Source organism: Bubalus bubalis, chromosome 4 (assembly GCF_019923935.1).
Source record: "Bubalus bubalis isolate 160015118507 breed Murrah chromosome 4, NDDB_SH_1, whole genome shotgun sequence".
NCBI classification, from domain to species: Eukaryota; Metazoa; Chordata; class Mammalia; order Artiodactyla; family Bovidae; genus Bubalus; species Bubalus bubalis.
The window spans coordinates 104664724-104730744 of NC_059160.1; the positions used below are offsets into that span (position 1 = coordinate 104664724).

General features: G+C 37.9%; 1 long non-coding RNA gene across 1 annotated transcript; it reads right to left on the bottom strand.

The window, feature by feature from the left end:
* Positions 1-38341: 38341 nt before the first annotated feature.
* On the bottom strand, positions 38342-41599 carry LOC123333340. The gene is made up of 2 exons (XR_006550671.2): positions 41446-41599; positions 38342-39149 (listed from the first exon to the last, which is right to left on the bottom strand). It is a non-coding gene; the product is annotated as an uncharacterized LOC123333340 (long non-coding RNA).
* Positions 41600-66021: the final 24422 nt, after the last annotated feature.

Below are 66021 nucleotides of genomic sequence, written 5' to 3' on the forward strand. Positions count from 1 at the left end.
CCTTAGAAGAAATGGAGTAGCCATCATGGTCAACAAAAGAGTCCAAAATGCAGTACTTGGATGCAACCTCAAAAACGACAGAATGATCTCTGTTCGTTTCCAAGGAAAACCATTCAGTATCACAGTAATCCAAGTCTATGCCCCAACCAGTAACGCTGAAGAAGCTGAAGTTGAACGGTTCTATGAAGACCTACAAGACCTTTTAGAACTAACACCCAAAAAAGATGTCCTTTTCATTATAGGGGACTGGAATGCAAAAGTAGGAAATCAAGAAACACCTGGAGTAACAGGCAAATTTGGCCTTGGAATACGGAATGAAGCAGGGCAAAGACTAATAGAGTTTTGCCATGAAAATGCACTGGTCATAGCAAACACCCTCTTCCAACAACACAAGACAAGACTCTGCACATGGACATCACCAGATGGTCAACACAGAAATCAGATTGATTATATTCTTTGCAGCCAAAGATGGAGAAGCTCTATACAGTCAACAAAAACAAGACCAGGAGCTGACTGTGGCTCAGATCATGAACTCCTTATTGCCAAATTCAGACTTAAATTGAAGAAAGTAGGAAAACCACTAGACCATTCAGGTATGACCTAAATCAAATCCCTTATGATTATACAGTGGAAGTGAGAAATAGATTTAAGGGCCTAGATCTGATAGATAGAGTGCCTGAGGAACTATGGAATGAGGTTCCTGACATTGTACAGAAGACAGGGATCAAGACTATCCCCATAGAAAAGAAATGCAAAAAAGCAAACTGGCTTTCTGAGGAGGCCTTACAAATAGCTGTGAAAAGAAGAGAAGCAAAAAGCAAAGGAGAAAAGGAAAGATATAAGCATCTGAATGCAGAGTTCCAAAGAATAGCAAGAAGAGATAAGAAAGCCTTCTTCAGCGATCAATGCAAAGAAATGGAGGAAAACAACAGAATGGGAAAGACTAGAGATCTCTTCAAGAAAATTAGAGATACCAAGGGAATATTTCATGCAAAGATGGGCTCAATAAAGGACAGAATTTTATATATAGTAGTGTGTATATGTCAATCCCAATCTCCCAATTTACCCTCCCACCCCCATCCCCTGGTAACCACAAGTTTGTTTTCTACTACACTGGTGACTCTGTTTTGTAAATAAATTCAATTGCACTTTTTTTTTTTTTAAGATTTCACATATAAACGATAGCATATATTTCTCCTTCCCTGTCTGACTTAACTTCACTCAGTATGATAATCTCTAGGTCCATCCATGTTGCCACACTATTTTTGTATCCACATTCTTGTTCTATTCCCACCACTTAAATACAGATATTTCCATGATTCTTCTCCTTTCAACTTGTAACCTTGGTAACCTCACAGTTTCTTTGTATCAGTGCAGTTGATTCCCAACTCAATTTTAACCTGAGTTTTCCTGTCCCAAGGTGCAATCCTAGTTTAAACCATTATATAGGACTGCTGCTGCTGCTACTGTTAAATTGCTTCAGTCGTGTCCAACTCTGTGTGACCCCATAGATGGCAGCTCCCTGGGATTCTCCAGGCAAGAACACCGGAGTGGGTTGCCATTTCCTTCTCCAATGCATGAAAGTGAAAAGTGAAAGTGAAGTCGCTCAGTCATGTCTGACTCTTAGCGACCCCATGAACTGCAGCCCACCAGGCTCCTCTGTCCATAGGATTTTCCAGGCAAGAGTACTGGAGTGGGGTGCTATTGTCTTCTCCATTACATAGGACTATCCCTCTTCATTTGTCACTTGACATTATACAAAATTAACCTTCTAATCTTCCTTAGAAAAACCTCATATTTGAAAAACTACTCTGATATTCTTTCAAAATGACTTGCCAGAAGATTCCTAATCATCTTTATACATCTATTTTCTTTCCCCAACATCCAATTGCCATGTCCTGTCAATTCTATATCCTTAGTATCTCTTCTCTATTCCTTCCTCTGCAGTTTCTAGCTACTACTTGCACTCAGATACAGGGATTTTATTATCTTTAACTTGATCTACTTCAATAGCTTCCAGAATGTCCTTTTACTAACAAAAATTTCCCATCTCAGCCATTGTTAAAATGATTTTCTTACAGCCCAATTCTGACCATGTTATTTTCCACTCAAAAGTCCAAGAGCCTCACTGTTACTTATAGAGTATTGCTTATAGAATATAGAAAGAACATGGGCTTAGGTCCAAGAGAAGCATCTAAATTTCTGGCTTACAAACTGGATGGTGCATGTGTGTGTCTGCTCAGTTGTGTCTAACTCTTTGTGACCCCATGAACTGTAGCCTGCCAGGTTCCTCTGTCCATTGGATTTCCCAGGCAAAAATAGCAGTGAGTAGCCATTCCTTCTCCAGGGGATCTTCTTGACCTAGGGAATTGAAACTGGCTCTCCTGTGGCTCCTGCACTGGGAGGTGGATTCTTTTATCACTGAGTCACCTGGGAAGCCCTACAAACTGGGTGTCATTGATCAAGCTAGTATACTTAGTGGGCTTCAGTTTCTTATTTATAAACCAAGCATAATAATAATGATAAAATGTTAATCGTGGTGTTACATTTATGATCAGTCTATAAACCAACATGGTGTCAGGCTTGCTATGCTGCTGCTGCTAAGTCGCTTTAGTCGTGTCCAACTCTGTGCGACCCCATAGATGGAAGCCCACCAGGCTCCCCCGCCCCTGGGATTCTCCAGGCAAGAACACTGGAGTGGGTTGCCATTTCTTTCTCTGATGCATGAAAATGAAAAGTGAAAAGGAAGTCGCTCAGTTGTGTCCGACTCTTAGTGACCCCATGGATTACAGCCTACCAGGCTCCTCCATCCATGGGGTTTTCCAGGCAAGAGTACTGGAGTGGGGTGCCATTGCCTTCTCCGCAGGCTTGCTATAGGCACTCAGTAAACTTTAGATTGGTTTACTGACAATATAACAATTCAGTTAGATTGCTTTCCCCTCTTTTTCCAAGATACATTAGCCTTGCATTAAAAATCCTTCAGAATTTACAGATATAATATAAAAATTCATGCACAAATTAATGTATTCATTTTCCTAATTATGGGAAAGAGCTTACTAGATATAAAAGCAAATGAAGAAGCAACAGCAACAAATTAATGGTTTGGAGTACACAATTATTTAAGAACTGTATATCAAAAATAAAAAGAATAATTTCAAAAAGATAGTAATAATATATGAGCTACATAGCAGGCAAAAGTTAACAGTCTTCTTGTACAAAAGCACTTACAAATGAAAAAGAAAATACAAATACCACAATAGTAAAATTACAAACATAAACATTTACTTTACATTGTAAATTTACATTTACATTACTTTACATTTATATTACTTTACATTTACATTACTTTACAAGGTAAAGTAATGTATGATCAATAGATACTAGAAATGTGTAGATTCAATAACAACTAAAATAAAAAAACTAAAGCAGCATGTTATCAAGGTGCTATTTAAATTATTCTGCACAGTTACAATCTTTCTTCCTGTAATTTCCATTCACATTCCAAATTCAGACTCTGGATCTGCATAGAAAAGACAAATCCTTATCCCAAGTGTGTTCTTTCTACTAATCGAAGAACTATTTTTGTCCCTATAGACTTTCTAGTAAAGGCCACTTTCTTCAAAGACTACTTGCATTACTTCATTTGAAGTCCATTTACTATTTGAGCATCCAGAAATGATGCAAACACTGGAAAATGTCTGATTATAGTACCCAGGTTTGAAAATAAACGCCTTTGGTATAAAGTGCACAGAATATGGCAGGCATATATTTATGTTGCTGCTGCTGCTGCTAAGTCGCTTCAGTCGTGTCTGACTCTGTGCAACCCCATAGACAGCAGCCCACCAGGCTCCGCAGTCCCTGGGATTCTCCAGGCAAGAACACTGGAGTGGGTTGCCATTGCCTTCTCCAATGCATGAAAGTGAAAAGTGAAAGTGAAGTCACTCAGTTGAGTCCATCTCTTATCGACCCCATGGACTGCAGCCTACCAGGCTCCTCCACCCATGGGATTTTCCAGGCAAGAGTACTGGTTCTCAAATAGGGATACTTTTGTCCCCCAGGGGACATTTGGCAATGCCAGGAGATATTTTTCCATGATTGAAGTAAGGGGGTTTGCTACTAGCATCTAGTGGGTAGACACAAAGGATGCTGGTAAAATATCTTGCAATGCCCAGGAAAGGCCCCTCTAGCAAAGGATAGTCCAAAATGGCAATAATACTATGGTTGAAAAATCCTGATATAGAGGATGATTTAAGTAACATATGTCCAAAAAAAGCACATTTGTATATCTTAAAGTCTTGGTAATTTTTTCTCAAGCAGAAGTATCCTAACCTCACGGATATTATCAGGCTTTGAAAAAGACTGTTCTCTGAATGGGCTTCCAAAGTGGCTCAGTGGTAAAGAATCTGCCAGCCAATGCAGGAGAAGCAGATTTGATGCCTGGGGCAGAAAGATCCCCTGGAAAGGAAATGACAACCCCCTCCAGTATTCTTGCCTGGAGAATCCCAAGGACAGAGGAGCCTGGTGGGCTACAGTCCACGGGGTCACAAAAGAGGTAGATAGGACTTAGAGACTAAACAACAACAATTATCTGAATACCTAAATCGTCACTAAGAATATTCCCACCAGAAAAGTGCTGGCCAGAGCTCTGATTTTGTTGTGCAAACATTATACCCTTCATGAATACATTTGCATTCAGTTAGAGAGTTATTTCATTTGCCTCACAATCTTGCCTATGGCATTATTTTATACTTAGGCTTCCAGAGTGATATTCAGACTTTAGAAGTGAATTGGTTTTACATCCTAGGGACAGCAAAGCAACAGTTTGCAGTTAAGTAGATTTGAATGGCAAAGTAATTGCCAAGCATTCTTAAAAAAATTATTCTGCCTGAAAATTACCTTCATTATTCAACTGTGAGGAAAGGATATAATGTAGGGTAAATGAAAATACATACATATTCACCTTTGTGTGTAATCTAAACAGAGAATCAGAATCACAGCAATAATATTACATATCATGAATACTACTTCCCTGACTCTGAGCAAGAACTCATAAATGGAGAAATATATGTATGTATTCTTAAAAAACAAAACAAAACCTGAGACCAAAAAAAAAACAAACCTTATTATAAATAAGTTGTCTTCTTGCTAAACTTTCAATGTAAGAAAGTGTCTTGAGTCTAAAGGAAAGGGCACTGTGATTCACAAAGGCAGTGCTTATGGCCAGCAGGAAGAGTGAATCAGAAAATCAAAATTGGAAGTGGGGTAGAGTTGCTCTGGCTTCCTTTTCCTAGTAATCATGAATGGTACCTTCCTTCCTTCAATGGCATTAACTCACCATATGACAAAGTGACAGTCAAACTAACCTGTACCAGAAATAATGAATTTCAGGAAATTTGTGATAAAATACTAACTACTTGGGGGCTTCCCTGATGGCTCAGCAGGTAAAGAATCCACCTGCAATGCAGAAGACACAGGAGATAAGGATTTGATCCCTAAGTCAGGGAGATCCCCTGGAGGAAGGCAAGGTAACTCACTCCAGTATTCTTGCCCGAAAAATTCCTTGGACAGAAGAGCTGGTGGGCTACAGTCCATTTCAGTTCAGTTGCTCAGTCGTGTCCTACTCTTTGTGACCCCATGGACTGCAGCACACCAGGCTTCTCTGTCCATCACCAACTCCCAGAGTTTGCTCAAACTCATGTCCATCGAGTAGGTGATGCCATCCAACCATCTCATCTTCTGTCATCCCCTTCTCCTCCTGCTTTCAATCATTCCCAGCATCAGGGTCTTTTCAAATAAGTCAGTTCTTCCCATCAGGTGGCCAAAGTATTGGAGTTTCAGCTTCAGCATCAGTCCTTCCAGTGAATATTCAAGACTGATCTCCTTTAGGATGGACTGGTTGGATCTCCTTGCAGTCTAAGGGACTCTCAAGAGTCTTCTCCAACACCACACTTCAAAAGCATCAATTCTTTGGTGCTCAGCTTTCTTTAGAGTCCAACCCTCACATCCATAAATGACCACTGGGCTACAGTCCAGAGGGTCACAAAGAGTTAGACACAACTGAGCACGATCACAAGACAAGATGAACTACTTGACTTCTCTCTGGAAGAGAGGAAAGTTTTAATGATGGATAACTTGGAGTCTCTTTATTCATTTTTCTGCTATTTGTAAAGCCTCCCCAAATAGCCACTTTGTCTTCTTGCTTTTCTTTTCCTTTGGGATGGTTTTGTTCACCATCTCCTATACAATATTATGGAAGAGAAGCAGAAAGCAAGGGAGAGAGGGAAACGTATATCCAATTAAATGCAGAACTTCAAAGAATAGCTAGAAGAGACAAGAAGGTCTTCTTCAATGAACAATATTTAATAATAGAAGAAAAGACTAGAGATCTCTTCAGGAAAATTGGAAACATCAAGGGAGCATTCTGCCCAAGCCAAGGATGGGCACAATAAAGGATTAAAATCATAGAGACCTAGTAAATGCTGAAGAGATCAAGAAGCAGTGAAAAGAATATACAGAAGAACTGTATAAAAAAAGATCTTAATGAACTGGATTATTTAATTACTTAATGAACTGAGTTGGTGTGGTTAGTCACCCAGAGCCAGATACTCTGGAGTGTGAAGTCAAGTGGGCCTTCTTTAGAAGCACTGCTGTTAATAAAGCTAGTGGATGTGATGAAATTCCAGCAGAACTGTTCAAATTCCTAAAGGAAGAAGCCATCGAGGTTTTGCATTCATTATGTCTGCACATCTGGAAGACTGAGCAGTGGCCACAGGACTGGAAAAGATTAATCCTCATCCCAATTCCCAAGAAGGGTAGTACCAAAGAATGCACTAACCATCAGACAGTTATACTGATCTCCCATTCTAGTAAGGTCATACTTAAAATCTTGCATGCTAGGCTTCAACATTATGTGAACCAAGAACTTCCAGATATCCAAGCTGAGTTCAGAAAAGGAAGAGGAACTAGAGATCAAATTGTCAACATTTGCTGGATTATAGAAAAAGCAAGGGAATTTCAGGAAAACATCCATCTCTGTTTCATCGACTACATTAAAGCCTTTGACTGTGTAGATCATGACAAACTGTGGAAAGCTCTCACAGAGATGGGAACACCAGACCGTCTTGAGAAACCTGTGTGTGGGTTAAGAAGCAACAGTTACAACCATGTATGGAACAACTGATTGGTTCAGGATTGAGAAAGGAGTGCAGTAGGGCTATCTGCTGTCACTCTGTTTAACCTATACACTGAGCACATCATGAGAAATGCCGGGGCTGGATGAGTTTCAGCTGGAACCAAGAGAAGCAGGAGAAACATCAACAACCTCAGATATGTTGATTGGGCTTAGACACTCAGTAGTGTCTAACTCTTTGAGACCCTATGGACTGTAGCCTGCCAGGCTTCCCTGTCCATGGAATTCTCCAGGCAAGAATACTGGAGTGGGTAGCCGTTCCCTTCTCCAGGGGATCTTCCCAACCCAGAGATTAAACCCAGGTCTCCCACACTGCAGGCAGATTTTTTACTGTCTGAGCCACCAGGGAAGCCCAATATGCGGATGATACCATTCTAATGGCAGAAAGCGAAGAGGAACTAAAGAGCCTCTTGATGAGGGTAAAAGAGGAGAGGGAAAGAGCCGGCTTAAGACTAAATATTAAAAAAGCTAAGATTATGGCATCTGGCCCCATTGCTGCATGGCAAATAGAAGGGGAAAAGGTGGAAGTAGTGACAGATTTCCTCTTCTTGGCTCCAAAATCACCACAGACAGTGATTGCAGCCATGAAATCAGAGGATGATTGCCTCTTGTCAGGAAAGCAATGACAAACCTAGATAGTGTGTTGAAAAGCAGAGACGTTACTCTGCTGACAAAGGTCTGCACAGTTAAGGCTATGGTCTTCCCAGTGGTCACGTACAGCTGTGAGAACTGAACTATAAAGAAGGCTGAGTGCCAAAGAATTGATGCCTTCCAACTCTGGTGCTGGAGAAGACTCCTGAAAGTCCCTTGGATAGCAAGGAGATCAAACCAGTCAATCTTAAGGGAGATCAACCCTGAATACTCGCTGGAAGGGCTGATGCTGAAGCTCCAGTATTTTGATCATCTGATGAGAAGAGATGACTCATTGCAAAAGTCCCTGATGCTTGGAAAGTTTGAGGGCAGAAGGAGAAGAGGGAGTCAGAGGCTTAAATGACTGAACAGCATCACCAATACAATGAACATGATCTTGGGCAAATTCTGGGAGATGGTGGACAGGGATGCCTGGTGTGCTGCAGTCCATGGGGTTGCAAAGAGTAAGAAATGACTGGGCAACTGAACAATGAACCACAACAAACTTGGAGTCCCAATAATGATGTTTTTAGTTTTTTGATGCATTTTGACTTACGTTCAAGTCCAAAAGAAAAGTAAAGTGACCTAGAAGGTACTTGTATGTGTTTATAAAACTATCTTCAGATAAAGAATGCTGGTGACTTGAGTTAGCATTTGAATTGAGTACTTGGACATTAGAAATTAATATTTTACCTGTTTTAGCTTGTACCATTACAGTTGACCCTTGAACAATATGGGTTTGAACTACATGGGTCTACTTACATGGGGATTTTTTTTCAGTAAGCATATGCCACTGCACTACACTGTCTGTAGTTGGTTGAATCTGTGGGTGTGGAACCTCAGTATAGAGGACTGACTATAAAGTTACACACTAGTTTTTGAGGAGGTGATGGGTTTGGCACCCATAACCCCCATGTTGTTCAAAGGTCAACTGGATTTTAGTATTATTTTACATAATAGTCTACGAGTAATTGAATAAATGGGTGGTTGTATGAGATGAATTGAATCCCTCCCAAAATTTGTATGCTGAAGTCCTAACTCCCAAGACCTCAGAATATGCTGATATTTGCACATAACATCTTTAAAGCAGTAATTAGGTTAAAATGAGGTCATTAGGGCGGGCTCTAATCCAATATGACTGGTGTCCTCATTAGAAGAGAAAATTTGGACACAGAAATGTAGATAGAGATAATAATATGAAAATACAGGGAAAAGAGCTATCTATAAGCCAAGGAGAGAGAATTCAGAATAAATAATCCTGCCAACACATTGATCTAAGACTTTTAGCCTCCAGAATTGTAAAAAAGTTAATTTCTGTTCTTAAACCATCTAGTCTCTAGTTCTTTGCTGTGGCAGCCCTAGCCTCCAAATGATGACTTTCAAAATAATTTTTTTTTTAAGTTACAAATGAACTTATTTACAAAACAGATAGTGACCTACAGACACAGAAAACAAATTTATGGTTACCAAAGGGGGAAAAGAGGTGAGGGATAAGTTAGGAGCTTGGAATTAACATATACACACTTCTATATGAAATAGATGGGCTTCCCAGGTGACGCTAGTGGTAAAGAACCTGCCTGACGATGCAGGAGACATTAGAGATGCCGGTTCAATCCCTCAGCCAAGAAGATCCCCTAGAGGAGGGCATGGCAATCCACTCTAGTATTCTTGCCTGCAGAATCCCATGAATAGTGGAACCTGGTAGGCTATAGTCCATAGTGTCACAAAGAATTGGACACAGTGGAAGCAACTTAGCACAGTTCACACATAAAAAACAAATAGCCAACAAGCACCTACTGTATAGCATGCTGCTGCTGCTGCTGCTAAGTCGCTTCAGTCGTGTCCAACTCTGTGCGACCCCATAGACGGCAGCCCACCAGGCTCTGCCATCCCTGGGATTCTCCAGGCAGGAACACTGGAGTGGGTTGCCATTTCCTTCTCCAATGCGTGAAAGTGAAAAGTGAAAGTGAAGTCGCTCAGTCCTGTCTGACTCTTAGCGACCCCATGGACTGCAGTCCACCAGGCTCCTCCATCCATGGGATTTTCCAGGCAATAGTACTGGAGTGGGTTGCCATTGCCTTCTCCAACTGTATAGCATAGGGAACTACAATCAATAATTTGTAATAACCTATAAGGGAAAAGAACCTGGAAAAGAACTGAATCACTGTGCTGTACACCTGGAACTAACACAATATTTTAAATCAATTATACTACAATAAAAAAGTGTCATAAATTTTCAATTAACACAGTGCATTTATTTTCAAAAACTTAAAAAATTTCTCAATTGTTATTTTTGAATCCAGAGGCCCAGGTGAGTTTTAAGTTAAGGTTTACACTTATATGTAGTAAATTTTATTTTCGCAGTGTACAGTTCCATGAGTTGTGATTGGTTTAATTCCAGAAACTGGGCAAGGAAATATAACTTTTTATTGGGATGGCTGCCTTTTGACCTTTTGAGCATCCATGATGATTTCTTTTAGTTTATAAATTAAACTCCACATTTGTTGGACTCCATTGTATAATTTGCTCCTGGTTTCATTCTATTAACTACCTGAATAGTCTCCGTAGGTCAGACTTCTTTGATCTACTACTTGCCAATGATAATAATTGCACCCACTTTGCTTCTGGTAGTTAAAAGCTGTAACTTGACTTTATTTTCTGCTTTCCTGGTGCCTCAGATGGTAAAGAATCTGCCTGCAATGAGGGAGACCTGGGTTCAATCCCTGGGTTGGGAAGATCCCCTGAGGAGGGCATGGCAACCCACTCCCGTATTCTTGCCTGAAGAATCTCCATGGACAGAGGAGCCTGGTGGGCTGTATTCCATGGGTACTTTATGTTCCTATCTTCGTAATTATTATCAGGGAGTCTATTAACTACCACTAGTCCTGAACACAAGAGGACAACCTACCTCAACGATAAAGGCAGTCCTCTTGCCAGTGCCTTTCTTATGGCTTTAGTTAAAGGAGTCTTACCATCAGTTCTCTCACAGAACATAGGTGGCTCCTCCTACTATGCCAAATTTTATGAGCTTTTCTATCTTCCACCATCTGCCATAGTAATTCTGGTAAATAGACTTTACTTGATGTGAGCTATTGACTTTCAATTTTTTTCTAATAATTATAAGAGGCATTGCAACAGCCAAGGACAATCCCTTCTATGTGTTATCTAATCCCAATTTGTCCTCAGTAAAGATTTCAGCAATTGTACCACTATAGCATTCCAGGAGCTGTCAGCTACAATAAGTGATGAATCTTTATTTCCAAATGGCATTCCATTTATAAAATCTCATTTTATAGCCTGTTTTAGGAGCATTCCTGATATAATATATTTTACATTTATTGGAATCAGATCTGAGATGGATATTTGAGGAATTCACCCAGAAACATAATACAAATGGATGAGGGAGGTAGGGTTAGGCAGAAGAAGTTGAACCACAATACCACTGCATCAGAGGCATTGTTTGATACCATAAGGAACTCTAAACCTGAGATGACCTTTAGAATTAAGGAAAGGCTGCCAAGTCTTTGTATCCCAGGGTCAATTAGCTATTGGATATAGATTAGCTCCAAGAAGGGGCATAAGCTTGGGCAAGGCAGCTCCTTTGAGTGTAGGTCCTGAAGAGGGTCTTGGCTTTTGAGCCATCTGTAGTGAACACTTTTTTGACTACTGGAGATATCAGTGCCTCTGAACTGAAAATGTTGTGAGCAGCTCATCACAACATCCATTTAGAATATAGTTTAAAATGATGTGAACCATCATCACAGAATCCCTAAAGTTTTCAATGAAATAGAATACAGTTGTATCTCTTAATTTATTTAATGAAAATGTGGCAATTCATTATTTGTTTACTAATTACTATGCCAGATACTACAAATATTTTAGCTTTGATATGAGAATTAGATTTCACATAGAGATTCATTTTCACAGAGTGAAAGTAATTAAGATAAAGCATCTTTATTTTCTAAAAAACAAAGTTAAAATTATTTCTAGAAACATAAATTAATATTCAAAAATTGATGGTATTTAAATCATTTTTTTTTCCTTTTTTCTTTTCTCATAGTTTCTTTTTTTTTTAATTTTATTTTATTTTTAAACTTTACATAACTGTATTAGTTTTGCCAAATATCAAAATGAATCAAAATGTCCAAAACCATTATTTATTAACTATGAGCATGAACATTGTTGTTATTGTTTAGTCATTCAATCATGTTCAACTCTTTGTGACCCCATGAACTGCAGCATGCCAGGCTTCCCTGTCCTTCACCATCTCCCAGAGCTTGTCATGTATAAACATTACAACCCTCTTATTAAGATTGCTGTAATCATTAATAATATAATACAAATCTAACAATTCAAATGGAGAAGGCAATGGCAACCCACTTCAGTACTCTTGCCTGGAAAACCCCATGGACAGAGGAGCCTGGTAGGCTGCAGTCCATGGGGTCGCTAAGAGTCGGACACGACTGAGCAACTTCACTCTCACTTTTCACTTTCATGCATTGGAGAAGGAAATGGCAACCCAGTCCAGTGTTCTTGCCTGGAGAATCCCAGGGACAGCAGAGCCTGGTGGGTTGCCATCTATGGGGTCGCACAGAGTCAGACATGACTGAAGTGACTTAGCAGCAGTAGCAGCAGCAACAATTCAAAAGGCCTGAGGTTTGGTACCAGTTAAATTTATGGTGATTCTAACATTTGTATCAATATAATCTTTGGTCCATGATTAATTAGCTGTGAAAAAGTTATTTAAGCATTCAGGCACTGTGGTAAAATCACCTTTTTAGATCAGAGAGATTTGATTTTGAGGAGAAGGGTTGTTAATGTCTACATTTTTACTTGAAAATGATTATTTTTATGACATTTTATAATCAATATCAAACTCATCTGGTTCAATTAACCTTTGAATATTATAGACTATGGACTAGATTATCTGTCATAAGCAAAATTCATGATCTTTCACCTATTATAATGGTGAACATACATTCCTTTCATTCAAAGATTTTTTATAATTCTCACGGTTTCATCACCTGTGATAGACATGCCTTTCAAATGGCAACATTTCTGTGTGCTTCTGTGTCTATTTATAGACTATGAGGAACCATTGAAAGCACGCTTTATCCACTCGTTAACCCTACCACTATCAAAATAAAGCAAAAGAAAATGACATAAGCTAAAATATTAAAAGCCAAAATTGTTCTGATCATTATGCACACATTGGTTTCCCTGGTGGCTCAGCTGGTAAAGAATCCATCTGCAATGCAGGAGACCTGGGTTGGGAAGATATTCTGAAGAAGGAAATGGCAACCCACTCCAGTATCCTTGCTGGAGAATTCCATGGACAGAGGAGCCTGGTGGACTACAGTCCATGGGATTGCAAATAGTTAGACATGACTGAACAACTGAGCACAATGAGCATTCACACATTAAAGATAATTTTTATTACTCAACTGTGGTTTAAATTATGGTCAGCAACTGAACATTTGATTAAAAACTTGCTTACTTTAGGTCTGTTAGTTCAACTGCTAACTAATCTGTAATGGCAAACCTACATTCAAATTGCAAGCATTTCTTATGCTTATTACAATTTGTCTTGGAACTAATGGTATTTATATTGAGTATTTATATATTTTGCATATTTACAATACAATAGGCAGTTTCAATACATGGTATATGGTGTGTGACATATGATATGACATGGCATAGTATATGTTTTTTTTTCAGTTGCTAAGTCAGTTCTGACTCTTTGTGACCCCATGAACTTCAGCATGACAGGTTTCCCTGTCCTTCACTGTCTTCCAGAGTTTGCTCAAACTCATGCCCGTTAGGTCGGTACATAGTATACACCATATTGTAAGTTAATTACATATAATGATAATTAATAATAGATTAGATATTTATATATGATTATATATGGGCTTCCCTGATATCTCAGTTGGTGAAGAATCTGCCTGTAAGCAGGAGACCCCGGTTTGATTCCTGGGTCAGGAAGATCCGCTGGAGAAGGGTTAGGCTACCCACTCCAGTCTTCTTGGGCTTCCCTTGTGGCTTAGCTGGTAAAGAATCCACCTGCAATGTGGGATCTTGGGTTCAATAATTAGTCATAGATTATATATGATTATATATATTAAATTCAGTAATCACAAAGCTATAGCTGGTTACCACTGTTTTACAAGATTGTATAGTTCTCAGAGAGGCTTTTTAAATTGCCTTAATCATAAGTGATAGAATAAGAATTTGAACCAACATGTATCCAACTTGAAAGCTTTTGTTATGGTGTATGATTCACAAGTAAGTTCTGCTTCCTTGCTATTTGAGCCTTGTCGTCTTCCCTCGGACATTAATCTTTCTAGTCATCTACAATGTGCTTAAAGTTTCTGATAGATATGGCATCAGTTCAATTCAGTTCAGTCACTCAGTCGTGTCCAGCTCTTTGTGACCCCATGGACAGCAGCACTCCAGGCCTCCCTGTCCATCATCAGCTCCTGGAGTTCACTCAAACTCATGTCCATCGAGTTAGTGATACCATCTAACCATCTCATCCTCTGTCGTCCCCTTCTCCTCTTGCCTTCAATCTTTCCCAGCATCAAGGTCTTTTCAAATGCATCAGCTCTTCGCATCAGGTGGCCAAAGTATTGGAGTTTCAGCTTCAACATCGGTCCTTCCAATTAACACCCAGGACTGATCTCCTTTAGGATGGACTGGTTGGATCTCCTTGCAGTCCAAGGGACTCTCAAGAGTCTACTCCAACACCACAGTTCAAAAGCATCAACTCTTTGGCATTCAGCTTTCTTTATAGTTCAACTCTCACATCCATACATGACTACTGAAAAGTATTTATCATTAGAACTTTTTGGAAAACAGATCATTGGAAGAAAAAGAGAAGTTTGACAACTTTGATCCTCCCATTAAATGCTCCAGGGCAATGGTGAAATATTAATATAAAACTTCATTTCATCCAAAGAGGATAGCTAGAGAAGGATGATAAACAGAAAAATTATATACATAGTGAGAGATTCTTATGTATATATACAAAATTAAGAAAGTATGTGATATGAACTCTCAAGAATTATTTTCTGAAGCTAAATACAGTAAATGCAAGTAATTGGATAGAAAGTAAGTCAAATAATCACTGACTCTATTAGAACAAAATTCCCAAGGCATCCTCCCTGATATGTAAGCTATTAGGTTGATGATTGGTTGACTGACAAGCATCCAGTTTAGTTTTTTGTACACACCGCTGTATCAGAGTCAAGAGAAATATAATGTATATTTCTGTTTTTATACACCCCATACAAAACCATTTCTACACTTGAGAAAGTAATGCATTATTTGCACAGGAAAAACAATCTGAGAATTTAAAGCAATATGCAGTTTGGTATCCATTTACCAGAGTAATGTTTTGTCTATAAACATTTATTAATATTGTGCTAACTTTCAAAGAAGAAACCTCCCCACTTGTTATAAATAGCAAATAAATGTATTTGGTGACATAGGAAAAAATGAGTGAATATAAATAACCTCATAGCATTTATATCAATATAAACATTCCTCACAAAGTTATTTTCCCTTGGTAAAACTTTATAACACTTTTAATTTAAGAACATAGTTGAACTATATATATATAAATATATAAATCATTATAAGAAGGTTTGCTGCTGCTAAGTCGCTTCAGTCGTGTCCGACTCTGTGCAACCCCATAGACGGCAGCCCACCAGGCTCCCCCGTCCCTGGGATTCTCCAGGCAAGAACACTGGAGTGGGTTGCCATTTCCTTCTCCAGTGTATGAAAGTGAAAAGTGAAAGTGAAGTCATTCAGTCATGTCCGACTCTGCAACCCCATGGACTGCAGCCTAGCAGGCTCCTCTGTCCATGGGTTTTTCTAGGCAATAATACTGGAGTGGGGTGCCGTCGCCTGCTCCGATAAGAAGGTTTGCTTCCCCATAATTCAATCAATGAAACCCATCAAAATGAGATTTGTTTATTCATGTTTTTAAAGGCCTTCCAATATGAACTTTACTCATTTAATTGACAATTATCGAGCATTACTATACATTTCAGCATGACTATGAGGGTGGGTTCAACCTGAAATCCATTGCTTATTAACATTGGCAACTGTGCTAAATTACTCATCATCTTGGAGGATCTTACATTTATTTTCATAAAACCTAGACAATATATTTACCTGATAGCATTGTTGTGAGGGTTAAATGAGAACACATAGAAAGACCTGAGGACAGTAAAAGCTATTTCTTGGCAAAGTGAGGGGAAAGAGAAAACTTTTCAGAAATGTTAACTACCATCTTCCAGCCATTGTACTAAATGCTAGGCTGCACATATGTGGGCCATAGAAAGGAGGAATGTGGTATCTTCCCCCAGGGAGCTTGTGGGATAGCAGGGTGTTCAGAAAAGGAACAGAGTGACAAGTAGTCTGACAGAGATGTTCTTAAAGTAGTTGAAAGGCTATCTGACTCTATATATGAGAAATATCTGAGTTAGACCCACAGCTTCAAGAATTGTGCAGGCTAGTGTCATTTTTAAAATAGCACAGCATCTGTGTCTTTTTTGCTGTCTCGCATACAGGGTTATTGTTACCATCTTTTTAAATTCCGTATATATGCATTAGCATACTGTACTAGTCTATGGGGGGGGATGATTTGGGAGAATGGCATTAAAACATGTATAATATCATATAAGAAACAAATCGCCAGTCCGGATTTGATGCGGGATACAGGAAGCTTGGGGCTGGTGCCTCTGGGGATGACCCAGAGGGATGGTATGGGGAGGGAAGTGGGAGGGGGGTTCAGGATGGGGAACACATGTACACCCATGGTGGATGCATGTTGATGTATGGCAAAACCAATACAATATTGTAAAGTAAAAAATAATAATTATTATTAATAATAAAATAATAATAATAAAAATAGCACATAATAATAATAAAATAAAAAATAATAATAAAGTAAAAAAATATAAAAAGTAAAAAAATAGCACATCTATTTTTTTTAAAAAGTAAAAAATAAGTTAAAAAAAGCACAGCATAATCATAATAATAAATATAATAATAAATAATAATAAAGTAATAATAATATAATAAAGCACAGCATACTGGGAAGAAGTCAATCTTAGCTCTCTCAATAGTTAAATGAGTATAAGTCATTTAAACTTTCCAGATTTTCTGAACTTTGCCTCTAAACTACGATTTTCCATTAATTGAGAAGTTTTGTTTTTAAAGTTCTGACACACACTGTTCTTCCTTACTCTCCAGGGTTTGTGTGTAGGTCATGGCATTGCATCTGAAAATTCTTGCGATTTAATTGCATTTCTCATATGTTGGTGGTATTAATAATTATTACAGTTGGAAAAGACTCTGATGCTGGGAGGGATTGGGGGCAGGAGGAGAAGGGGATGACAGAGGATGAGATGGCTGGATGGCATCACTGACTCGATGGACATGAGTCTGAGTGAACTCTGGGAGTTGGTGATGGACAGGGAGGCCTGGAGTGCTGAGATTCATGGGGTCACAAAGAGTCGGACACGACTGAGCGAATGAACTGAACTGAACTGAAGCTTCTTATATTTATATTGTCATATTTATTCTGATTTTCCAAAGCACTTCAGATATTAGTTCTCAAACTGTGGTTCTCAGAGTCTTTCAGGTTCCAGAGAAATTTTCAGAGGATCCACAAAGCCAAAGCTATTTTTAACATTATTAAGACACTGTTCTTTCTTAACATTATTAAGAAAGAAAAAAGTGAAAATAAAGTATTTTAAGTTTTAAAAACTGTTGATGTATCAAAAGTACAATGGCTAAGAATTAGTTTTTGGGTTGAACAATGATCAGTGGTGATGCTGGTTATTTTAGTTCTGATCTAGTACTAGGGGGAAAGGCCTGAAGTAGTCCAAGAAGAAATGCAAGAGGATAAACTAGTGATAAGTGTAGAAAAATGCCTTTATGGAAGTGTTACTTTAAAGACCAGGAGGAAAATGGGGTGGTATTTACAAAGAGAAATGGGAGTAATATAAGTTTTGTACTTTTTGAGAAGAGAGAGATATAACAACACACTAATAAGTTGATGTAAAAGATCAAGTAGGGATGGAAAAATTTCTATGCAAGGAATTATTTATCATTCACCATGGAATTTAAGCCTGGTAAAAAGGAGATGGGACTTCCCGGTGACACAGTGGTAAAGAATCTGCCTTCCAGTGCAGGAAATGTGGGTCTCCTCCAACAAGAATGTAAACTAGGTTTCTGAAGTAGAAAGCAGCAAGTAAAACATGGCCCTGGTACTGACCTGCTGCACTCTTTCAATTTATTGTAACTCAAACTCCTCAGCTACAGAACAAGTAATAATAAATCTAGGTCCTAGTGGTTTTTGAATAATAACTGAATAAAGCATACAAACTGCTTTGTCCAGTACATGTAACCTGGTATACACTTAATTAAGAAGGGCTATTAATATTGTTATGCTACTCTTACATTTTGGCACCTTAACTGATATGGATACACTATGGAAAAGAGTGAAACTCACTGAGATTAAATTTCTTTCTTTTGCCAGACTTTCCCATTCTTCTTATCTGTATTTTATGTAGAAAGATAAAACTTAAAAAGCATGATATCCACCAGAGAATGAAAGAATTGGGGTCATAATGACAGCAACAGACTTCTTAGTCCAAAAATGACCATTATCAGTGATGGATGCTATAATATTTCTGGTTCTGGCAAGTGGATTGGCATGCAGTCAAAACCATTTATTGCTAACAAAACTGTGCTAAATGTTTAGTAATTTTTGCATGTTTGTTCAGTAAGGTTTATATTTGTTGAATCAAACGTCTCTAAACGACCTGATAATAAATGCAAGTGTGTGGTAAAGATGAAATACAAAGCAAAATAAATGCAAAGGACTGAAAGTTCATATGTTGAATTCCTAATCTTCAATGTGATGGTGTAGGCAGTGGGAGGGGATTCGGTCATGAGGGTGAGGCTCCGTGAATGATATTAGTGTCCTTTCTAAAAGAGACCCGCAGAAGACTGCCTTCTCCCTTCCCCCATGTGAGGACACAGAGGACACCATCTATGAACCAGGAAGCAGGCTCTTACCAGATAGTGAATCTGCCAGCTCCTTGAACCTGAACTTCCTAGCCTCCAGAAATTTAAGAAATAAATGCTTGTGTTTAGGCCACATTCTATGGTGTTTTTGTTGCAGTAGACCAAATAGGCCTAGACAGTAAGATATTTACACAGATTACCGAGTAACAGAAAACTAAGTGGTCAATGAAGAATCATTTAACAATGTCTATACAATAGATACTGCTGGACTAAAAGCCATCAGGGCATAAATTACATGGGCCAGTTGGGCAGTGTCCTCAAGATACTTTAGGTGTATAGCCAGCAAGCGTCCATACTGGGACTTACTCAATTTGACAGATTTGGGGCTAGGTTGCTAGTTAGGAGGAGAAATCCTGAGTTGGCTAGTTTATACATAATTAGGATATGAAAATGAACTTGGGCAAGAGAAAACTTAGAATTGACTTTTTTTTTATTCAGATATCATCTGAAAAACATCTTAAAGGGTTATTCAAAAGGGAGGGGATGTTATACTTATGGCTGATTCACATTGTTGTATGGCCGAGATCAACATAATATTGTACAGCAATTATCCTCCAATTGAAAAAATACAACAAAGGAACAAAAAATTAAGCACTGATGCCAATTAAAAAAATCATCTTGTGCATCAGTTAAATGATTTTAACAGTATTTGCCTAAAGTTATTGCAAATATTATAAGTCACTATAAATGGTCTAGCAAAATATTTGGCACATAGGGGACTCAATGGATACTTGTTTTTGTGGAGCAGTACTCTAATATAATTCATATATAATAAGGGAATTCAAGGTAAGTGGGGACCAAGTGTCTCCAACAATGAAAACTAAATTGGAGCAATATCATTTTTCTTCTCAGCTCCTGGTAATTAGAAGCTGTTCAGGTGGGCCAGGTATAACTAAGTGGATGCCCCTGTTCCATATTTGAATTTTGAAAGAGGTAAGCAAAGGTGTAAGTCAGAGATACTTGCAAAACACAGTGTTTCTCAACTGAGCTTTTTTAAAATGTTTGGAGAAATTTTTGAAGTCAAAACTGAGGAAGTGCTCAGTTCAGTTTAGTTCAGTTCAGTCCCTCAGTCATGTCCGACTCTTTGCGACCCCATGAATCGCAGCACACCAGGCCTCCCTGTCCATCACCAACTCCTGGAGTTCCTGTCCCTGTCCATCACCAACTTCCAAACTCATGTCCATCGAGTCAGTGATGCCATCTAACCATCTCATCCTCTGTCGTCCACTTCTCCTCTGGCCCCCAATCCCTCCTAGCACCAGAGTCTTTTCCAGTGAGTCAACTCTTCACATCAGGTGGCCAAAGTATTGGAGATTCAGCTTCAGCATCAGTCCTTCCAATTAACACCCAGGACTGATCTCCTTTAGGATGGACTGGTTGGATCTCCTTGCAGTCCAAGGGACTCTCAAGAGTCTTCTCCAACACCACAGTTCAAAAGCATCAATTCTTCAGCACTCAGCTGAAGATAAGGCAATGGCAACCCACTCCAGTACCCTTGCCTGGAAAATCCCACCGATGGAGGAGCCTGGTAAGCTGCAGTCCATGGGGTCGCTAGAGTCAGACATGACTGAGCAACTTCACTTTAACTTTTCACTTTCATGCATTGGAGAAGGAAATGGAAACCCACTCCAGTGTTCTTGCCTGGAGAATCCCAGGGACAGGGGAGCCTGGTGGGCTGCTGTCCATGGGGTCGCACAGAGTTGGAAATGACTGAAGCAACTTAGCAGCTTTCTTCACAGTCCAAATCTCACATCCATACATAGCCTTGACTAGATGGACCTTTGTTGGCAAAGTAATGTCTCTGCTTTTGAATATGCTATCTAGGTTGGTCATAGTTTTCCTTCCAAGGAGTAAGTGTCTTTTAATTTCATGGCTACAGTCACCATCTGCAGTGATTTTGGAGCCCAAAAAAATAAAGTCTGACACTGTTTCTACTGTTTCCCTATTTGCCATGAAGTGATGGGACCGGATGCCATGATCTTAGTTTTCTGAATGTTGAGCTTTAAGGCGACTTTTTCACTCTCCTCTTTCACTTTTCTCAAGAGGCTTTTGAGTTCCTCTTCACTTTCTGCCATAAGGGTGGTGTCATCTGCATATCTGAGGTTATTGATATTTCTCCTGGCAATCTTGATTCCAGCTTGTGTTTCTTCCAGTCCAGCATTTCTCATGATGTACTCTGTATATAAGTTAAATAAGCAGGGGGACAATGTACAGCCTTGATGTACTCCTTTTCCTATTTGGAACCAGTCTGTTGTTCCATGTCCAGTTCTAACTGTTGCTTTTGACCTGCATATAGGTTTCTCAAGAGGCAGATCAGGTGGTCTGGTATTCCCATCTCTTTCAGAATTTTCCACAGTTTATTGTGATCCCCACAGTCAAAGGCTTTGGCATAGTCAATAAAGCAGAAATAGATGTTTTTCTGGAACTCTCTTGCTTTTTCCATGATCTAGCGGATGTTGGTAATTTGATCTCTAGTTCCTCTGCCTTTTCTAAAACCAGCTTAAACATCTGGAAGTTCACAGTTCACGTATTGCTGAAGCCTGGCTTGCAGAATTTGGGGCATTACTTTACTAGCGTGTGAGATGAGTGCAATTGTGCGGTAGTTTGAGCATTCTTTGGCATTGCCTTTCTTTGGGATTGGAATGAAAACTGACCTTTTCCAGTCCTGTGGCCACTGCTGAGTTTTCCAAATTTGCTGGCATATTAGTGCAGCACTTTCACAGCATTATCTTTCAGGATTTGAAATAGCTCAACTGGAATTCCATCACCTCCACTAGCTTTGTTCATAGTGATGCTTTCTAAGGCCCACTTGACTTCACATTCTATGCTGTCTGGCTCTAGGTGAGTGATCACACCATTGTGATTATCTGGGTTGTGAGGATCTTTTTTGTACAGTTCTTCTGTGTATTCTTGCCACCTCTTCTTAATAGCCTCTGCTTCTGTTATGTCCCTATCATTTCTGTCCTTTATTGAGCCCATCTTTGCATGAAATGTTCCCTTGGTATCTCCAAGTTTCTACTTGCATCTAATGGGCAGAAGCCAAAGTTGCTGCTAAGATTCCTACAGGTTACCAGGAAGACCAAAACCCAAAGTCTGGTCCAAAATGTCAGTCATGCTGAGGTTGAGTAGCCCTGTGGCAGAGTGGACAACCTGTATCTTAGCAACGGGTTTCAGGAGGTGGCAGGGAACGTCTACCAGTCTAGCCAAGGTGCAGTGTCCTGAGCAGATGGCTTCTGTGACAATCTTTTGTCATCTTGACTATGCCTTGTCTCCTGCAATGCGTGCCTGTTCTCAGCATCTTTGTGTTTTACTTAATTTTGTAAAGTACATGACACATGCTTCCAATAAATTCCCTTAGTGCTTAAGTTAATTATATTTCATATTGGACATCAAGAAAACCTGATTAGTAAAGACATTCTGTAAGCATCATTTAGCATTATATTATGATCATGAGTAATACCATTGTTAATAATAAAGTCATTAGAAAGAGGGAAGATCTAAGCTCTGTTTTAACAGTATCAATAGCTACCATTACTTAGTACTTAAAATTGGCTAGTGAGTGTACACATGCTATTTAGTTTATTCCTTAAAGGCACCTTAAGCATTAATGTCTTTATTTAAAAAAGGATGACACTGAGGCAATACAAAGTCATCCAGCTATTAAGTATTAAACCCCAGTTACAAATTCAGATCTTTTCAACTCTAAAACAGTTTTTCATTCGACCATTTTGCTTTTCATACACACACACACACACACACATACATATTATTATATAACATTCCATCACACTGTCTTCATAGATCACCAGCGGTATTCCAGATGTCAGTACGGCTACTTTGACTACTTTCCCCCTTTGTTTGCTCTACTTTCCATCTGCTTCTTCCCTGCCTAGATAGCAAGCTCTACCTAATTCTTGAAATTCAGTATTCATGCATTCTTCATATTTGTCCCTTCTCCTCTCATGCCACATACTCTCTGGATAATTTCATCTACACTCTATGTGGTATTATGATGCTTTAAAAGTTTAATTTACATTAATACTCATTTGGGCTTTCCTGGTGGCTCAGATGGTAAAGAATCTTCCCCAAAAGGAGGAGACCTGGGTTTGATACATGGGTTTGATCCCTGAGTTGGAGAGTCCCTGAGAAGGGCATACTAATATTCTTGCCTGGAGAATTCCATAGGCAGAGGAGCCTGGCAGGCTATAGTCCATGTGGTCACAAAGAGTTGAACACGATTGAGCGACTAACACTTTCATTTATAGAACTAATTTAAATATCACAATTAAACATAAAAACTTTCAAAATTCATTTGGCTCCTTATCAAGTAACTTAAGAATTCCAGCAAATTTTGGAAATAAAGTTATGTGAAATAATACTTAGTCTTGAGGGTTCTACTTTCCCAATTGCAACTGTATTATTCATTTCCTCCAAGGTTGACTACTGGAAAGCCCCAGTAGACCTGTAGAGAGCTATATATTTTTTTCTATGGAATATTTGCTAGTTTGCAACAGTCCTGGAGGAAGGCATGGAAACTCACTCCAGTATTCTTGGCTGGAGAACCCCCATGGATAGAGGAGCCTGGCGGGTGACAGTCCATAGAGTTGCCAAGAGTAGGACATGACCGTGGTGACATAGCACACACACGCAGAAGTTTCTCAGAGAGTAGATAGCATTAGAGTAGAAAACATCTCTTCCCCCATACTATGATTAGCAATAGTTACACTCTGATAAGGGCTTCCCTTGTGGCTTGGTGGTAAAGAATACGCCTTTAGTGAGGAGAGGCAGGAGACATGGGTTCAATCCCTGAGTTGGGAAGACCCACTGGAGTAGGAAGTGGCAACCCACTCCAGTATTCTTGCCTGGAGAATCCCCAAGGACAGAGGAGCCTGGTGGGCTACGTTGCAGTGGCTGAGCATGCATTAACACCACGATAAAGAACAGGCAGGATTCTATAACAGTTCTGTATCACATTTATAAATTTAAACTTACAAGTTGCATTTACCTGAAGGGCACCATATTAGTATGAGTATGGCTAGGTCAGAAGGGGAATATTGTCTCAACCACACAGTATTCTAGAAATTGGTTTTGAGCCCAGGTCCCGAATACATAACTTTTGATCCTTTCAGTAAATTCCACTTTATGAGTACCTGCTGTCCACATCTACAAGATGACGTCAGTCAAGCAAGCCTTCTCATTTCATCAAAGATATTTTAATAATGTTGAACTTCAAAAGGAAAGGGGCCAGACTCTATATTGCTTTGCTTTGAATTAAAAGGATCTGTTCAAATTAATTCTGGTATATCAGAAACTGAAATGGCTATCAATTTTTGAATCAGTTTATCTCACTTGGCAATCAATCATAATATGAAACATCCTTTTGTAGAAAATAGTTCTGTTTAAGGTTTAATAAATAGTGGTGGATAGAATCATGATCCTTGGTTGATATTTTCCATGAGCTTTGGTTATATGAAAGAGATTGGCCTATGAATAATATATTTAAAAATAAACTCTATCTTCATAAATATTTAAATTTGCTTTCACCAAATTATTAAAAATAGGTCAAAATATGCTATTTACATGGATTCCATCTGGATTCTGGTACTATTTAGGGACTAAAAAAGAATGACATTTGTGCTTAATATCTATAGTACCACATGTTGTGAAAAGATGTCATATTGTAGCATTTTTAATTTTATACTTTATCTGAATGCAAGTTGGATTTTTCAGATTCACCTGGCATTGTGAAATCCAGGGCTGGACATAATCACAGTATGGTCACATTATTTCTTACATACTTAGAACTGTAATTATAAGTTATAAATGCAATGTGTTTTCCTTTTTATGGAAATACAACAAGCTACATTTAACCAGAATTCCTATATTTGCAGGACATAAACACTGCTACAAATGGTGAATTCATCTGTGTGTGAACTCACATGTTTTATGTATTACAATTTATCTTGGTATAGCTGATGTATAATTTGCTTACAATTTCATACATCCTATTATATTGATCTTGCCTTGATCACATTTCAGTTCTGATAGTAGTCACAGACGTATGTTTGGATCTCTATAAAGGGCAATTGAGTTGAATTGACAGTTAATTGGCTTCACGCTGGTATTATTCTTTGATTTATAGTCATTTCTTGCCAGAATTAAGGTCTTGCTTGTCACAGTTAGAATAGCCTCAGAAAGACTTCCAATCACTTCACCACACTGACTTACTTAGTAGGTGCAACACATGGACTCATGAAGGTGACAGTCAGAAGCATGTGGGTGACAGAGGGGAAGCAAGTTTTGAAATATACAGAACCAGAATCATAACTACTCTGTAGAAAATTGTTCTAGTCATTATATGTGCAAAATATTAAGCAGTAGATTTTAGTTGTTCCCGTGCCTAGCAAACACAGAAGTTCTGTTTTGTATATTCACTTAAGCAGTAAATTATATGTGCAAATTCTTTTCTTTAATGAGAATTGTACTAAATAGAAATGATCAGTTATTATATTGGTAGGATGGGTACTGCTGAGAGCAGTATGACAAATCCCAAGTATGTCTGGACATGAATTCTCGTGTTTTATGTATAGAGATCAAGTCTTAGCCTATCTAACACATTTTGTCTTGATAGAGTCTAGCAGGTTCAGGTAGAATGATGTGTAAAACTGACACCAATGTAGCAAACAGCCTGAAGAAACAAGTGTTCCAGTGATGTCTCTTACACATTTGTCAATAATCTAAACTATGTACTGTAAGAGTCCTTTGTTTACAGAACTGAGTGCCTCAATACAACACAGAGACAATTAGAATATGCATCTGAAGTGCTCCTGAGTAGGCCAAAATTTCAGATTAGGTTTTTACATTTTTTTCCTATTAATCTTGCCCAAATTTATATATGACAAAAAGTATTATGGTGAAAGCCAGACACATAAACTGAAGAAAAAAAAAAGAACCAGCAGAGTTTCACAATGTTAACTATTTTATTATATCACAGGGCAACATAAAACCTCTAATGGTTAAAAATTACCAAAAAAATTGTTCAAATTCTCAATTATAAAAAATGATATTTGGGTAACTAATTAAAGAAAGCCTACATTATCTTTATACTGACTCGACAGAAAAAGATGTTTCAAAACTGTGGTTATATGAAGAGATGTATGTGTGCTAAGTTGCTTCAGTTGTGTTCAAGTCTTTGCTATGAATTGTGTTCAACTCTTTGCTATGGTCCTGTGGACCATAGACTGGCAGTCTCCTCTGTCCATGGAATTCTCTAGGCAAGAATACTAAAGTGGTTTGTCATGCCCTCCTCAGGGGATCTTCCCAACCCAGGGATTGAACCCGTGTTTCTTATATCTCCTGCATCAGCAGGTGGGTTCTTTACCACTAGCACCACTTGGAAAGCCCATATTAAGAGGTAATAAAACACAATGCTAGAAAGATTTTAAAAAGCAAAGTAGATACAAATGAATATTCTATAACATTATGTAATAATATATAATATAACAAAATGCCTTGCATTATTTTTACATTTGAAATTTGTAATATTTTTGCATGTACATAACTTAATGTGGTCCCTTGTTAATATAAATTATTATTAATAACATTTCTATCCATAGCCAAAGCAACAAAGGCCAGGTAGTGATCTGTTTATTATGTCACCTTTAAAACAGGGAAAGTTCAGTTAGAGGCATCAGTAGCCTATTCTCTACCCAGATCTCATTACTCTTTCCTTGTCAATAATAATCTCCCCATCTGAGTAATCCTGTTTAATAGGTGTAGCTTAATAATTTCAGTACAGTTTTCAGAAATATTTGCTTGATTCTTGCATTACAAAGGATATACATTTATAGTGGGCTGAATGAAAGCCTCCAGTTCTTGACTTCCAACTGCTTAACCCAATACCCTTGGCAAAATTCTTTGCTGATTTCTTTTCCTCACTCCTTTTTCTGATCCATCTGCAAGTCCTACAAACTCTAGCTTCACAAGATATTCAGAATCTCATCATTTCTTACCACCTCATTGCTATCTTCCTGGTCTAATCCATCATTGTCCCTCACCTGGATTATTCCAAGAGCTCCCTAATTGATGAGCCTTTTTCCACCTTTCTCCTCCTTTCCTTCCACCAGTCTATTGTCAATACAATAGCCAGAGTAATTTTATTAAAAATGAGTCAGATCATATCATACTTATGTTCAAATGATTCAATACTTCCCCCTCTAACTCTGAATACAAACCTAAATCTTGCCATTATTTACAAGACCCTGTGTGATCTGTCCCCTGCAAACCCTGTACATCTCTGATTTCATCTTCTACTCTTTCACTTACTTGACTCTTCTTCAGTTATGCTGACATCTCAGGGAATACCACTTCCTTGCCTAGGAGAAAGAGTCAGTGTGTTCTTGCCTGAAAGCAAATCTGGTCATGTCCCCCTCTACTGAATACACTTCAGTCATTTTAATCCTATGTTCTCACTATAAGGCACTAGCTTCCTTCTCATTCAAGGAGGAATATTGAAAAGATGTTAATAGGAATAATGTATTATGGTATGGGATGACTTGGAGCTACATAAAATTACTTAAGAATTATTTAGTTTAATACTATAGTTCTTGTTGGTACAAAATATTTATGATATGCACCATAATTCATAGCAAGTTACAAATGTGTAGAGAAAATGACATTGAGAACTACAGTCTTAAGTCAACAAGATGAAAATGCTTTTATTGCTTTTCTTGTGGTGGAGTTGAACAACCTGATTCATTCCTGTCTTCTATGTATGATGTTTTGACCAGTTACAGAAGTTAAAGGTATAACCTGTGGTCCTGGATCAACTTAAAAGTAATTAACTTTTTAAATACCTGCAATTTTAATTTTATTTCATTTTGAAATACCTGCAAGCTAAGCAACAGAGCTGATTCATATTTTTGACTGATTATGTGGTTTATACCTAATCCTTTTTCTGGTCCATCTGCAAGTTCTACTAACTCTAGCTTCAAAAGATATTCAGAATCATACCATTTCTTACCACCATGCTTTGGGACTTGAATAAAGGATGGTACAAAGATCTTAATAGAATGCTCATAGAAACCTTATTTGTAATAAATAAAAACTGAAGGCATCCCAAATATTCTTCAGCTGGGACATAGCCAAATTGGGATGTAATCATAGAGTGGAACAAAACTGAGCAATAAAGATGACTGAACTGCTCTTATGTGCAACAGTATGGATAAACCACGTAAACATAACTTTGAATAAAAACAAAACAGACTCAAAAGAGTACATACTCTGTAATCACATATATATATATACATATACTGTTCAAGAACAATGAAGACCCTTCTGTGGTGAGAGAAGCCATGGTAGGCTCAGTGCTGGGATTAGGGAGACCTGACTGGAAACCAGCACGAGGGAACTCTGTCTTAATTGAGGAGCTGACTTGTTATTCATTGCTAAGTTATGTCCCACTCTTCGCAATCCCATGGACTGCAGCATGCCAGGCCTCCTTGTCCCTCATCATGTCCTGGAGTTCACCCAAGTTCATGTCCATTAATTTGCTGATGCCATCCAACAATCTCATCCTCTGCTACCCTATTCTCCTTTTGCCTTCAATCTTTCCTAGCATCAGGGTCTTTTCCAGCAAGTCAACTGTTCACTTCAGGTGGCCCTTGGCACCACTGTTTCAATGGACATGAACTTGGGTGAACAAGGGCTTCCCAGATGGCACTAGAGATAAAGAACAGTGCAGGAGACACAAGAGACATGGTTCCCATCCCTAGGTTGGGAAGATCCCCTGGAGAAAAGAATGGCTAACCACTCCAGTATTCTTTCCTGGAGGACCCGTAGGACAGAGGAGCCTGGTAAGCTACAGTCTATGGGCTCACAAATAGTTAGACACAATAGAGTGACTAACACTTTCACATGGGTACATATATTCATCTAAATTCATCCCACAAAAGATATGTGGTATTACTGTTATTTAAATTATAAATCAATAAAAAATTGAAGACAAAAATTTCTCAAATACTGATGACTTCCTGAGTCACTGCACATTCAATACATATCTTTAGACAGACTGAGATTTGAATTTTTGCTTGTCCACATTGGATACCATTCTTCTTTCTATCAGTATCAGATAGGATACTGAAAGAGGAGCTCCCCAGGTTGGTAGGTGCCCAATATGCTACTGGAGATCAATGGAGAAACAACTACAGAAAGAATGAAGGGATGGAGCCAAAGCAAAAACAATACAAGGTTGTGGGTGTGACTGGTGATAGAAGCAAGGTCCAATGCTATAAAGAGCAACATTGCATAGGAACCTGGAATGTTAGGTCCATGAATCAAGGCAAACTGGAAGTGGTCAAACAGGAGATGGCAAGAGTGAACGTCGACATTCTAGGAATCAGTGAACTGCAGATTCATGCTGATGTATGGAAAAACCAATATGATATTGTAAAGTAATTAGCCTCCAATTAAAATAAATAAATTTACATTAAAAATAAATAAAATGGACTGGAATGGGTAAATTTAACTCAGATGACCATTATATCTAGAACTGTGGGCAGTGGTCCCTTAGAAGAAATGGAGTAGCCATCAAGGTCAACAAAAGAGTCCAAAATGCAGTACTTAGATGCAATCTCAAAAACGACAGAATGATCTCTGTTCATTTCTAAGGCAAACCATTCAGTATCACGGTCATCCAAGCCTATGCCCCAACCAGTAACGCTGAAGAAGCTGAAGTTGAATGGTTCTGTGAAGACCTACAAGACCTTTTAGAACTAACACCCCAAAAAGATGTTTTTTTCATTACAGGGGACAGGAATGCAGAAGTAGGAAGTCAAGAAACACCTAGAGAAACAGGCAAATTTGGCCTTGGAATACGAAATGAAGCAGGGCAAAGACTAATAAAGTTTTGCCAAGAGAATGCACTGGTCATAGCAAACACCCTCTTCCAACAACACAAGAGAAGACTCTACACATGGACATCACCAGATGGTCAACACTGAAATCAGATTCATTATATTCTTTGCAGCCAAAGATGGAGAAGCTCTATACAGTCAACAAAAACAAGACCGGGAGCTGACTGTGGCTCAGATCATGAACTCCTTATTGCCAAATTCAGACTTAAATTGAAGAAAGTAGGGAAAACCACTAGACCATTCAGGGATGATTATACCTTATGATTATACAGTGGAAGTGAGAAATAGATTTAAGGGACTAGATCTGATAGAATGCTTGATGAACTATGGACGGAGGTTTGTGACATTGTACAGGAAACAAGGATCAAGACCATCCCCTTGGAAAAGAAATGCAAAAAAGCAAACTGGCTGTCTGAGGAGGCCTTACAAATATATGTGAAAAGAAGAGAAGTGAAAAGCAAAGGAGAAAAGGAAAGATATAAGCATCTGAATGCAGAGTTCCAAAGAATAGCAAGAAGAGATAAGAAAGCCTTCCTCAGCGTTCAATGCAAAGAAATGGAGGAAAACAACAGAATGGGAAAGACTAGGGATCTCTTCAAGAAAATCAGAGATACCAAGGGAACATTTCATGCAAAGATGGGCTTGATAAAGGACAGAAATGGTATGGACCTAACAGAAGCAGAAGATATTAAGAAGAGGTGGCAAGAATACACAGAAGAACTGTACAAAAAAGATCTTCACAACCCAGATAATCATGATGGTGTGATCACTGACCTAGAGCCAGACATCCTGGAATGTGAAGTCAAGTGGGCCTTAGAAAGCATCACTATGAACAAAGCTAGTGGAGGTGATGGAATTCCAGTTGAGCTATTCCAAATCCTGAAAGATGATGCTGTGAAAGTGCTGCACTCAATATGCCAGCAAATTTGGAAAACTCAGCAGTGGCCACAGGACTGGAAAAGGTCAGTTTTCATTCCAATCCCAAAGAAAGGCAATGCCAAAGAATGCTCAAACTACCGCACAATTGCCCTCATCTCACACACTAGCAAAATATTGCTCAAAATTCTCCAAGCCAGGCTTCAGCAATATGTGAACCATGAACTTCCTGATGTTCAAGCTGGTTTTAGAAAAGGCAGAGGAACCAGGGATCAAATTGCCAACATCCACTAGATCATGGAAAAAGCAAGAGAGTTCCAGAAAAACATCTATTTCTGCTTTATTGACTATGCCAAAGCCTTTGACTGTGGGGATCACAATAAACTGTGGAAAATTCTGAAAGAGATGGGAATACCAGACCACCTGACCTGCCTCTTGAGAAACCTTTATGCAGGTCAGAAAGCAACAGTTAGAACTGAACATGGAACCACAGACTGGTTCCAAATAGGAAAAGGAGTATGTTAAGGCTGTATATTGTCACCCTGCTTATTTACCTTATATGCAGAGTACATCATGAGAAACGCTGGGCTGGAAGAAGCACAAGCTGGAATCAGGATTGCCAGGAGAAATATCAATAACCTCAGACATGCAGATGACACCACCCTTATGGCAGAAAGTGAAGAGGAACTAAAAAGCCTCTTGATGTAAATGAAAGAGGAGAGTGAAAAAGTTGGCTTAAATTTCAACATTCAGAAAACTGAGATCATGGCATCTGGTCCCATCACTACATGAGAAATAGATGGGAAAACAGTGAAAACAGTGTCAGATTTTATTTTTGGAGGCTCCAAAATCACTGCATATGGTGATTATAGCCATGAAGTTAAAAGATGCTTACTTCTTGGAAGGAAAGTTATGACCAACCTAGATAGCATATTCAAAAGCAGAGACATTACTTTGCCAACACAGGTCCATCTGGTCAGGCTATGATATTTCCAGTGGCTATGTATGGATGTGAGAGTTGGAGTGTGAAGAAAGCTGAGTGCTGATAAATTGATGCTTTTGAACTGTGGTGTTGGAGAAGACTGTTGAGAGTCCCTTGGACTGCAAGGAGATCCAACCAGTCCATCCTAAAGGAAATCAGTCCTGTGTGTTTATTGGAAGGACTGATGTTGAAGCTGAAACTGCAATACTTTGGCCACCTCATGAGAAGAGTTGACTCATTGGAAAAGACCCTGATGCTGCGAGGGATTGGGGACTGGAGGAGAAGGGGACAAAAGAGGTTGAGATGGCTGGATGGCATCACTGACTAGATGCACATGAGTTTAGGTGTACTCTGGGAGTTGGTGATGGACAGAGAGGCCTGACATGCTGCAATTCATGGGGTCACAAAGAGTTGGAAACGACTGAGTGACTGAACTGAACTGAACTGACCTTCTTTCTACCAACATCAGTTCCCCAAGATTTAGTACCTCCTAATTCCAACCTTTCCCCATTTCTAACTGGTCATCTGTTGAGGTCATAGCCTATTTCAACAATAACTCTGTCCAACTAATAGGAATAAGGACTCATTATTGTAACTAAGTGTACAATAACCTACATGCAAGTGTGATGCATTCTCCATCACACTGATATTCAATAAGGTCAGATAGTCATTTTATTCAATAGATTTCTTGTAATATCTGTTGTATTCCTGTTCTGTCCTAGGTATTTGTTGTATAGCTTCAATAAGTCAAGAATTGGTAACTTGCAGCTGTACGTTTAAAATTTAGTCCTTTTCTGGCATTAGCTGCAATGATGACTGTACTTACATAGACAACGGGAATAAAATCACAGGACAGGCTTTGCAACCTGGTCATTTTTATGATCAGCGTGTGTTCGTTGTTCAGTCGTGTCTGACTCTCTGAGATCCCATGGACTGTAGCCCACTGGGCTTCTCTATGGAATTCTATGGAATTCTGCAGGCAAGAATACTGGAATGGATTGCCATTCCCTTCTCCTTATCATCAGCAGTTCCTTCAAACTGACCAATTGACTGGTAATTCACATCACTTTTGGGTACAAGACAAATAAATCAATCTCATCATATTTTTTTTGTCACATGCTGGGACGTTAGTATTAGTTGTTCAGTCATGTCCAACTCTTTGCAACCTCCTGGATGGTAGCCTGCCAGGCTTTTCTGTCCAAGGGATTTTCCAGGCAAGAATACTGGAGTGGGTTGCCATTTCCTGCTTCAGGGGATCTTCCCCGCTCAGAAATTGAACTGGCGTTTCTTGCATCTCCTGCATTGGCAGGCGGATTCTTTACCACTAGTGCCGCCTGGGAATCCCTTCATACTGGCATGACCTATTACAAAAAATTCTTGTATAAAATCTGATTCATTGAAACAAAAAAACACTACATACAATGCAAACTCTTCACATTAGGTCATGTGTTATTCATGTGATAAAATGAATCAGAATATTTTCATTCATAAATATAATATAGTTAAAATAAACACAAAATTGTCAAAATCTACAATATAATATAGGGTTCCCCCTCTAATTTGTCAGTTCAGGACTATTTTATATTTCTTTGGGTATATACATACTATATTCATCTAATAGACATTTGGTTTGTAATCAAAGACAGTATTAAAATATAGGCTTTTATTGTTGCTACAACTATTAATTTACTCATAGGTCCTGTAATAAAATCTAACACCTAACTTGTTCAAAGAATCACATTTGATAATGTCAAAATTACCAACTTAGTAATCAAGACCTTTCTTTGCCAATTTATTATCTAAATTAGATGAGATTAATGTAAAAATTTAGTTCCATTTTTAACAGTTCTGAATATATACATTTCTTTCACTGAATGTTGTTTTAATATTCAATATGCTATATATTAAATGTCTTCTTGTAAGGATTAAAGCAAATACTTAAAAGTGAAAGTGAAAATGAAGTCGCTCAGTCATGTCCAACACTTTGTGACCCAATGGACTGTAGCCTGCCAGGCTCCTCCTCCATCCATGGGATTTTCCAGGCAAGTATACTGGAATGGGTTGCCATTTTCTTCTCTAGGGGATCTTCCCAACCCAGGGAACAAACTCAGGTCTCCCACATTGCAAGCAGACTCTTTACCCACTGAATCACCAGGAATTCTCAAAGAATTCTGTGTTTGCCAAATTCTGAATAAGAGATAGAATATTAGATTAGAGTTATTTAGAAATATTTAATTTTATAAACTTCAGGGTAATTTATAGCAATAGAAGTAATGTCAACTTTTTATTTATGTAAAGCTATCTCATTGCATATTAGGGTCTCTAGTACATTGTGATTTAACATAGTTTAAGGGAAAATTTGCAAGCATATTTTTAATAAATTTCCAGCTAATTATTAAGATGATAATATCATAAAGTCTATTTATAAATCTAAATTTATGTTTTATTCTGTTTTCCTAGATTATTCTCATGGAAAAACTTCCACTTTATCTTAAACAAAATATTTAAGCTTCCATTTTAGAATTTGCTTGTTAGTGGTAGAATTAATCATGATTATTTTAGTTCCATTAAAAATGTGTCAACCTATATCTTGTCATTAACTGCTACTTTGTTATATAAGTCTTGATCCTAATGACATGTAATGTAGCCAAACATTTATCTGTTCAGCTAGGTCAATTTTTACAAGTAAAAGTACCTTCTCAAGTGTATCTAAATTTATTGTAGAATGTGACAAAGCTAAAATTATGATAAATGTATCAAAGAACTGTACAAAATTACTGGCTGAAATGATTTACAATCTGGGTAAAAGTTAACCTGGAGTAGATTTTATTGATTTTAATTAAGAGCCTTCTTCTGTTGTAGTCAAGATACCATGACAAAAGTAAATTAAAAATATAAAGTCATTCTGTACTACAATTAAGCTACATATCATTAAAATTCAGCCTTCTCTTTTATTATAAAAGAGGACTAACTCAATATTTTTTACACTTGGAGAGGAGCCATAAGTTAGATGTAAACAGTATTACTGTTCATTACACTTGTCAAAGAAAGGCAGTGTCAAAGAATGCTCAAAGCACTGCACAATTGCACTCATCTCACACGCTAGTAAAGTAATGCTCAAAATTCTCCAAGCCAGGTTTCAGAAATACACGAACCATGAACTTCCTGATGTTCAAGCTGGTTTTAGAAAAGGCAGAGGAACCAGAGATCAAATTGCCAACATCTGCTGGATCATCGAAAAAGCAAGACAGTTCCAGAAAACATCTATTTCTGCTTTATTGACTATGCCAAAGCCTTTGACTGTGTGGATCACAATAAACTGTGGAAAATTCTGAAAGAGACGGGAATACCAGACCACCTGATCTGCCTCTTGAGAAATCTGTATGCAGGTCAGGAAGCAACAGTTAGAACTGGACATGAAACAACAGACTGATTCCAAATAGGGAAAGGAGTGCATCAAGGCTGTATATTGTCACTCTGCTTATTTAACGTATATGCAGAGTACATCATGAGAAACTCTGGATGGAAGAGGCACAAGCTGGAATCAAGATTGCTGGGAAAAATATCAATAATCTCAGATATGCAGATGACACCATCCTTATGGCAGAAAGTGAAGAGGAACTAAAAAGCCTCTTGATGAAGGTGAAAGAGGAGAGTGAAAAAGTTGCCTTAAAACTCAACATTCAGAAAACTAAGATCATGGCATCCGGTCCCATCACTTCATGGGAAATAGTTAGGGAAACAGTGGAAACAGTGTCAGACTTTATTTTTTTGGGCTCCAAAATCACTGGGGATTGTGACTGCAGCCGTGAAATTAAAAGACGCTTACTCCTTGGAAGGAAAGTTATGACCAACCTAGATAGCATATTCAAAAGCAGAGACATTACTTTGCCAACAAAGGTCCGTCTAGTCAAGGCTATGGTTTTTCCTGTGATCATGTATGGATGTGACAGTTAGACTGTGAAGAAGGCTGAGTGCCAAAGAATTGATGCTTTTGAACTGTGGTGTTGGAGAAGACTCTTGAGAGTCCCTTGGACTGCAAGGAGATCCAACCAGTCCATTCTGAAGGAGATCAGCCCTGGGATTTCTTTGGAAGGAATGATGCTAAAGCTGACACTCCAGTACTTTGGCCACCTCATGCGAAGAGTTGACTCATTGGAAAAGACTCTGATGCTGGGAGGGATTGGGGGCAGGAGGAGAAGGGGACGACAGAGGATGAGATGGCTGGATGGCATCACTGACTCGATGGACGTGAGTCTCAGTGAACTCTGGGAGTTTGTGATGGACAGGGAGGCCTGGTGTGCTGCGATTCATGGGGTCGCAAAGAGTCGGACACGACTGAGCTACTTAACTGAACTGAACTGAATCAGGCTATACACAGATATGTAAACTATGGAATGATTTACTTCTAAAATTATTTGGTTTATAATTGTGTTTATTTTCTATCTTTATGCAGAAACATTAAGATTATCTTGACATACAACCAATCATTGCAGAAAGATATGTCAGTGGATATGAACCAGTCATTAAATCAAATGGACAAATGAGTCAGTACAAAGTAAACAGCACATATGTTGAGGTACATAAACAAGTCTTTGTGAGTCAGAAAGGACATCACCAAAGTGGTCTATACCCTGAAACCAGAAAATGGACAGGAACTATGTCATCCACTTCTACAACATGTTACTTGCCCAAGCATCTTCTAATCAACAGGCAAATCAAGACTGTATTTCTCTAATGCTGTGTTAAATACTGAGCTAGAAATCTCATTTCAGCTAGGGACTGGAGAACCTGAAGGTACAAGATGAATTTCATTGCAAATAACCCACTTAAGTCTCAAATATCTTTCTTTTGAGAAAATTGTCGTTTTGTCTCTTCTTCACAATATTTGATGTTCTAACTTTTTTTTAATGTCCCATCAGTTTATCATCTGGGCTTCCTTGGTGGCTCAGAAGGTTAAGAATCTGCCTGCAATGCAGGAGACCTGGGTTCGGTCCCTAGGTCAGGAAGATCCCCTGGAGAAAGAAATGGCAACCTACTCCATTATTCTTGCCTGGAGAATTCCATGGAACGGCTACAGTCCATGGCTAGTTCAAAGAGTCAGACATGACTGAAGTGATTTAGCACCACGCACTGGATTTAAATCTCCGAATTTTGAATCTTGTATTTAAATATATATTTCCCTAGGAAACTGTCTGGACATTAATTGATTAATAGATCAAATTTGTATTTTTCTTTCCCTACCTCATGATAATTTTTTATCTGACAAGTAAATTACATTGTTCAAGAGGGGAGGGAGAAGATAAAGTTATAGAAAACACAGCAGAGTTTGAAACACTTAGCTTATTTTGATGAAATCAATAATGAGATCTACTCAGCAAAGACTTTTTAATGTCAACTACATTCATTTCTTATTTGTTCAGCTCTCAAAATACTATCAGTATTTTAACTCAGGCATTTAGTGAGAACTGGAAGCATATTTTGATCTTAAGGCCTAATTTTAAACTGTTTAAATTTTTATCTGTGTTATTAATTCTGAGAGATTTTGGAAACAAATTATAAAGTTAAACTTTTAAAAATAATTAACATAGTTTAGAAAGTCTTGGGTTTCATGTTTATTGCTGAACTTGCAAAAACATTTAATTTTTTCAATGATGAATTAACTCTTTGATCAATAAAAGGTTGCAGGGTATCAGTTTGTAGGTTGCATAAATAGGACACAGATAGAAATGTCAACTCAGTGTGAATATTTTAAACACAGCACTATTTTTCAGAGGCCAAGAAACATGAGGAGACAAATAGTGCCGGCTGACTGAAGAATTAGCTGCCCAACACCTTTTGGATGGCTTTCAATAGCTTTTTTGGAAGAGCAGAAGAAAGTTAAACTGAGCTCTTTATTAGTTTTTATCAATAAGTCTTTGTTACCAATTGGTATAGCATTTCAAGTGATTCTATTGGAAAAGGTATCAGTAGAGATTGAATGTATATCAGTTCCATACTAGCACAATTTTATTATTGTAATGACCCACACTTTTTCTTCCCAAAGTATTTCCTGATTCAAATACATTTAGTATTTAATAGCTGAAGTGATTTACTTTAGAGAATTTAGGAAAACATTTCTGAAATAAGATCTTCATTGAAGAATATTTACATAAAACAGATATTAATATTTTATAGCAACTGAGTTATTCAAATCATATTGCATATTCAGATACAATAACTAGAGGACAATAAAATTCTCTCAAGTTTTCATTTTAATTTCAATCAAAAGACTGAAAAAAAAATTTCAGTAATCTTATAATTTTATTTGAGATAATCATTTGTCAACATAATTGAGTAATGAAGTGGATCACTTCCGTCAAAATTATTCAGCATTTCTTTCTAGTCTAAAACCTACATAACTTGGCCTTTAATATGACTTCTGTTTAATATAATTATCACCTGGACCAAAGATATATAACACAATTACATGAATTCATTTAAAATTTCTCTGACAATAAAGACATTTACATTCACATATATGTTTTTGGGGGATAGGGGGACTAATGTCTGAAGGATCACCTAAAATAGACTGCCTTTTTGTGTGAGACATTCTTCATATCTGCATTTCCTAAGAAAATAGATGTCCGACTGAGTCATTTGGAATATAGGCATAAAACCCCTGTATTAATATGATCACTTTCTTTAATAGATTTAAGTGTCGTGAACTGTTAAAAAAATCAGTATATCATTCCATTTTTCACCTAATTAAAAAATGTCTATGGCAATAAATCACAAACTTAAACTGCAACTATCTTTTACATTGAGATAAAAGCATAAACTGTCCTGAGAATACAATATTCAGATACAATATCTGATATTTATGATATCAGAGGTATCTAAAACCCTAAAGCACTCTGATTACCATCTCCCTTGATGAATCCATAGGAAATCACTTCCCAATATTTTTGTGCAATACTCATGTATAAGCAAAAGATAAGTAAATCTTTCCAAAATAAAATTATTAGCACTAATTATGAACAGGTTGTTCACTGGGGAAGGAAATGAGATAATTAGAGGGTTACTTGGAGGTATGTTATGGGAAAAGCAAATAAAAGCTTTATTCATCATTCAGAAGAATTCCTTGGTGTGAGAACTCCGCAAGTAGAAAAGACTTGGCAAGACTAGTAAAGTGAAAATGTAATGACCTTGATTTAGACTGGTTTCTGTCATGAATTCCCCACCTTCAAGAGCAAAGGAACTGAAACAGCATGATAACATTGCCCCTTTCTAAAACCATGTTGATAAGCTTCTTCCAAAGTGCCAGTGAAAGTCCAGTCCAGGCCACTGAGCAACTGATGGAACTGCCCCAGGTCCAGCTTCACAGAGTATAACAGCATTAGAGAAACACAGAAGGGAGTTGGCCTTTTACGAGGCTATCACAAAAGAAAGCTACATGCTTCAGAAGCAAGTTTATCTGAAAGTAAACAGACAATATTCTTCAAACATTTCACTTGTGGTAATCTTGGTGTATTTATTTCAAAAGCATAAAATAACTTTGGATTTCAGTAACTGTAAAAAGCATTTTAAACATCCATAACCTTGATTACTAATGTTATTATTTTTTTAAAATGTGTTGATTATTCACATGTGAATGTGTATTTTTGAAAGGACTGGCTTATTTCCAATAGAGTAAGATACAGGGGGAAAATTTATAAGCATCAAAGTAGGCAGTTTCCTATAGGAACATAAACACAGATGTTAATATATTTCAATTGAATCTTTCCATAATGAAAAGTAAAATGTAAGCACATTATTATCAATTCTACTTCTTTACATGTGCCCCCAATCCCTGGGTCAGGAAGATCCCCTGGAGGAGGAAATGGTAACCCACTCCAGTATTCTTGCCTGGGAAATCCCACGGACAGAAAAGCCTGGCTGGCTATAGTCCATGGGGTGGCAAAGAGTCGGACACGACTGAAGCAACATGGTTCAATTCTGTATTTCTTGGGAGGTTATTGAAATAAATTGAAATAACTTAGACTTTGTGGGAAAATACTATTAAAAGGAAAATATGCTAAATAAGGTGGTAATTCAAATTATTAAAAGACAATCTCTATTGTTTGATGCTATGCTAAGTCACTTCAGTCGTGTCCAACTCTGTGCGACCCCATAGATGGCAGCCCACCAGGCTCCCCCATCCCTGGGATTCTCCAGGCAAGAACTCTGGAGTGGGTTGCCATTTCCTTCTCCAATGCATGAAAGTGAAAAGTGAAAGTGAAGTCACTCAGTCATATCCGACTCTTCGCGACCCCATGGATTGCAGCCTACCAGGCTCCTCTGTCCATGGGATTTTCCAAGCAAGAGTACTGGAGTGGGGTGCCACTGCCTTCTCCACTATTGTTTAATAGGGGTAGATAAATTTATTCATAAGGCTAATTTATTTCATTGTACAGCAGACACAGCACTATAAAGCAAGAATTCTCCAATAAAGAAGAATTAACATATTTGATTAATATAGCCAATATCTATAACAATCACCTCTCCTTGTTATCTACATACCATACTGGAACCCTCATTAAGGAAATACTTACTTTTTGTACATGTTACCAAGGATCTAATTGAGATTAGGAATTTTGCTTGAATGTTTCTTAGATAATGCATTGTATTGAACTATGTATCTAAGTTATTTATTTTAATAGTTAACAAAATCTATATTTTATTTTGTTTTTTAATTCTGTTTTGCTTTCATTTTTGTGTTCTTGTATGCATAAAACAAGAGGACAATTAGTAACTTTATTGCTGATTATATATGATTCCAAGAAATTTTCAGTCAAATTCCTTTCATAGTTATAATTCCCACTGACCTAATGATTTCCCTGAGGAAGAGGGATATAATAAATTGTGAAGAAGTGTCGACCAAGATGGTGACATAGAGGGCCCTGAACTTCCATCATCTTATGGACACATCAAATATGCAACAAGGAGCAATTGTTTCTGAAAGAAATTCTGAAACTAGCTGAGTGACTCCTACACCTTCAGGAAATAAACATATGTCCACCTTGGAAGGGATAGGAAAGGCTGAGACACACTGTCACTACAAACCCCACCCCTCCCCACCCCACCGCACCCCACACACACAGTTCCATACAGTCAGGAAGGAACTTCTAACTCTCAGCTTCTCCCTGAGGAGTGAAGGGCTTGGAGCCCATATTTAGTACCCCAACCTTTAAGACTCCCACCCATGGTATAGGTCCTCAAAACAACTAGCTCCATAAGCCAAAAGCTGTGCTTATGATACCTATAAAAAGCAGTGAAGGTAAAAGTCACTCAGTCCTGTCCAACTCTTTATGACCCCATGGACAGTAACTCACCAGGCCTTCTGTCCATGAAATTCTCCAGGCAAGAATACTGGAGTGGGTAGCCATTCCCTTCTCCAGGGGATCTTCCCAACCCAGGGATTGAACCCAGGTCTCCTGCACTGTAGGCAGATTCTTTACCATCTGAGCCACCAGGAAAGCCTCATGACATGTATAAGTATAGCAAATAATGCAGCAGTTGCTAACAGATATAAAAGCACTTGCTACATATATCCCCTCAGGGCTTAACATAGAGATAACAGGCAAAAATGCACAGGTCTCAGTCTTTCTCAGAAAGAAGTCCATTGGCAGACTTTGAAACCTGCAAGCTGAGGGTCAGACTTCTAGTTTAGCACATGTATAGGGGCTGGCTATGATCCTCCCTAGAGACCAGGGAAACAGTGGACACCTTACCTGTTGTCCCCCATTAGTTTGCTCCCAGTTGCCAGCATCTCCCTAGAAGGAGTTCAAACACATGTTTGCATCCCAGTGTACGGACTGCTGCCTGAGGTTAGATCCCCAGATCATATGGCTCTGATAATCAGTGGTGCTTGCTTTCATGATTCCCACAGGAAAGTAGCAAACAAAGCAACAACTCTTAACAGGTACAGGAGGATTTGCCTCCCCTTTCCCCCAGCTATATACCCAGGCCCAGTACAGAGCTAACAGGCAAAAACCCTCATCTCCCAGCTACTCTTCTCTACCAGATATTGCTTGAGATTTCAGCATCTTAGCAGCATTATCTAGGTGCTGAATGTGATCCTCCACTTTGGGACACAAATTCATATACCATGATCAAGTGGGGTTTATTTTAAAGATGCATGGATGGTTCAGTATTCACAAATCAATAAAGAAATATGATATATCACTTTATCAAAATGAAGAGTAAATTATCTACTGATTAAAAGGGATCTGACAAAACTGAAGATTCTTTTATGATGAAAATTCTGAACAATATGGGTATAAAATGAATTTATCTCAACATAATAAAGGCCATATGTGAAAAGCCCTCAATTAATATCATACTCAACAATGAAAAACTCACAGGTTTTCCTCTAAGAACAGAAATAAAACAAGGATGCCCACTCTTGCCACTTTTATTCAATATAGTACTGGAAGTTATAGCCAGAGTAATTAATCAAGAAAAAGAAATTAAATGTGTCCAAGTCAGAACAGAAGAAACGCATTTTTTTCTATTTGCAGATATCACGGTATTACATGTAGAAAAGCTAAATACCCTATCAAAAACTAGTTGGAACTAAAAAACAGATTCAAAAAATTACAAAAGATCTCAGATAGCCAAAACAAATCTTAAGAAAGAAGACTAGAGCTGAAGGAACCATGCCCCTTCTGACTTCAGACTATACTACAAAGCTACAGTAGTCAAACTAGTATGGTACTGGCACATAAACAGACACATAGATCAATGAAACAGACTACAGAGCCCAGAAATAAGCCCACATACCTACAGTCAATTAATCTGTGACCAAGGAGGCAAGAATATACAAAAGAGAAAAGACAGTCTCTCAGTAAGCTGGGAAAACAGGACAGCTATATGTCAAAGAATGAAATCAGAACATTATCTAACATCATATACAAAAATAAACTAAAAATGCATTAAAGACCTAAATGTAAGAGTGGAAGCCATAAAACTTCTAGAGGAAAACATAAACAGAACAGTTTTTGTTATAAATTGTAGCAATTTTTTATCTGTCTTGTAAACCAAAGGAAATTAAAGCAAAAATAAACAAGTGGGACCTAATTACACTTAAAAGTTTTTGCACAGCTTAGAAAACCATTGACAAAACAAAAAGACAAACTACTGAATGCAAGAAAATGTTTGCAAATGATTTGACAGTCAGGAACTAATATCCAGCATGTATAAATAGCTCATACAACTCTACATCATAGGATTAGCAGATGCAAACTGGTATATATAGAATGGATAGACAACAAAGTCCTACTGTATAGCACAGGGAACTATATTCAATATCCCGTGATAAACCATGATGGAAAAGAATATGAAAAAAGAATAACTGAGTCATTGTGCTATAGAGCAGTAATTAATACAACATTGTAATTCAACTATACTTCAATAAACTTTTTAGAAAAATTAAGGAAAGAGTAGAAACTCCCAATCCATCATAGGTAATCAAAATTTTGAAACTTGTAGGTATCCTTCTCGTTTACATATCCATAATGTTACCTCATGTATAATATGACAGCAAATTGAAATCATAACAAAGTAATCATAGTTCAGGCATACAAATGAGGTTGATTGGCTACTGAGGATTCAATCTTACACATGTCCCTGCACCACTGAGAACATGATTCTTTCATTTCGACAAATCTTACTGAAAATTTCAAAGTGATCTTCATTAACCTAAGTAATATTTCTTACAAGAGAAGGCAGTTTAGTTGCTCATAGTTGCTCAGTCGTGTCTGATTCTTTGCAACCCCATGGACTGCAGCACACCAGGCTTCCCTGTCCATCACCAACTCCTGGAGCTTGCTCAAACTCATGTCTATCAAATTGGTGATACCATCCAACCATCTCATCCTCTGTCATCCCCTTCTCTTCCTGCCTATCTTTCCCAGCATCAGGGTCTTTTCTAATGAGATGGCTCTTTGCAGCAGGTGGCCAAAGTATCGGAGCTTCAGCTTCAGCATCAGTCCTTCCAATGAATATTCAGAATTGATTTCCTTTAGTATTGACTGATTTGATCTCCTTGTAGTCCAAGGGACTCTCAGGAGTCTTCTCCAACACCACAGTTCAAAAGCATGAATTCTTCAGTGTTCAGCTTTCTTTATGGCCCAACTCTCATATCCATACATTATTGCATAGCACTGGGAACTATAGTCAATGGGAACTATAGCAATATCTTATAGTAAGCTATAATGGAAAATAATTTCAAAATCAATATATGTGTATGCGTATAATTGAATCATCTTGCTGTACACCTGAAACATTGTAAGTCAACTATACTCAACTATGCTATACTTTTTACTTCAATATATACAAATTATATATCTATTTTATATATATTTATAAATAAAATGAGAAAAATAATATTATCTGCACAGTGTTGACTTCCCAAGTAAATGGAATGACATCTCTAAAGGGATTAGGAACTTTTTTCTTCCTTCTTTTTGTTTGTGAGTTTTGAGCTTATTTGTTATGGGTCAGTAATTTAAATCTTCCTCTTAGGATCCAGCCATTTAATATGCAGTGTAACATTAAGCCTACATTGCTTGTAGAAGTTTTAGACATTTTGAAAAGTTTTAGAGATCCAGTAGATTCTAAACTACATGATCTCTTCATTTTCCCTCTGAACTATTCCCAGGACTCCCTGAAGTAAAATTTTATTATCCTTACTCATTATCAGTTTCAAATTATTTTTTCAATTGAGAGGTAACACAGGATATGTACAAATGTCGAAAAATAATATTTCCCTTATGGGGACACATGTATCTTTTCACTGTAGTTACTCTGGTTTAGGCATTGTTCATACCATGTTTTTGATGGTTTGCCTTATTCCACCTCAGGGAAACCACACGTGTCATAAAATAACCATATAATTTATTGTGGCAAATGTTACTTAACTAGATTACAACATTCTACACTAAGACTTTAAAACAGTCTTAAATTAAGGCTGACCATTATTTTATTTGCCTAAGGTCATAAGAATTCTTGCCAGAACTCTAAAACACTTGGTTTGGGTGAGGCTCTTCTTTAGACGTGATTTAGCTCACCGTTTCAGTAGAGTAAAAAATGGGTCTTTTTCTTAAGATCATAGACTTCTGCTTATTTTCTGAACCTTTTTCTAAAACTATCACACAAGTAAAGCCAACAGTATTCTTGCCTGGAGAATTCCTTGGTCAGAGGAACCTGGTGGGCTACAGTCCATAGTTTTGCAAAGAGGCAGACACGACTGAAGCGACTTAGCACTCACAGCACAAAGCCAACAGAGAAGAACTGTACCTATCACAATTTATATTAAATTTTATTTTTCAATCTTATAGTACTGAAATCCTAAGATAGAATTATTTTACTTTTTTTGAATTCACTGAATTACTTTTGAATTTTGGAATTCATTCCTGGAATAAAATATTGAGAGGAATAATTTTCTAAACTAAATGCCTTGTTTTTTAATTATCAGTGATTATTTTGTTACTTGCTATTAAAAAAATACTTGTTTTTAAAGTAACAGTGGTAATTCTGTTGTCTGCCCACAACTTTTAAAGCATTATACTTTATTAGAGCCAAGAATAAGTAATTGTCAAGAAAGTATATTTTCACAAACTCTAAAATAAACTTTAAAGTACCAATCAAAGGGTCTACAATTTTCAAAAACATAGACCCAAGTTTATTGCTATAGCAGCAGTAAATTATTGTAATTTTAGAACAATTTCCATAATAACATACTTGCCTTTTCAGGCAAAATGTATGTAATTATATAACCTATGAAATGAAATCATTATGTTGTTAGATATTAAATATAAGGTTTCCCATAAGCTGATTTGGAGAAGGCAATGGCACCCCAGTCCAGAGCTGTTGCCTGGAAAATCCCATGGACGGAGAAGCCTTGAAGGCTGCAGTCCATGGAGTCGCTGAGGGTCGGACACGACTGAGCGACTTCACTTTCACTTTTCACTTTCATGCATTGGAGAAGGAAATGGCAACCCACTCCAGTGTTCTTGCCTGGAGAATCCCAGGGATGGGGGAGCCTGGTGGGCTGCCATCTATGGGGTCGCACAGAGTCGGACACGACTGAAGTGACTTAGCAGCAGCAGCAGCATAAGCTGATTAGTTACTATTCAGAAGATATCATCTTTTAAAAATGTTTGAAGTTTAATTATTTGGCTGTGCTGGGTCTTAGCTGAGGCACAGGGCATCTCTGATCTTCCATATTGTATCTGGGATCTTTAGCTGTGGCATGTGAACTCTCAGTTGTGACATGAGAACACTTAGCTGTGCAGCATGTGGTATTTAATTCCTTGACCAGGGATTGAACCTAGGCCCCCTGCACTGGACCACCAGGGAAATCCCAAAAAGGTACCATCTCTTTTATCTTAACATGTGTAAGTCAATATCATCATAGTCTTTATTTATTATCTAACATGCCAGTAAATAAATGAATTACTGATGAAAAATATTGGGCAGGAAAATAATTTAGCTGTTAAACTCAATTAGTTTTTCCTGTGGGTCCTTCTGCTTTTGTGGCTTTAGCACATAAAACTTCATTTGCTATTTCCTCATTGGACTTTCCCCTCTTTCTTTAGGTCATTTCCACATCTCATTCTGCTTAGAGGGCATCTTGACTCAAGTGTCAGTCTTCTTTCTGGATTGTAGGCTCACCTTGCCTCTAACCATATAATTCTTCCATCTCTTTATTCTCTGAGCTGGAAATTCCAGCATTACCTCCTCATAGATTTTTCTCCATTTTCTATTTAGTCAACTTAGTCCTCTTTATAATTTGGTGCCAGAAAAATGTTAATACTGTGTTGTTGTTTATTTTTTTTTTACTGTAGAATTTGCAGTAGGCAGGAAGTTCATAGATCTGATTTCTACTTCTTCCACTAAACTCTGGTTGGAAGATTATATTCTTGTTCAAGACTTAGAATTGTCTCTGCTAAATGAAGGATCTGAAATAGATTATCTTTAAAATCTTCACAACAATATGCTCAGTCTACAAATACTAAAAGGTTTCATTATATTCCTGCTTCCTCTAAGTGAATGTAATAGAGTGAAAACAATTTTTTTTCAGATTATCTTGACTCTATCAAATATGAGTCCTTTAGGAAAATTCTTTAAATAGGGCATGGGAACTGCTTCCCAGTTGCCACTTTGAGACTGTATTTCCTTTCTACCAGGTATAGATTTAGCTAATATTTTTTCTCCACTGAATCAGTTCAGTTCAGTTCAGTTACTCAGTCATGTCCAACTCTTTGCAATCCCATGACCACAGCACGCCAGGCCTCCCTGTCCATCACCAACTCCTGAAGCTTCCTCAAATTCATGTCATCAAGTTGGTGATGTCATCCAACCATCTCATCCTCTGTCATCCCCTTTTCCTACTGCCTTCAATCTTTCCCAGCTTCGGATCTCTTCTAATGAGTCAATTTTTCACATCAGGTGGCCAAAGTATTGGAGTTTCAGCTTCAGCATCAGTCCTTCCAATGAATATTCGGGACTGATTTCCTTTAGGATGGACTGGTTGGATCTCCTTGCAGTCCAAAGGACTCTCAAGAGTCTTCAAAGCATCAATTCTTTGGTGCTCAAGTTTCTTAATAGTCCAACTCTCATATCCATACATGACTACTGGAAAAACCATAGCTTTGTCTAGATGGACATTTGTTGGAAAAGTAATGTCTCTGCTTTTTCATATGCTATCTAGGTTGGTCATAGCTTTTCTTCTAAGGAGCAAGCATCTTTTAATTTCATGGCTGCAGTCACCATCTGCAGTGATTTTGGAGCCAAAAATAATTAAAATCTCTCACTGTTCCCACTGTTTTCCCATCTATTTCCCATAAAGTGATGGGACCAGTGCCATGATCTTAGTTTTCTGAATGTTGAGCTTTAAGCCAACCTTTTCACTCTCCTCTTTCACTTTCATCAAGAGGCTCTTTAGTTCTTTTATGCTTTCTGCCATAAGGATGATGTCATCTGCATATCTGTGGTTATTGATATTTCTCTGGTAATCTTGATTCCAGCTTGTGCTTCATCCAGCCTGGCATTTTGCATGATACACTGAACGAAACTAGAGTATTTCCTTACTTCTTTCTATTCTTTTTCAATTCTTTTCTCATTTAGTTTATTACAAAGTTCCCTGTGCTACAGAGTAGGTCCTTGTTGGTTATCTATTTTAATTATAGCAGTGTATGCATGTCAATTGAGTTAGACAAAGCTGTGGTCTATGTGATCAGTTTGATTAGTTTTCTGTGAATGTGGTTTTCATTCTGTCTCCCTCTGGTAAGGATAAGGATAAGAGGCTTATGGAAGCTACTTGATGGGAGAGACTGATAGTGGGGGAAAACGGGTCTTGTTCTGATCGGTGGAGCCATGCTCAGTTCAGTTCAGTCGCTCAGTCATGTCTGAGTATTTGCGACCCCATGGACTGCAGCATGCCAGGCTTCCCTGTCCATCACCAGATCCCAGAGTTTACTCAAACTCATGTCCATTGAGTCAGTGATGCCATCCAACCATCTCATCCTCTGTCATCCCTTTCTCCTTTCGCCTTCAGTCTTTCCCAGCAACAGGGTCTTTTCCAATGAGTCAGTTCTTCGCATCAGGTGGCCAAAGTATTGGAGCTTCAGCTTCAGCATCAGTCCTTCCAATGAATATTCAGGGTTGATTTCCCTTAGGATTTAGTTTGATCTCCTTGCTGTCCAGGGGAATCTCAAGAGTTTTCTCCAGAATCACAATAAAAAGGATCAATTCTTTGGCACTCAGCATTCTTTATGATTCATCTCACATCTGTACATGACTACTGGAAAAACCATAGCTTTGACTAGATGGGCCTCTGTCAGTAAAGTGATGTCTCTGATTTTTAATATGCTGTCTAGGTTTGTCATAGCTTTTCTTCCAAGGAGCAAGTGTCTTTTAATTTTATGGCTGCAGTCACTGTCTGCAGTGATTTTGGAACTGAAGAAAATAAAGTCTGTCACTTTTTCCTTTGTTTCTCCCTCTATTTGCCATACAGTGATGGGACCAGATGCCATGATCTTCATTTTTTTAATGTTGAGTTTTAAACCAGCTTTTTCATTCTCTTTTACCTTCATCAAGAGGTTCTTTAGTTCCTCTTAGCTTTCTGCCATAAGGGTGGTGTCATCTGCATATCTGAGGTTATTAATGTTTCTCCCGGAAACCCTGTTTCCAGCCTGAGATTCATCAACCCTGGCATTTCGCATAAAGTACTCTGTATATAAGTTAAATCAGCAGGGTGACAATATACATTCTTGACATAATCCTTTTCCAATTTGGAACCAGTCTGTTGTTCCATGTCCAGTTCTTACTGTTGCTTCTTGATCTGCATACTAGTTTCTCAGGAGGCAAATAAGCTCTTCTGGTATTCCCATCTCCTTAAGAATTTCCCACAGTTTGTTGTGATTCACACAAAGACTTTAGCATAATCAATGAAGCAGAAGTAGATGTTTTTCTGGAATTCCCTTGTTTGTCTATGATCCGGCAGATGTTGGCAATTTGATACCTGGTTCCTCTGCCTTTTCTAAATGCAACTTGTACATCTAGAAATCCTTGGTTTACATACTGTTGAAGCCTAGCTTGAAGGATTTTGAACATTACTTTGCTAGCATGTGAGATGAATGCAATTGTTAGGTAGTTTGAACATTCTTTGGCATTTCCCTTCTTTGGGATTGGAATGAAAACTGAGCTTTTCCAGTCCTGTGGCCACTGCTGAATTTTCCAAATTTGCTGGCATATTGAGTGTAACACTTTAACAGCATCATCTTTAGGATCTGAAATAGCTCAGCTGGAATTCCATCACCTCCACTAGCTTTGTTCATAATAATACTTTCTAAGGCCCACTTGACTTCACACTCCAGGATGCCTGGCTCTAGGTGTATGATCTCACCATCGTCGTTATCTGGGTCATTAAGACCTTTTTTTCAACATTCCTTTGTGTATTCTTGCCACCTCATCTTAATACCTTCTGTTTCTGTTAGGTCCATATATTTGTACTCAGAATTCTTATTTAATTCTACATATATTCATTTCTAGATTGAATTTTACATATCTAACTCAGTTGAGTAGGTCTGCTTTTTGTTTTGTTATGTTTTTGTTTGTTTTTGTTTTCATTCCCTAAATGTGATGTACCTTTATTAATATTGACTTGGGGAACGTCTTGATCTCTATTTTAGAAAGCCATAAACTGCACATGTAACAGGGGAAGAAACATTGTCCAGCTGAATAAATGTTTTCAAGGATTAATGATATTTTTACAAGCACACATATGTTCTCTAACACAGGGAAGAAAACAAATTTGAAGCAAACACCTCCTGCTTCCAACTGGTAGCACCCTGTAACTGTTCAGCTTGTTAACTGGCTGCCCTTGCAATAAAGAACTCCATAAAACACCTATATAATCTCAGAAAATAATAACACTGTCAGTCTGAATGAAAATGCCATCAGCAGACTCAGTGTGCTAAAAATAAGAAGAAAAAGTAAATATAAGGATCAGGGCCAGTTTGGGGGGAATACTGAAATTTCACCATCTGGGCTATTGCATGCATGAATGCTCAGTTACCCAGTGGTGTCTGACTCTTTGCTACCCCATGGACAGGCTCCTCTGTCCATGACATTTTCCAAGCAAAAATACTGGAGAGGGTTGCCATTTCCTCCTCTAGGGGATCTTGCCCACCCAGGGATCAAGCCAGTATCTCCTGAGTGCCCTGCATTGGCAGGCAGATTCTTTTACCACTGAGCTACTAGGTAAGCCCCTGCTACTTTTAATAGTAGAAAACAATTTTAAAATCTAAAGTGTATAAGAGTATACATATTCAGGGGTACATTATAGGGCAACAAAATTTGCTACCCCCAAATGTGTGGATTATTTGGAACTAGAAATAATCAAGGCCCAAAAAACTCACAAATAAAGTTTGACCTTCTCCCTAATTGTCTCTGAAAAATTTAGCTAGAGGGCATGTTCCTGAAATAGAGCTATCACCTGAGTTATCTGCAAAGAATATGAGCTCAGTGTGGTGGGGAGCAGACACAAGGTTCCCTAGAGATCAAAGTTCCCTCAGTGTCCCATTGTCTTGGTATGGCCAGCAACATATATTTACCAAATATTTGTCTAACTCCATGTTCACTGTCTTCCTCTTCTTTGAAGTCCCAAACCCCTTCCCCCAACATCCTCTTTTGTCTTCAGCTAAAGACGAAATTTAAGTGAGATTTTCAGCCTCTTGGATAAGTTACTCAGCTTTCCTGGATCTCTTCCAAGTATACATGTTATTAAATCTTGTTTGATTTTCTTCTGTTAAATCTGCCTCATGTCAATTTAATTCTTAGACCAACTGGAAGAACCTACAAGGGTAGAGGAAAATTATTTTTCCCCCTAATAACATCATGACCTTTTGTGAATTGAAATACTTTTCTGTTTAGCACAGTTCTTAAAGACTGTAATTTAGGAATTCAATCATGACAATTTAGATTTCAGCCTAAGTGTATTTAACACTTATTTGGATTCAAGAAGAAATGTTTATTTGTGAAAATATTTGTGAAAATGCTTATTTGTGAAACTGATATTGTAAAATACCAATATTTTATTGGCATGTCCAATAAGATATAATTGATATAGATTAACAAACCATTCTAGTTATACTTATAGCCATATTACATTTAAAAAGTACTGTCAGAGCATTCTAAAGTTTCCACAAATTAGTATATAACTACCTAAAGGCATATAGGACAATTTAATAGACTGTTTATAATAAAATACAATTCATTTATTTCAAATATGCAGTATGCAAATCTAATTTCTTTCAGACTCTAATTAGATAATGATTACTGGCATTAAAAATTGAGCATGATAAAAGAGTTTTTTGTTGTTGTGTTGTGTTAGTCATTCAGTAGTGTCTAACTCTTTGTGACCCTATGGACTATAGCCCCCAGGCTCCTCTGTCCATGGGTTTTCCCAGGCAAGAATAGTGGAGTGGGTTGCCATACCCTTTTCCAGGGGATTTTCCCAACCCAGGGATTGAACTCAGGTCTAAAAGAATTTAATGATGGCTAAAAAACAAATATACTATTGCTGGGCAAGAAAAGTTGTATCTAATTATGTTAGGAAAAATCAGAATGATAACATTAGAGTTGCCTGAGTAAATTACATTTAACTTTCAAAAACTACTTTGAGCATAATTGTTTATAGAGGCATGTACCTTTTCAGAGATGCTTATTATAGTCATCATTATGAAAAGAAACTTTTAAGATGACATGTCTATAAATAGCTAAGCCTTTCAAGAGAGCACTATTCTAGTTTTTCTAAATAATATCACTCCTAGAAAAAAATATGATCCCCAAGATTCAACAACACTTTTCATGAAGTAGCATGTGTTTATTTCAAGGCTTGTCATTCGTGAGAGATATGAGTCCAAGCCTGCTTTGTTTGTGACAGCTAATAATACCCCAGAACTGAAAACAACTATTATTTTCATTCTAGTCATGTTCTGTCCCTGTTCAGTGAATTAAGTCTCAAGCTTTGAGAGTCTTCATGTGCAAGCTTCAACTTTTGGACATCAAAGGCAGTTTAACTGTAGAGCAACTAAAGTTGCGTGAACGTGAAAGCCGCTCAGTCTTGTCTGACTCTGCGACCTCATGGACCATATAGTTCATGGAATTCTCCAGCCAGAATACTGGAGTGGTGGGTAGCTGTTCCCTTCTCTGTGGGATCTTCCCAACCCAGGGATCAAACCCAGGTCTCCCTCATTGCAGGCAGATTCTTTACCAGCTGAGCCACCAGGGAAGCCCAGAAGAGAGTAGTGTGGTTGCATGTAAATCCATTGAAGTCTGAGGAAAGGAGAGTGAGAGTTTCTAATTTGAATGAGACATGAGTGGTGGGCAGCCATGCTAGTGCAAAAGGATGAGGCTTAGCAGAGGTCTTGTGAAAATTTCATGTATACAAAGGAGCCTTAGTAAGAGATTTATTTGAGAAGGTAGAGACTTCACTTGAAGGAGGGGCCATATCACACCTGTAGTGGTAAGGCCACCTGCTAGTAGTAATTCTTCTTCACAAGAAAGGATAAGAGAACTGATCTTCAAGGAAAGCCTGGCTGGGCAAGTTTTCTGGGAATGGTGTTGGCAGTGGTTGAAGTATCAAGGCGCCCATGTTACGGAGCCCTGTCTGAATCAGTGAGACAGTTTCAACTGAATAGAAACACAAATCAAGTGATGATCTTGTCCCAGGTGGCTGCATAGGCAATATTATTGTTCAAAAGCTTTAAAAAATTCATTGACATTGTAAAACACCAAAGGCAAATTCACTTGTTCATCTTGAACTTGAAAAGAAATATTGGGGGTGGCAATAATTTGAGCACCTTCATGTCAATGGGGAGTCGTAAATCACTCTGATACTTAAAACATGAAAGGACCTTATTTCATTGCAGAATGTCTCTTAATTTTGTAGTTCTAAGGATGAAAGGCCTCTCATAGAAACTGAAAGGAATATTGTAATAGGGCTGCTAGCATAAAAACATATAAATTTAATTCTTTCATATGGCTTTTTTAATGTACTAATAAAATTGGGTAGTTTCAACCACCTTGTAAGCAAGAATTGCAGAGTAATTTTAAAGTTTTCATTATCCAGTCCTTATGATACTTAAAGACAAGAAAGGAGTAGGATTTAGTTGGGGGGGGTGGGAATCTTATTAGACCAGGCTTGAAAATTGCAATAAACATGATGGGACTACATAAATGGCGAAGAATTCTTAGCAAGATGTAACAGGGTAGAATTAATGTTGGAGCAATTATTTTAGCAGAATGCTTATTTTCTGTGTGTAATTTATGGCCTTAATCACTGGTATGCAGATTTAATCATGAGGCAGTGCTCTCAGTACTTAGGAACATGCACAGGGCACAGTGAATGAAAATTTTTCACACATGGTTTCTTCCTCCACAAAGAAAATTTCCTATAGCTTTTTTGTTGTTGTTCTTGATTTTTCAGCTCAACAAAAGAATGGAGATCTGGCTTTTGAAAGTAAGCACTTGGAAAGAAGCCACAGATATCAACAAGCCTAGGCCTGCTTTCTCACCCACAAAGCAATGAATTTATTTTCTTTAACTTTGTGCTAAGCAATATGTGTGCAGAAACAGACCCTGGGTTCGTGTGAAATAGGAACTGAAATGGATTGCTAATCAGCATTCTGAGTTATGCTCAGGGATGCTCTGACTGTATTTTACTGACCCCAAGGAAACAACAACAACAAAAATGTACATCTAAGAGAGCTGGTGGATGAACATAGGTGTGGGCAGCCCTTCGATGTCAGTGGGCCAAGACTGGTCTGACAAAATACCTCCTTCAAGTGTTTGCCTCAAAACAGAATGTTCCATGTAATGAGAAAAGTTTCAGACAAAACTCTATATAAATGGTACTAATTTGAGAACACTATGAAATTTTTTAGACTTAGGCTCCAGAAGGCACCTGTTTCAACTCTTATATATTCTCATATTATTTACACTTGTTACCATGAAGTGTCTTTTTAAATATCTATTTCTGTCATTAGACTATGAGCTCCTTAAGGATAACAACTACATTGTATTCATCTGTGGATTTCCAATATTTGCCAGGGCCTGGTACATATAATATTCAACAAAAGTGACTTCAATATAAATAGGACAGTGGTGAGTCTGCTGATGAATAAATAACTTGATTGAGCCTTGAGGCACAGAAAGATATTATTGTCTTAGGCTATTTATAAGTTGGAGCACTAGTTTCTATTATTATCCAAGATCTTCCACTGGAGAGCCCTCCTCTCTCTAGTAAGAGATGATTCGAGAAACTTTGTGTTAAAATCTTTAGTTAAAGGACTTGTCTCAGAGGGCTTCCCAGGTGGTTCATAGATTAAGACTCCATGCTTCCACTGCAGGGGGCGCAGGTTCTATCCCCTAGTTGGGAAACCAAGATCCTGCATGGCATGCAGTGCCATCAAAACAAAACAAAAAACAAACTTGTCTCAGAAAACTAACTGATTTAGAGTTTTGAGACGTATCAAGGAGAATTGGGGGAATAGGAAAACAAGAGCAAAAGCCTTCAGAGGATGGATTTATCAGGATACTTTCACCACACCACATAAATTCTAGGAAGTGCTGATTTATGGAATTTTTGGTGTCAAGTAAAGAGACTGTAGGGCTTCCTGGGTAGCTCAGCTGGTAAAGAATCCACCTGCAATGCAGGAGACCCTGGTTCAATTCCTGGGTCAGGAAGTTCCCCTGGAGAAGGGATAGGCTACCCACTCCAGTATTCTTAGGCTTCCCTAGTGGCTCAGACAGTACAGAATCTACCTGCAATGTGGGAGACCTGGTTTGATCCCTCTGTTGGGAAGATCCCTTAGAGGAGAGCATGGCAACTCCAGCATTCTTGCCTGGAGAATTCCCATGGACAGAGGACCCTGGTAGCTATCATCCATGGGGTCACAAAGAGTCGGACATGACTGAGCAACGAACACACACAAAGAGACTGCATAGTGCTAATTAAGCTGCCTGCAACGTTTTCCATGGTACACTTATTAATAATACACAAATGTATAAAAGATGATAATAGTTTATGGTTGAGTGGCTTTTAGGTGAACAAACCACGGCATGTGAAGGATGTCAACCTGAAAAGAGATCTTTAATATCATGCCACAGGCTGTATCTTTGTGCCTTATTTCATATTTGTAATCAACATTGGTGATAGCAACTTACTAAAATTTTCAAACCACCATACTCAGAAGGAAAATCAGTACATTGAAATCATGATGTTAAATAATAATTACAGTCTGATCAAATCTAGAATACATATATATCATATTGAAAGAGAAAAGTATTAGGCTATATTGGAAGTTGCTTTTTAACAATATTACAATAGTGTCCAGTGAGCTAACACAGTATTCCCTTGCATTTACACTCATGTGTGCATTGGGAGTATCTTAGTTCTCTTCTGTGTTTAGGTCAGAACATAAGCGAATACACTATTTCTGGGTACCACATTAAGAACACTGAGGAAGCCAGAGCTTCCTCAGAGGATAAAAATAAAATCATGCTGTTTGAAGATGTTTAGTGGGGCAATGAAGAACATCCCAAAATTGTCCATAAAGGCAGACACTGTGCTCTAGTTTAGACCCCAAGTCCATCAACTCTCACTCCGAAAGCCTTAGGCTTCCTTGTGAGTATCCCTTTCCGAGACACCAGGAAGCTGTGGCCAAATTGACATTACAGTTCCAAACTCTATGGCCAGACCATTAGAGTACCCTTTACAACTTTGTTCTTTACATCTTGTTCAACATTCACTATGGAAATCTCTCTTTTATATATTACTACCTGATCGCCTCTCACACACAACTGTTCTTCTCACCCTCTGTTCTGCACTTTAAAATAGATCTAACGAATTACTAGTCCAGTATTTTAAAATATTCATAAAAAAAAGAATTCTTTCTTAACAATATTAATACTTGCTTTCTACCTCCCTTATCTTTTCTCTTCAATTTTTCACAAAAATAAACATTTGTTTTCCTACATACCATAAGGCCTTGTGTGGGTGATTTCTACTACTAATTTCCAAACTTTTACTCTCTACTTTCATGCAATATTTCCTTTTTATTTAAAATTCACACTTCGGAATACATCATTCTCTATTTTTCCTTTTTACAGTAATCTAAAAACATTAGTCACTATCTCATATTGATGAAAGCTTTTGGTATCTGAATCAGTATTTTTCCTTATTTAGTGTTCTATAATTAATTGTGGTGATTTCAAAGTCCAAAAGAAGGACCTATCTATAGGCCTAATTTCACAGATTCTTATTGCTTTAAACTCAGTTAACTTTGAGTCAATTTCACTTCTCTAATCATAAATCTCAAATTTCTCATCTCCTAAAATTCCTGTTTTCTCAAACCCTCATTTCCAGAAGCTATTTTTTGACTTCTGGTCCTCTTTTTCCCAGTATATTATTCTCAATTGAACTTTCTTCTCTAATGTACCTAGATGTTTGGTTAATCACTGAACCTGATTCAAACAAGTATTCTCAACTTCTTAATACACAGATCTGCCAATACTGAATAAAATCATGGAGTTCCCTAGATTTAGTGTGTTATGGCAACCCACTCCAGTACTCTTGCCTGGAAAATCCCATGGATGGAGGAGCCTGGTAGGCTGCAGTCCATGGGGTCGCTAAGAGTTGGACACGACTGAGCGACTTCACTTTGACTTTTCACTTTCATGCATTGGAGAAGGAAATGGCAACCCACTCCAGTGTTCTTGCCTGGAGAATCCCAGGGGCGGGGGAGCCTGGTAGGCTGCAGTCCATGGGGTCGTACAGGGTCGGACACGACTGAGCGACTTCACTTTGACTTTTCACTTTCATGCATTGGAGAAGGAAATGGCAACCCACTCCAGTGTTCTTGCCTGGAGAATCCCAGGGACGGGAGAGCCTGGTGGGCTGCCGTCTATGGGGTCGCACAGAGTCAGACACGGCTGAAGTGACTTAGCAGCAGCAGCAGTGTTACTTAAACCACTATAAATTAATGGAATCCCATTTCAGCTGGACTACAAAAACACTCAACCATCCCTATATTTTTCTTGGTCGGTTACTCTTTTTTCCTTTCTTTTTAATACCTTTCATATACTTATCTTTCTCTTTAGAATTAAGAAAAATTATTGGGGTGTAGTTTATTTACAATGTTGTATTAAGTTCAGGTATACAGCAAAGTGAATCTGGTATACATATAGTTGCTCTTCTTTAGATTCTTTTAAAAAGCCTACTCTGGCACATTTAACAAGTTTACCTGCATTTTTTAAATAAAACTGAGGTCATCAGGCATGAACCATATCAACCACCTGCCTATTTTGTACAAAATAATTTATATCAGCAGATGCTTTTATATTCTCCTTCCAGGATCTTTGTCCAACAAGTTTATCTTCTTTCTCCTAAATATTTAACTTCTCCTGATTTCTATTGGTCTATGCCCTCAGGATGGATAGGTACAGCTATAGATATAAATGTATGAATATATGTATATATTCAAGGCTTTCAATTCTTCCAATAATCTAATTGACACCAACTTATCCACAGTTTTTCAACAAATTCTTGACTTAATTTTCTTAGTTTCCTTTTTGGTTCGATTATCAGGTTTAATTCTCTTAATGATCAGTCTTTTCTTTCCATGAACACACTCTCTTTGGCAATATCATCACTTGTGGGTTAACTAAAGCCTATAAACACAATAACCTCAGTTGTGTATTTCCAGTTTCCAGATCCTGAACTACTTTCCAGAACAGTTAATAGAATTTCAAACTCAACATCATCAATGTCAAATGTCACAGCATTTCTTATTTCCTGCTGCTGCTGCTGCTGCTGCTAAGTCGCTTCAGTCGTGTCCAACTCTGTGCGACCCCATAGATGGCAGCCCACCAGGCTCCCTCGTCCCTGGGATTCTCCAGGCAAGAACACTGGAGTGGGTTGCCATTTCCTTCTCCAACATCTACTATTTAGGTAATAAACCTCAATTAATGAATTCTCTGTCTATGGAAATGTTGATTCTCAACATGGGTTATGGGAGCAACAAAAAAACAAAGCACCTGCTGCTCAGTGGCTTCTAGAAGTTTCCAGTCCATGAAGTGCTACTGATGTGCAATGAATCTTACTGTGCTGAGAGGACACTATGTCTCCTCCAAGAACCACAAAGCCATTGTGGAAAGAGCAGCCCAGCTGGCCACCAGAGTCTCCAGTTCCAATGCCCGTCTGTGCAGCAAAGGAAATGAATAGATAGTTTGTGTGCATATTGTATTTGTGCTAATAAAACTCTGAGAAAAAAATGAAGCCAATTTATAGCCTACGTCTTCCCTCACACTTGGTTCACCAAATTCTGATAATTATGCTTTTGAACCACCTCCTTTCTTATTGCAACTACCCTCATTTCAGTCTATCATTAAATCTTACTTGGACCATTGAAATGTCCATTTAATCAGGCTCCTTGTCTTTATTGTTACCTATCATTAATTCTGTTTTATTGGCTATGGCAAAGCCTTTGACTGTGTGGATCACAAGAAACTGTGGAAAATTCTGAAAGAGATGGGAATACCAGACCACCTGATCTGCCTCTTGAGAAATTTGTGTGCAGATCAGGAAGCAACAGTTAGAACTGGACATGGAACAACAGACTGGTTCCAAATAGGAAAAGGAGTTCATCAAGGCTGTATATGTCACCCTGCTTATTTAACTTATATGCAGAGTACATCATGAGAAATGCTGGACTGGAAGAAACACAAGCTGGAATCAAGATTGCCGGGAGAAATATCAATAATCTCAGATATGCAGATGACACCACCCTTATGGCAGAAAGTGAAGAGGAACTCAAAAGCCTCTTGATGAAAGTGAAAGTGGAGAGTGAAAAAGTTGGCTTAAAGCTCAACATTCAGAAAACGAAGATCATGGCATCCAGTCCCATCACTTCATGGGAAATAGTTAGGGAAACAGTGGAAATAGTGTCAGACTTTATTTTTTGGGGCTCCAAAATCACTGCAGATGGTGACTGCAGCCATGAAATTAAAAGACGCTTACTCCTTGGAAGGAAAGTTATGACCAACCTAGATAGCATATTCAAAAGCAGAGACATTACTTTGCCAACAAAGGTCTGTCTAGTCAAGCCTATGGTTTTTCCTCTGGTCATGTATGGATGTGAGAGTTGGAGTGTGAAGAAAGCTGAGCACCGAAGAATTGATGCTTTTGAACTGTGGTGTTGGAAAAGACTCTTGAGAGTCCCTTGAACTGCAAGGAGATCCAACCAGTCCATTCTGAAGGAGATAAGCCCTGGGATTTCTTTGGAAGGAATGATGCTAAAGCTGAAACTCCAGTACTTTGGCCACCTCATGTGAAGAGTTGACTCATTGGAAAAGACTCTGATGCTGGGAGGGATTGGGGGCAGGAGGAGAAGGGGACGACAGAGGATGAGATGGCTGGATGGCATCACTGACTTGATGGACGTGAGTCTCAGTGAACTCCAGGAGTTGGTGATGAACAGGGAGGCCTGGCGTGCTGCAATTCATGGGCTCACAAAGAGTCGGACACAACTGAGCGACTGATCTGATCTGATCTGATCTGATCATTAATTCACCTTTGATAGCACTGCTAAGTAACAGAACATGAAAGCATGTTTGATTTATACAAATGAAGTTTGATTTGACTATTTAAAGATGGTTTCAAAGATGAAACTATGTTCTTATACTTGGCAAATGATTTGGCATGTCATTCTTCAGGTCACCAAGTATAGCATATGATTAGTTTCTAAAATAACAAATTCATCACCTGCATAGCTCTTCTCCGACAAACTGATTCCTTGGAAATCTAACTCTTTGAAAATGCTCCCTATGACTTGAAGTGGAAAGGTGCTTTCTGAAGTGTTTTGCTTTTTTTAAAAGTGTTATCACTCTCTCTTTGGCTAAGATGTGGTTCTAAGGCATTTATTTAGCCCTCACCACTACCCCAACAAGTAGAATTACTCTTGTCTTTCATCAAAGAATAAGTGATCCATTGACATGCCTTGGTAGAGAAAATCTGAACCCCTCCTTCTTCTCCACTCAGCCCTATTTGACAGCAAAGAAACTTATCCTGGCCTGAGAACAATAGGACTCAAAGACCTTCTGGATATGGAAGTTAAGAAGAAAATAGAATGAGTTTCTGATCTTGGGAACTGGAAATAGCTTTGAACTTAATTTGGACCTGTAGTTTAAATCAGACCACAAACCCTTAGAAGCTAGAGAAGCAGAGAAAATAATGTAAAGCTTCAACTTAAGAGGATTGAGCTCAAAAAAGTCACAGAATGAGAAATTCCTGAGTCATCGCCTATATTAAATAATTCTGGTATCTAGCTAAATTCTGAACCAGTCTGTTGCCATGAAAAGTTTATATCCTTAAAAGAAAATTAATCATACTGTTGAATAACATTAAAACAAACTGTAATAGGCTCCACTACTGAGAAAAATCCTAGAAAAGATTAAATATCAAGATCACCTTCCAAAATTAGATATTCTTTCATTAAAAAAAAAAAAAAAAAGCCCAAATTTACAAAGGAGAGTATTGGATACACTTTTATCTTAGGGTTTTATCTGATTCTTTAAAGGTGTGCTTCCCCAGTGACTCAGTAGTAAAGAATCTGCCTGCAATGCTGGAGCCGTAGGAGTCACAGGTTTGATCCCTGGGTCTGGAACATACCTGGAGCATCCACTCTAGTATTCTTGCCTGGAGAATCCCATGGATAGCAGAGCCTGGTGGACTACAGACCATGGTGCTGCAAAGAATTGGACATGACTGAAGCGACTTAGCACATAAAGATATGTTGCTATTACTGGCTTTCTCTCAATTAGGTCATTTTATATGACTGTAAGAATAGATGATAACTTATTCAAAAAAGGATCATAGGGCAAATAAATATGGCCCAGGGAAGAAAAAAACTTGATTTTTGCCCCATGGAAAAGATGACATCAAATATGGCCTAACATTGCATGGAAGATTAAAGAATTTTAAATCTATTAGTGAATTAATTTGAAGAATTAATTTCAATCAGGCCTTCTGAAGGCCTGATTGTCAAATTCTCCTTTGAACTGATTATAACATCTTACTGATTTCCCCATTAATTAATGAATTAAATAAAATTTTGGCCCATGTTTATTTTATATGTCATAATTTTATCTTTCTGAAAATTATAATTTAGTAATGTTATAGTCAAAAGAATACCCTAAGAAGACCAATCAATTAATTCAATGAATCCTCTGATAAATAAGAGTACAAAGGTTTTGTCACATAACCAATAAGTGGTGATTGAATTATTTCACATAAATATCTATACATCAAAAAATTGAAGTGAGAAAATCTTGCCAAACAAAATTTTACACTTTTGCTCTCTAGATGTGTAGTATTTCTAAACATGGAAAACTTTAATTTAGAATTTGCCTAAAGGCAGCAGGTGCTGAATATTTTTTATCGTTTGATTTCTACATGAACATCTCATTTCTTAACAGCAATGAGACTTGACATTTTTGATGAAAGGTGGGATTTTGGTAGAGGAATTTTTGTGATAAAGATTAACATTGATTGCAGTACACATTTTTAAATTTAAATTGTTTGAACCTCTTATTGAATGTTGCCATGTACAATCACAAAACAACATACATAAATAGACCTCCCCTCTCCTCAAAATAACCATCCTGTAATTGTGTTCCATGCTCAGTTGCACAGTCATGTCTGACTCTTTGTGACCCCATAGACTCTAGACTGCCAGGCTTCTCCATCCATGGAATTTTCCAAGCAAGAATACTTGAGTGGGTTTGGGGATCTTTCCAATCCAGTAATTAGACTTAATCAAATGTAGTTTGATTCAACATTTTTAATGCACTTACTCTTCTTAATAAGGCAATGTATTTGACTTTCTCAGTGCTAAATGAAATAGAGAAAGTAGGCATTTTACCTTCAGGAGTTCCAAATCAAGGAGAGAATGAAATACATAATTGTAAATAGAATGCATGGTAGAATATAATAATCTAATATACCTTCCTCTCACTATGGATGATTAATTGATATGCTTTTGGAAATAATGTAGTGATGATATTTCTTTCTTTAAAATGTGCATTCAAATTAATAAGAGAAATTCAGAAAATAAGAGACTCCACCAATATCTTGTGAATTAAACATCAGTACTTTTTAGGAACTCATTCCAGTGCTCCAGTAAATGAAGGGGCAAAATAAATACCCAAAGCAAGAGGACAGGTGCTTTCCTAAGTGGGATTGACCTTGTCAGATGACATTGCTTTGTTTGGTAATATAGGTTTAGAATTTAGAATTATTCCAAGCGATTTTCTTTCTTTTAATTTTTAAGTCAAAACTAAAAACAAATATTATTTTAAAAATTCATTTAAAAGGAAGACTCTGATGATAACTGTTAAAAGGTAATTACAATGAAGGAAAGATAGAATTCGTCAGATGCAGGGCAAACAAGAATGTACTGTTGCTATAAACTTGCTTCACCATAGTGAAAACACAATGAGAGTAACTCATGACAATGCCACTGCAATCTGAGAAAGAGCTAAATCTGGAAAATCCTTCAGCATGACAGATACTTGGATGCAAAACTTTCTATAATGGAGAAGCAAAATAATAAATTCATGATTATAGGCTAATGCCATCTGAAGTTTTACTTTTATTTAAAAACGTGTTATTCAGTTTCATGTGATATGAGAAAAATAATACATATGTCTTTTCTCTTATTTTCTACTCTTTTTGAGAAAATTCAACTAGATTTTATTTGTAATCACCTTTCAATTTTTAACCATGTCTATCATATAAAATTAAGAGGTGAGTCTATGAGATATACAAATTAAATATAATGGTAAGAAAAAGTAGGGTAGAAATGAAGGCAAGGGACATTCTAGAAGGAACTTAGAGGATACACAATATGGGCTATATCAGAAAATGACAAGTCATTAGTTTTTGTTCATGTTTTTCTGTTAAAGAATATACTGGATTCTCATCGGGTCTCTGTGACTATAAAGCCTGTGCTGATTCTTGCCTATAGAACCCCATCAGTGGAAAAGATAGTTGAGTGGAAAAGTGGAACATTTTTTATGGTTATGAACACAAGATGGATTTCATCAAGAAAGTAGTACTTGAGCTGAACCTGATGCCTAAAGACATTTTCTTCTAATCAGGATATAGTTTCAGTCATTTCAGGAAGCAGCAGGAGCACACTGGGTGTGGGATAATGTATAGAATTTCTAGAAAGTTTATGGAGCCACTCAGACTTAGATGTGAGGAGCTGTTTATATCAAATGTTGAGCCCAGAAGATGATCAGCAGTCAGAAGCTTCATATTTTGTTCAAAGAAATTTTAGCTTTATAGCAGAGGGCCTGGAAGGGCTCTGAGCAGGGAGTTATATTAAATTGACAACATCCATACCCAGGCAGAGGATGTTATGGATGTGGGGATGCATGTGACAAAGATGGAAAAATGATGAATGGTAATGTGTTTGTGACATATTAATAAGTGTGGTTTAGTGTGCTTCACACTGAGTATGTACATCAGGGCTTGAGAGGACGCATAGAAAGAGTTGATGAAGGTCAAGCATGGCTACTAAGGACAGGTTTCCTAGAAAAGCCTTGCTTAGATCTCAGATTTGATATGAGAGACATGAGTAGATAAAATAAGGACAGAATGAACCATGACAAGTCAAAGCAATAAAACCAAGAAGCAAGAAAGACCAAGTTGTATGTGAGAAGAGGAGTGGAGTTGTTAAAATAAGAGTTAGAAAATAAAAATGAGAGACGAAATTATTTTGGGGTGTCTAATTCACTTGGGAATGATGGACAAAACTATCTTGTTGCTGTTATTATTTCAATAAAGAAATAGCAATGTTTTTCAGTTCAGTTCAGTCTCTCAGTTGTGTCTGACTCTTTGAGACTCGATGAACCACAGCACGCCAGGCCTCCCTGTCCATCAACAACTCCCGGAGTTTACCCAAACTCATGTCCATTGAGTCAGTGATGCCATCCAACCATCTCATCCTCTGTCGTCCCCTTCTCCTCCTGCCCTCAATCTTTCCCAGCATCAGGGTCTTTTCAGTGAGTCAGCTCTTCACATGAGGTGGCCAAAGTATTGGAGTTTCAGCTTCAACATCAGTCCTTCCAATGAACACCCAGGACTGATCTCCTTTAGGATGGACTGGTTAGATCTCCTTGCAGTCCAAGGGACTCTCAAGAGTCTTCTCCAACACCACAGTTCAAAAGCATCAATTCTTAGGCGCTCAGCTTTCTTCACAGTCCAACTCTCACATCCATACGTAACTACTGGAAAAACCATAGCCTTGACTAGACGGACCTTTGTTCACAAAGTAACGTCTCTGCTTTTGAATATGCTATCTAGGTTGGTCATAACTTTCCTTCCAAGGAGTAAGCGTCTTTTAATTTCATGGCTGCAATCACCATCTGCAGTGATTTTGGAGCCCAGAAAAATAAAGTCAGCCACTGTTTCCACTCTTTCCCCATCTATTTGCCATGAAGTGATGGGACTGGATGCCATGATCTTAGTTTTCTGAATGTTGAGCTTTAAGTCAACTTTTTTACTCTCCTCTTTCACTTTTATCTTAGACAGATTTTAATCAATCTTACAGTCATATTACTACATTAGTTAGTCCTTTGAGAAAATTCTCACTTAAGACACATAGCAAGCATGTTAATAAAAATTATTAAACAGTTTCAGCGCCTTGTGAGATATAAATTAATTAAAACAGATGCTGATTTTAAGAAGTGATATAAGCAGTAAGCTTACAATATATAGGGGTATATGACAACATAGGCTGATACAATGATATACTCACATTGATATATGCAAAATAAATAGATTGTATAAATAAGCACAGAGAGAACAGTATCATTTCCTGGAGGAAAGATGTACAGTAAGCACCAATGATTTTCTCTTGAAGTATATAGAATTGGTTATATAAAGATTCCCCATAGCTAATTGAACTTCCCAGGTGGCTCAGTGGGAAAGAATCTGTCTGCAATGCAGGAGATGTGAGCTTGATCTCTGGCTCAAGAAGATCCCCTAGAGTAGGAAATGGCAAATCATTCCAGTATACTTGCCTGGGAAATCTCAGGGACAGAGGAGCCCGGCAGGTCACTAGAGTGGGACAGGACTGAGCACCTGAGCATGCACATAGATAATTGGGAAAGGTGTTATCTTCCAAGAAATTCTTATTTAAGATAAGAAGGAATTTGCCAAAACCTCTAAAAAGCCCAAATAACTTTCTTCTCCTGCTGAGTCTTGAGTAAGTAAGTGAAATATCAGAAAGGAACGTGAATGGTATCTTTAGTTACTTTGAAGTCTTAGGTTGAAGTCTGAAGGTTTGGGAGCAGGAGATTTGGATTGTACGGTTGGAGTAGTCATCCTGTTATCTAACTGAACACTGCATATTGAAGACAAATAAGCATTTGGAATTGAGACCATGCAGATGATACAAAAATTTTGATGGTATTTTCTGGGCTACAGCTCCTCATTTGAGAATGAGGGATGTCAGAGAAGGAAAAGAGACCATCTCAGGAGAAAAATGAAAAGATGTAAAGTTCAGGCTTTTTTCATATGCTGCTTCCCATAGGAAGGCTCTCCATCCACTCTTGCCACTTTATCATTTAGATTATTTTGTATTTGGATGCAGACAGTGAACGTATACTTTTATATCTGAAAATATCACAAACATAAAGATAGGGGAAGCTGAGAGACTATGAATTCAATT